This window comes from Setaria italica, chromosome VII (genome assembly GCF_000263155.2).
Source record: "Setaria italica strain Yugu1 chromosome VII, Setaria_italica_v2.0, whole genome shotgun sequence".
Lineage (NCBI taxonomy): Eukaryota > Viridiplantae > Streptophyta > Magnoliopsida > Poales > Poaceae > Setaria > Setaria italica.
This window is the reverse complement of record NC_028456.1, coordinates 2,494,524-2,555,471: the sequence shown is the minus strand read 5'-3', so window position 1 is coordinate 2,555,471 and position 60,948 is coordinate 2,494,524. Positions and strand designations below refer to the sequence as shown.

The following is a 60,948-nucleotide window of genomic DNA, read 5'->3' as shown; positions in this document are numbered from 1 at the left end:
AGGTCGATCGGCCTCTTGAGGGAATATGTTTTGGGGCAGCTCTTGTTCTTGATGATGCCACCAAGGAACTCGCATACACGGGCGGCGACCTCTTGTTTGGTCACCTTTTGATGCACCTCTCGGGTTGGATCCAGTGGTCCTGTGTACTCATATGCCGGATGGACCCTATTCTTGATTGGCTGTGTCAATCTCCGATAGAAATTGATACTTATAGCCCCAGCTGTAAGTCCACACGCCTTCAGGTCAACGATCTTCTCCAACAGCTGCTTCACTTGCACCATCTCCTCCGAGGTCGGCTGGTTCGACCACTCGGGCATTGTAACTAGGGCGTATCCAGTACGCGGTGGGAGTTCGAGCTTCTGATTGGCGACCATAAAACATTCCTTGTGCCAGCCCTTGTTGGATTCCTTCAACTCGAGGTTGAAGTACTCCTGCACCCTCTTTGACCGCAGCGTAAAACCACATCCCCCAATCACTCGTGGCTTCCCCTTGGTCAACATAGATTTCAACTAATACAGGTACTTCAACAGATCGAAATGGGAGGGGAATGCTCAAGTACGCCTCGCACAGATGAATGAAGTCGACGATATCCAAAATCGAGTTGGGATTATTATGTACCAATTCGATCTTGTGTTAGTTGAGAAGACCCCAGAAGAAATCACCTGTCAGGATACCGAATCCGTGATCAAAGAAGGATGCAAAGACCACCATCTCCGTCTTGTCCCCACTAGGGAACTCTTACCCGGTGGTCGCCTTCCATTCCAACAGCACCTTGGGCCCGAGGAGACCCCAATCGATCAGTGCCTGGATGCACTCCTCTATCACCACGGACTTTACCCAGACTGAGGATGGATCTGGTGCCTGTGAGTCAGATCTATAAGCCCGACAGTCTACCAGGGATTTACCGAAGTGGTTGATTTGTAGGTGAGGGCGATTGAGAAATGAAGAACTCGAAGGTGATCACGAGAACACAAGGGGCATGAGGGTTTTAGACAGGTTCGGGTCTCCGGAGAATCCTACCCTATGTCCTGTATGCTGGGTGGATTGTATTGCTTGTGAGTTTTGATGCGGTGCCAATAGGAGGAGCCCTTGGCCGCCTTATATAGGCTGACAACCTAGGGTCACAAGTCAGTTTGAACCCAATCTACTTGGTAGTTACATGGAAAGTAATCTAAGTCAGATTACAATACGCGTTTCGCAATATTGTAATCTAGGGTTACAAGTGCTCTGCTTCGCGTGGCTTCTTGTAGATCCAATCTTCTCTCCATTTTCCTCCTTGTGGTGGCGGGGGATGGTGTTTGCGTGGTGTTTTATCCTCTCTCTCCAACCTCTTCTTCAAGTAATTCATGAGGGGGTATTTATAGTCTCCAATAGGCAGTGCCTCTAGGTCAATGGTCGACGGAAAAACGTTATGGATGCCGTGGACGTCACGCTGAAGAAACGGGAGGTCGACCGGGCCCAAGAATGGGCTAGGCCGATCAGCCCAGAGGGTCCCAGGCCAATCGGCCTGGGCCCTTTCTAGCCCTCCTAGTCCTCTCCTTCCTCATCCTGGCTTCCCTCGATGATCCATGTCCAAATACCATTAAGCTCTTTATGCAAACCCCTTGATTATGTCATATTTCCTGTCATAATGCAATACACTCCAAAATAAAACACATATGCAATAATGGGGTTATTTCAGTTGGCAATGGTGGGTTAGTATCAGATTAAGCATGAAAATACTAGTTAAATTGCACTAAAAGTGTGTCAATACGAGCGTCAACAGTAATTGAGAAAACAACAAGCCTATGACACATAGGTACATGATTTTGAGCAAAATGACAACACAAAGGAGTGGAGGAGATTGTTTTGGCGGTGCCCTTTATGTGAAGACCTGAATTTTCTGTGCAATATTGAGCAAGTGGCCATGTGAAGAAAGATCAAAGCCAGATGAGGCAAAAACACGCCAGGCTGATCAGCCTGGGGTCTTTTTAAGGCCCCTCATGGTGCCCTTTGCCAGGTAAGTCATTCAGCTCCTTGTTCACCATATTTTCCACCAAGAGTACCAAAAACACCTCTGGTTAGCCTCTAAAAAATTCAAAACACCATCCACACACAAAGATTCCAGCAAATAAAAATTTCAGCAAGCACCTCTTGCTACTCCTTGCTCTTGTGCAATTTCTCATTGGCAAGAAACCCCAGTGAATTGTTTTGTTTGAAGTGTGCAGCAATGAAGAGCATCAAAAGGCTTTTTGGGAAGTCAAAACAATCATGATCATCGGCCGAAGCTTCATCTACATTGAGCGCCTCGCGATGGTACTCGGTCTTCAAGTAGTCGAGAGGCGGTGATGTCGACATGGAGGCACCACACAGCGACCACATGCTGCTCGGTGGGATGAAAACTAGAAGCTCTTCCATGCGGTTCGGTGAACCATGTGGAATTCAAGAAGCTGCACCGCAATCTTCAAGGAGAGGAACTCACTCTAAGAGTGGCTACACTGAAAAGAAGTCGATATACGGCTTCACAATGAAGAGCAAGGAGGAAGAGGAGAGGCTCAAGAATATTGAAGGAAGACTTGTTGCCAACCAAAACTTCGATGACAATTTTCTTCAGAAGATTGGGTTCCACAATGATATCTACAAGCCTCTGAGCAACATTGGTTGGATGCAATTTGCTATCAACAGTCCTATCAGCGTACAAAAGGATATGGCTGTCGAGATGTTCATGACTATGAAACAAGCACTATAAGAAATGTGTTGATCTATGATGAAAACTTTATGAATCATTTGTTCTTGTCATAGATCTATGAAGTTTCTGATTGAAAACGTCATAAAGTTTAACATCCGAGTAAATTTAGTGACAAAGTTACAAAACGTCATAAAAGTTGCCACTGTAGCCAAAAAGAAATTATCACTCGATGTTACATGGTGGTTTTGTGATGATATAAACTCCTCGAAAATGTCATAAACCAATAAGGGTCCCACATGTAATTTTAAGCTTATAAATAGGGTGGTAAAATAAAATGGAAAACGTGGTCCTCCCATGGGTCGAACCTTTACCAATTGAATGGGAAGTCTTTACCGTGACCAGGTCCCACGTGTAAGGAAAGTTTCAGGTGAGTGTGGTATTTGGCGGGAAATAAAAAAGCCCGTGCTACACCTAAAAAATAATTTACCCACTGCCCGCTCCCGCAATAGGGAAAAAAGAAGAACAGAGAGAAGGCAGCCACGATGGAGCACTCTGACAGAGATTTGCAACTCCCCGTAGCGGCTCAGTCCTACGGCAGCACAAATCTGGTGCTTCCTACTGTGGCGTGTTAATCTGGTCAGTACGAATTCGCCAAAATTTCCCAGATGGATAGATGTTGGACACATGGTTGTCAACTATTTACCCCTTATCATGAGAAAGGAGTCAATGATTTCATGGAATCCATTAAGAGTAGATACTCTGACGATGAACAAATACTATGCCATGTCTTGGCTGCATGAATCAGTCTAGATGTATTGTAGATGACGTGAACTTGCACTTACTTTATACTGGGATGGCAAGCACCTACACTAGGTGGATCCATCATGGAGAAACATTTGAGGATAGGGTTTTGTGACATCTCAAGTAATTAAGAGCCAAATCAAGAGAAATTAAGAAATAAATCAAAGAAAATTCAAGATGGTTAAGTGTTAAACCCCTTGTAGTGATGCACTTGGGAAGCAAACTAAAAAAACAAATTTTACATAAGAGCTCAAATTTTGGCCAATACAAAAGTGATAGATCTTTTCAAATTGAGCAACTTTCAAAATTTGCACTTTTCTTGAACATGAGTGGAAGGTGTTCAAAAGCTGAGTTCAAGTTTGGTCGAAAATCAAATCATTTTCAAAACCAGATTTGGCCGGCGTTCCACCAAGTTTCTCCCAAGTTTATATCCAAATCCATCGAGTTTTTAATATGTCGGATTTTATAAAAGTTATAGCCTATACTTTGAACTCCAACTTTTATTTTTCGAAAGTCAAACATGTAGTTCAAAATTTGTGAGAAAGTTCGCGTTGAAGATGACACCGTCGCACGCCATGCATCATGAGCATCATTTGTGCATTATTGAGCATCATGAGCATCTTTTGTGCATTATTGAGCATCATGAGCATCATTTGTGCCTAATTGAGCATCTTGGCCATGCATTGTTTAAGTTCACATAATTGTTGTTTATTGTTGAAATTCAAACTTGTGAAGCAACTTCGATTTCTGTTGTGCAACTATGCCTCCTGTTATTTTATTTAAATACTAGATGCAATTTGATAATTTTACTATATTTTTAATTAATTTCAGTGATGTTTCCTTGTGTTAAAAATTCATTTAAATTTCAGTTTTGGCTGTTTTCTTTTGTCAATCGTGTGAAAACCTGAGCAGCTCTTGAGGTGATTCTTCTGGCATTGTGTTCTTTGTGTTTTTATCTTTCAAATGAGTATTTTTGGGAGATTTTTCGATTCCTGTAGCTGGTTCGTTTGAGTGGGGAAAGTTTAACGGTTTAAAAATTTGCTGGGCCTACATGTGAGTGCCTCTTCCTCCTCTCCCGCGGTGCTCGCACGCCCGCCCATTGGCCAGTGCTGGTAGCGCCTGCCACGCTGCCATGGCTGGATTGGCCACTGTGGCTAGCGCCACTCGAAATCCTGACCCCGCCCTCGCTGTCCCTTGCCTTTATAAGTCGCTCCGGTGCTTCCTCCGAACCCTACTGCCTCCCCCACCATTGTCATGCCTGACCAAGTTCCGGTCGCTGATGCCCTACGTCCAACCCTGGCCACCTCTGCTCAATCCACTGCCACCACCTCCTCCACTCGTCTAGCCACCCCATCGCCCCAACACCGCTGCTCGTCATTCATTCTACGGCCAGGCATCAGGGGCTTTCTGTCCGCCACTACCTTTGAGCTCCCCTCCGATGCCGGCCCGATTCGCTACCATTGGTGAGTCTCAGCTCAATTCCTCGCAACCACAACACCCCCTCGAGCTCCCGCATCCTTATTGCCCCCTCACCTTCCTTCCTCCCCCATCGTACAGGGCGCTCGCCGACGAGCTCAGTCCGCCGCCTGCCGCCCCCCTGGCGCCCCTACTACGCCACCCCTTCCTCATAATCGACCCTTGTTGGTGAGCTCCACGGCCTTGGGGCGCGGCCCCGCCGCTCTCCCCACCACCTCCGTGCCATCTCCCCCGTCGTCACTGGCCAAGGCCATGACCATGCCGTGCGCCGTGCTCGTGCCTGTGTCTCTATGTGTGCGTGAGGGTGTGTTGAGGGAAGAAAGAGAAGGAGAGGGGATTACGGGGAAAATTTCAAGGACACAAGTGCAAGATGCTAATAGATCTAAGGGCTTAGGTGCAAAATAACCTTGGTTTTGTTTTATTTCCTAGATTTAAATAGCTGCAAACTTGGAAAATGTATAGAAATGTGTAGAAAAATGCTAAAAATGTGAATCTTATTTTGTTGAGTCCCTGATGATATCTAGTTTATTTCAAAAAAATTTAAGTGCATGTTCCTATTCTGTATCGGGTGATATGATTTATTTTTCTCTAAGAGTTGTTAAATGCTTTATACATCATGTGGAGGTCCAAAAATTGTGAAACCAATTTTGTTAGCTTCCATATATCATGTGTTTTCGAGATCTGCAACTTGTGTTAGTGGAATTTATGGTTTTCATCCTATTTTAAATACAATGCTTGTTTGCTATCTTAATTTTTTATTTGCATGATAATTAGTGGAAAATTTATAAAATATTGAAACCACTTCTATTAGCCTTTGTTTTCCACATAGAATTCAGGAAAAATGATGTTGATGCTTTTCTGGTTAATTTACAAGCCTTTTTGGATTTAATGTGCTTATTGGTAGTTTATTTGTTTATTTTATATCTCCACATTAAAAATTGATTTTGATGTGAATCCAATCCTCATGATTTTGTATTGTTGTCCTCTGTCAGTGCAATTTATTTCATAATTGTTTCTCAATAGATGATTTTAATCTTGCAATTTCGTGCTTGCTTGGCTTATCGTGCAAAATAGGTTCTCTCGTTGTTCTTGTATGATTTTGTGTTGTTTTTTTGCTAGATTGTTCTGTTAACAATTGATTTTCTTACTGTTTCTTTTATTTTCCATGCATTTCATGAGCATTTGCACTCATAGCATCATTTCTAATGTATGCACACATTTAATTCTTTTAGAGAGCGATTTGCCGGAGAACGTGACCCTTGAGCCCGAAGCCGAGGTCAGCGTAGTGGTCAAGTTTGAGCCTGAAGAGAACTAAGGCAAGCAGTTAAGCATGTTTGTCTCCTACTTTTTGTAATGAAATTGTTACTATGTATCGCTATGGGTTGGATGAGGTTTATCTTACTGCATTATTAGAACCTATGTTTTTGTTATTATGGCCTCCCTTGCTTTGTTATCATATACCTTGTCGCGCGAGTAGTATGGGTCATAATAACTTAATCTTGCAATTGCTTAGCTACGCTTAGTCATAGAATGATCACTTGGTAAGGGAAATGGTTATAGGTTAATCAACACCATTTCTAATGAGGTTCTTTAATGTTGTTGAACAAATAAACATCATGGTTAATTTTGAATACGAGATTTGAGCTGTGTGTAGGGTCACGAGAATGGAGTCTCGGTGACATAGGCCGCTTGAGTCGATTAAGGACCCAATTATGATTTAAGTTTTGGTTTCAGGGTTCTTAGTGCAAAACACAGGGATATCGTTGTAAACCTTGAAAAGTCTAAGGGTCGTTCTATAAAAGAGAAGTTCAAGTTTGAACAAAATGCATAGGAATAGCTAAAACTTTGGAAATCCATATAAAATCATACAAAATTGATAAAAATGCTAAATAAATTTTTTTAGATTCCTGATGCTCATCTCTGACTAGTAAAAATACTTATCCTTGCAAATATGTGTTTTTGGTTGCTTAACAAAATGCATGTTATTTAATCTCCTTATTGTGGAATAAATAGATCCCATGCTTATAAAATCCTAATAAAATTCACAGTAGCATACGTTAGTGTTGAAAACCCTTTTGTAAGATTTGTAGCACTAAATTGATGATAGAACTCTAGTTATAAATCATTCTTCATATATGCAATGTAACCATGTTTATTTTTTAGTAAATTTTGTAGTTGTCAAATCCATCATTAAATTTTACAGCAGATTTCTTATGTAGGGGGAAAGCTCCTGTAAATCATTCATGTTCAAATACTAGCAGATGCTTGCTGAACATTCATTCATGCTAAAAAGCTAGTTTATTTAGTAAAAATAATTGTTACTAGGATTTGTAGGCTCACAAATGATTATTTATGCTCTTCGTCAGTAGCATGATGATCCCTTAAAAGTTGGCTAAATAGTATCAAAACACCACCACCTAGACAAGTTTTTTTTGAAGAAAAGAAATGATTATAGACTTGTCTAGGTGAATGTGGCTAAAAGGAAAGAAATGATTATAAACTTGTCTAGGTGAATGAGGCCAACATACACCCCTTACTTTATGGTTAACGAAATAAAACCTACATCCTAAAAGATTATAAACAAAATCTTATGCATATGCATCTCGAGTAGAAGCTAACCTCGCCGACGGAACGTACGAGCTCATCCCGGACGCTGAAGAAGGATATCCTCCTACTGAGCTGAACTTGATCGAGGCAAACCAAGCCCCGAACCAAAGTTCGGAAGAGCCCAATGCTGATTTAGGACAGGAAGGCAAGCCCTATGCTTGTTACTTATGTTTGTGCATTAAGTTCATAGGAGTTGTATTGAAATGCTAGTTGCATGCTTCCTAGTACCCCTGTTTGGAATACTAGCATATTAGGTCGCTTGGTTGCCATGCTAAATAGGGACACAGTAAAAGTCGAGTGATTTCCTATCACTCGCGAGCTATAGGAGTTGCATGTTTACTTATGTTGGAATCATAAGGATGACAGGCGGGACTGGGTGCGATGTTCTTGGATTGGTTGATGCCCCGTCTGTATAGAGAAAAATTGGTAAGGTCGAACCGTGTCAGTGTTCGTGGTCAAGTGTTTAAACGTACTAAACACACATTGAGAGTATGGGGAATCAGTAAGCCTAGTACCTGATTGAACCGGCATGGACCTTTTCCTCGCTCTCTTTGGAACAGGGTTCCCTTGGTGCATCATGTGGGTACAAGTGCAGCCACGGCACGGCATCATTCTAGGGACCGGTGGGGCCTTGTATCCAAGGGAAGTAGGCTCTGAACAAGTGCTAGGGATTGATGGGAACCGTTGATAATATGTGAACCCGTCGTGGTGCGCATATGTCGTGTGTTTATGTCCACCTTGCAAGGTTAAGAAATTCGATTCAAATCATCTACTTCTCACATTTTGGGACTACTTGATCACTATGCTGCATTGAGTAAGAAGATGAACAATGATGATGCTTAATATTGATGCTTGATTAAAATGCTTGTTCTACCATGCTTGCATAGAATAGGTGCTTATCTAGAATGGTTAATCAACTAAAACTTGATGCTAGAACTTGAAAGCAAGGATCCACTTTAGAAGCTTTTGGCAAAAACAAACCCCTCAGCTAAAAAGTCTTGCATGTCTAGGAGTTGGTGGATTAGATACCACCTAACGGGTAAGTCTTGTGGAGTATTAGTGTACTCAACCTTGCTTGGGGCTATGTTTTCATGTAATGATGTTGATGATGTGGTTGCTAGTGTGACTTGGTCGTACCAGCTCCCTCCGGGATGGATGGTTGAGTGGGACCCATCCTCGGTGGGCGAGGACCATGGTGAGTGATGTCATGGACGGCTTCACCATGATATCATGTATTGATGTTAGTTTATCGTTTCTTTCCGCTGCCTTCGAACTCTGAACTACTTATGTTTTGTGGGACCCCTGTAATGTTTATACTTGGCTTGTTGTAATCTCTGGGCTCATCTTCGTACGAGTATTGTATGCTTGTTTTGATCAGAAATACGTGGTTATATCGGGTGAAACCCGACAGATTGCCATCTTGATTCGATTTAAGTGTCTGATCGCATTTGAGGTGAGGTTTAGCACACTTAAGTCGGATTAATTTGGGTGGTTCTGCCACAGGTTCAGGATAATGCAAATCTGCAGGATAATGGGGTTTAGGAAAATGCAATTCTGCAGGATGATGGGGTTGAGGAAATTGCAATTATGCCAGATGAGGGGGTTGTGGATAATGTAGTTCTGCAGGATAATGGTGATCAAGAAATGGTTCAGGAAAAAGAACACATATCGGGTATGGAGGAGGATGAAGGAACTGAAGATGGACTTCCTGAAATGATAGCCGACATGTGCCACGCTAAAGAGTTGGAGTTGGAGGGAAAATGTTAGAATTTATAAAGGAACATATGAACTGTAAGGTGTCACTAGGATCTAAATATACACAATTTACATTTGTTGTGAAGTTACTTCATATCAAGTCTTTCTATCGGATTAGCAATGTCGCATTCAATGCAATTCTGAAGGTGGTATCCCTTGCTTTCCCAGGAGCATGTGTTCCGACATAATACGAGGATGCAATGAAATACATATATGCCATGGGGCTCGGCTATGAATCTATCCATGTTTGCAAGAATAATTGTGTATTGTTTCACAAGGATCTAGCAGAACATGATGTGTGCCCATTGTGCTGTGAAGCGGATTCAAGATGGAAAGATGCAGACAACAAGAAGCATGTTCCTCAGAAGGTATTGATGCATTTTCCACTGGTTTCAAGGCTGAAGAGGATGTTTCTTTCATAAAAAACTGCAAAGGATGCACAATGGCACATGTTTAAGCGACAACCGGTGGACAATGAGCTAAGCCATCCAGCTGATGTTGAGGCATGGAAAGACTTTGATAAAAATTGGCTAGAATTTGCAAAAGATTCTATGAACATTAGACTTGACCTTGCAACTGATGGTTTCAATCCATTTGGCAACATGACCAACTCATATTGTATGTGGCCAGTATTTGTTGTGCCGTATAACATGCCACCATGGGTATGCATGGAAGAATCAAACTTCATGATGGCATTATTGATCCCTGGGCCGAGTTCTCCATAAAAGGATTTTGATGTATACTTGCAACCTCTCATAGATGAGCTATTGGACCTTTGGAATGGTGTTGATGCATACAATGCTTGTATTCAACAATCCTTTAAACTGCATGCTGTGGTTATTTGGTGCATACATGATTATCCAGCACTGAGCACATTGGTGGGGCGAGTCACGAAAGGTTATTATGCCTGTGTGAGTTGTGACAAGGATCCTTGCTCAAGGAGATTGAAGAACAAGATATGTTATATTGGCCATCATCGTTTCCTTCCAATTGACCATCCATGTAGAAGAAAGAAAGCAGAGTTTGATGGTAGTACTAAAAACCGAGAGAGGCCGGAGCAATTTACTACTGAGGAGCTTCAGTAGCAACTGGATAAGGTTAAAGACGTCAGACCAGGAAAGCCTCCTCAAGGTCAGAAAAGGAAGCAGAAACCCGAACAGTGTTGGAGCCAAAGGGTTTGTTTGTTTGACTTATCATACTAGACAACTCTGAAGCTGCCACAAAATCTTGATGTCATGCACATTGAGAAAAACATATGCGAAAACCTTATTGGAACATTGCTTAAAATTGGTGGGAAGACAAAGGACACGATCAATGCTAGGGTTGATTTGGAAGAGATGGGCATTAGACCACATCTACACATGCTGAATACTACAGAAGGAGACTCATGCAAAATGCTAGAAGCTCCATATACAATGGGAAAAAGAAACAGAAGGTGTTCTGTGATTTTATATGTCAAGTGAAGTTCCCACATGGATATGCTTCTAACTTACCAAGATGTATTGCTGCTGATGGATGCAAACTCCAAAGACTAAAAAGTCATGATTGTGATATCCTACTCTGAAGGATTTTGGATGCTTCCCTTCGAGGTTTAATGGATAAGGAGACATACTCAGTTGTTTTGGAATTAGGAAACTTCTTTCGGCAACTATGGAGCAAAACTCTGAAGTTGGATGTTTTGGAGAAACTGAAAACAGATATCCCAATAATTTTGTGCAAGCTTGAGAAATTTTTCCCTCCTGCCTTGTTTGATGTTATGGTGCACTTGGCTATCCATTTGCCTGAGGAAACAATCCTAAGAGGCCCAATACAATATGGATGGATGTATCCCGTCGAAAGAAGGCTATGCACATTGAAGCGTTCTGTGAGAAACATGGCTAGGCCTGAAGGATCCATTACAGAAGCATATGTTGCTAATGAGGCATTGACATTTTGCTCAAGGTACTTTGCAGATGATGATGTTGGCACACGATTAAATCAAGAGGGCAGGAACAAAGAGATTGTTGATTTGTTACGAGAAGGTGATTTATCTTGTTTCTAGCACAATGTTGATGTAATTGGAGTAACGAAGACTTTGTTCCTTGATTCAGATTATGACAAGCTGGTTTGGTATGTGCTAAATAATTGCGAAGAGGTTGAGCCATATATCGGGTACGTAATCTGTCATGCAATGATTGTACTGCAATTATTTCGGTCTCATTTTCAGATGGATGTATTTTTGCAGATATACAGGGATCAATTAGAAGCGGAAGGTGTGTCAGACCAGGTTATTGACCGTAGAATTAAAAAAGAATTTGCCCGATCGTTTAAATTGCATGTAAGTTTTCTGCTTTTTCAGAACAAACTTATATTAGCTGGCGAGGACCTATATATAAAACTATGTGTCGGATTTATAAGCCCGGTAGTCCACAAGGGGGTTACTCAAGTGGTTGATTTGCAAGTGAGGGAAATTGCAAAACCAAGAACTCGAAGGTGATCGTGAGAACACAAAGGACACGAGGGTTTTCGACAGGTTTGGGCCTCCGGAGAGTAATTTCCTACGTCCTGTATGCTTGGTGGTTTGTATTGCCTGAAGGTTCGATATGGAATGCCCTCGGGGGGTGCCCTTGGCTGCTTTATATAGACTGATGATCTAAGGTTACAAATCGGTTTGAATCTAATCTACACGGCAGTTACATGGAAGGTAATCTGAGTCAGACTACAATACGTGTCCCACAATATCCGGGCCGATTTGAATTGTTTGGTTGCCTTAACGTATACTCCGAGTATCTTCATATCCTCAGCCCACACACCCTGGTCGAGCAGGCCCACTTGTCAGGTTCGGCTAGTATCTTGGTCAGTACGGACCCATGGGGTACCCATATCCCTCAAGCCCCCGAGCGATGTGTAGGCGAACGGGAACTTCAGGTCATCACAGCAAAGCTTGGAATGTAGTCGGCTAAAGCTGCGATGGCGTCATGGTGCGACGAGGTTGTAGTGCTCAAAAAAGAAGAAAATTTGAGCGAATGCAGAGCCAACGTGCAGAGCAAAGTCGAGTGCCGAGTTGGTGGATGTTGGGCATCCAGCAAGTCGAAGCAAAGGATATGGAGGGCATTGCAAGATGCACTCCATAGGAGTAGCCCCCAAGCATTAAAGTGATTAGTATAATCGGTCCAATGGTCAAAAAAGAGAAAGTTGATGTCAATGGTAGGTCCAAGTGCCTGAACACAAGGAAAGGTAGAGAAACAGGCGTGTCGACCAGAAGTAAGTGCCCAGCCCCCAAGGACGAGGACTAGCGGAGCCACGGAGGCACGCCGACCTAAAGTAGGTGCACAACCCCCGAGGACAAGGACTAGCGGAGCCACGGAGGCACGCCAACCTGAAACTGGCACCCAGCCCTCGAGCATGAGGACTAGCGGAGCGGCGGAGGCATGCCAACCTAAAACTAGTGCCCAGCCCCTAAGGACGAGGATAGGCAGAGCCACGGAGGCACGTCGACTTGAAGTAGGCACCCAACCCCCAAAGACGAGGACCGGCGGAGCCACGGAGGCAAGCCATTGAAAGTGCAATGGAAGACCCACAGATTTTGTCCCGCGCATGCCGCGTTAACGGAAAACCCGCAGATTCCGCCCAGCCGCTGCGCCGCAATAATAGGAGGCGCCGTCACGCCCCTCAAAAGCGCAAGGGGTCACAGAGCTATTTCCTTTCTATCTATAACACTCGCAGCACCACCATCATAGTCCACTGAGCTCATCGCCGCTGCGCCCGTAAACCCTAGGCCGCACCGTCGCAAGTCCCAATCTGCTTGCACGCATTCTACCGTCGTCGCTCAAGCCGTCGTGCCACCGTATGCACATCAAAACTCTAGTGTCCATCACATCCAAATAGCTAGGCTTGGAGACTGAAGAAATGGTGGAAGCGAACATTTCGGATCCATCCGTGATCTGGATGAAATCCGTGATGACCTAGGAGCGCATCCAGCGCTCGTCGACCGAGGCCTCCTCGGGCCTCAGGCGCTGTTGGATTGGAAGCCCACCGTCGGCCAAGGTTTCCCGTCGGAGGACAAGACGAAGACGGTGGTCTTCACATCATTCTTCGAGAGCGGGTTCAGGATCCCATGCGGAGACTTCTTCTGGGGTCTTCTGCACTACTACAAGATCAAGCTGGTACATCTAAATCTCAACTCCATCTTGGGTATTGCTGTCTTTATCCACCTGTGTGAGGCATATCTGAGTATCCCCCCACATTTGAACCTTTGGAGATATCTGTACCACTTGAAAATCATTGTGACAAAGGGGAAACAACAGCGAGTCATCAAGGGTTGTGGTTTTTCTCTATGGCTGAAGAAAGTTCAGGAGTACTTCAACCTCGAGTTGAAGGATTCCAACAAGGGCTGGCACAAAGAGTGGTTCAGCATCGCCGATCAGCAGCCTTAGCTCCCACCGCGTATAGGATATGAGCTAGTGATCACCCCCAAGTGGTCGAACCAGCCGACCTCAAAGGAACAAGTCCAAGTGAAGGAATTGCTGGCGAAGATTGCTGATCTGAAGTAGCGTAGGCTGATAGCCGGGGCAGTCAGCATAAACTTTTGTCGGAGATTAACTCAGCCAATCAAGCACCTAGTGCGTCCAGCATATGAATACGCAAGGCTGGAGGACCCGACTTGGGAGGACTAGCAAAAGGTGCCCAAGGCTGAAATCGTCAACTGGGTGTCCAAGTTCTTTGGGGGCGTTATCAGGTACAAGAGCTACTCCAAAGCTTATTTGTTGAAGAGGCCACCATCCAATCCTGTAAGATTGTCAACAACATTGATTCTGCATACTATTTATGCTGTGAAATTGTTTCTAACTATGCTTGTTGATTGATCAGGATGATGAATTTGTATTCTTTTGCCTGCGCCACTTCCTAGAGGGGTCAAACTGCAGCGACCCAAGGTCCGCCCGATCGATGAGCCCAATGAGCTACCTGCCGACCTATAGTGGGAGTCTGACTCCTTGATTGGGTCGGACGTGGGCGTGGAAGAAGAGGTCAGCCAGGCCACAGGAACTGCGCCATTTGGGCGTCGAACACGGTAGGCTATGCAGAAGCAGCCTGCCTCCAAAGTGTAGAAGCCGAGCTTCACAAAGGGGAAGATGGCTGGCAAGAAGAAGGAGAAAGCTGCCCCAAGCACAGCCTCCATGGCCAAGTCGGCTAGCGAGGCGAAGGAAGAGTCTGACATGCCGAGTCGCCAAGAAAAAAAAGTCGGAGCTCCTTGAAACCACTTCAGCCAACACGGAACATGTCAAGGAGGCACTGAAGGCGCAGATCCACGAAGGATCCAGCGGGGATGCGTCGGCACCACCACAACCATTGCGCCCAAAATTCAGGGTGACAAAGAAGAGCACCATGTAAGTGCAATTTGCTTACGCTGTCTGTCTTGTAGTTATTGTTGGTGCCACCCGTTTTGTTTGAATTGCTTGTCACACTGGCAATGTAGGATCGCCGTGCAGGACGATGAGGCTGGAGCGCAACTAACTAGTTGCTCGGCCCAGACCGAGGGGATGAGCGGCCGAACTGTTGATCAGCCGACGCCTCTGGAGATCGGAGTAGACAAAGAAGGTCGCACCAGAGACACCGTTCCAACTCCAGTGCCACAACAAGGTGAAGCCAGATCCAGGGCTACGAACGTTGCTATGGTTGACCCTAGGGTTGAGCAGGTTGCTGATGAGGGGGCCAGAACTAAGCCTCAATAGGAGGAGCTACCCAGCGATGATCTACCGCCGGAGAAGTCCACCGGGGATGCTGATGCTAGCGTGCAAGGTGGGAATGACACTGATACCTTGAACTTTTTCGGGTCGAGCGTTGTTGGGGATGCAATGACAGACCAAAAAACTCTTGCCGAGCTACGATAGTCTTCCTCGAAGATTACCGAGTTTTTGAGTGTAAGTCTGCCAATCAACCTGAAGAACTTGTACCTGGAATCTCTGATACCTTGAACTTTTTCGGGTCGAGAGTTGTTGGGGATGCAACGACAGACCAAAAAACTCTTGCCGAGCTACGATAGTCTTCCTCGAAGATTACCGAGTTTTTGAGTGTAAGTCTGCCAATCAACCTGAAGAACTTGTACCTGGAATCTGTTTTCCTTGCTGAGCTCTGAATGTTAGGATGTATGCAAGGTCTAGCTGAGCATACACAGAGGAGGGCGGACGTGGTCCATCAGGCCGAGCACTACCGCCTAAAGGCGGAGCAGCTCGAGGCTAACCTCAAGAAGGCCAAAGAGGATGCCGCCAAGCATGCCGACCAACTCCTATAGAAGGATCTGGACCATGCCATGGAGAAGGAAGTGCTTACCATGCATTTGAAAGGTGCGTTGTGCTGACCTGTTGAATCAATTTTGTTCTTGAAGTCTTGGTGCTAACATAAACTTGGTTGAATGAGCAGATGCCACGGTGAAAGAGCAAAGGCTCAAGTGGCACCTCACGAAGTGCGAGGACTCGAATGTACGCCTTCAGCAAGAGCATGATACGACGGTCCATCGTGAGTATGTAGTATCGCAGAAGCTGACCTATGAAGCCAACCGAGCGCTGCTTAGAGGCTACTGTACATAATCTTCAGCATGACCAACGTGTGATTGTAGGGCTGGAAGTGGAGCTGGAGGATCTGTGCAAGGCGGTCGGCTACATGATGGACATGGTCCAGCCAGAGGCTGACCCAACCGCACCAATGCCACTGCTGGATCGCCTCAAGGCCTCACCGGGTCGGCTAAAGGTGTTGTTGAAGAACACCGCGATGGAGTGCGTGAAGAACGTCTTCGCACTACTGGCAACACACTTCCCGGGGCTTCCCTTGGAGCGTGTGGCGATAGGAATCGCAGCGGACTTCAATGCGGACTTGCTTCCCGAGCTGGCGGACCAATACCAAGATGAGTAGAGAACATTATTAAGATTTGGATATGTAAAAGTAAACTTTGAGGTGTATCAATCTGTGTGATGGAACATTCGATGTAATGAACTTAATCGTAAGCAGAGAAAAAGAGGCTCCATCCCTCCTTTGGTGTATACGATAGGACAACATGTAGGTGAGGCCTGTAGCCGCTAAGCGCCTAGCCTTGCCTGACCAGCGTCCTGCTGAGAGCGGATCTCGAGCTTGTAGGAAGGGTGAACGCAATGTTGTCTAGGTTTCGCGAGCTAGGACGCTGACCACACGAGTTAGTTGTATAGCCTCAAGAGGGGGAGGAGAAGGATGCGTGACCTAGAGTTCAGCACCTTGGGGAAGCCCCGGAGCTTTGACAGCAAGTGGGCTGTTGAACAGGTCGAACAGACTTCGAGCGTCAGGAACAGCTCAGGCAAAAGAATAATAAGGTAGTAGGTACGCAAAGAACCTCGAAGATTTTATTTATTCAATAATAAAGGGAAAACAGAGTACATAGTTTTTTAAATCTAAGGGTAGAAGCATCATAGATGCTCGATATTCCATGGATTGGGGACGCCTGAGCCGTCAACCCATTGGAGTTGATAGGTGCCTGGCTGGATGACTTCTTTGATGATGAAGGGGGCCTCCGAGGGGGTGGCTAGCTTGTGCATGTCCTTGGTGGACTAGATCCGACGAAGCACCAAGTCGCCTACGTTGAAGGAGCATTCCCTTACATTTTGATCATGGTAGCGCTGCATCTGCTGCTCATGGCATGCATGCTGGATGAGGGCCACCACGCAATGCTCTTCAAGGCTGTCGATGTCGACTCACCAACTCTTTTTTGCATCGCTTTGTTCATAGTATTGGATCCGTGGGGCACCAAAGGCCACGTTGGATGGCAGAATGGCCTCTAAGCTGTACACTATAAAGAAAGAGGTGTAGCCGGTAGCCTGGCTCTTCTATGTTCATAGGCCCCAGATGACATGGGGTAGCTCTCGTAGCCACTTGGTGGCGTACTTAGCCGCGTTGTCGAAGATGCATGATTTGAGGGATTGGAGGACCATCCTGTCGCACGATCGACCTGACCGTTGCAATGTGGGTGCGCTACCGAGTAGTAGTACACATCGATGAGGTTGTCTGGGCAGAAGTCCCAGAACTCAGAGGCTGTGAACTGCTTGCCAAGGTCAGTGATGATCCTATTTGGCACTTCGAAGCGATGTGTAATTTTCTCCATGAACTGAGCGGCTTTAGCCGACTCAACGCTGGTGACACCCTTGACCTCAATCCACTTGGTGAATTTGTCAACTGCCACGAACATGTGCGTGTAGCCACCTGGAGCGATCTTTGAAGGGTCCGACCATGTCCAGCCCCCAGCATGCGAAGGGCCAGGATGGTGTGATGGTGCGAAGGGCCTAAGGCGGTAGATGTTGCTGCAGTTCATCAGGGTGCCTGTGGATGCAGCTTTCCTGTAGAGCTCCATGCAGATGATGACGTAGTTTGCACTGCATTGAGCTAATTTTTCATGCTCTATTTTGTCCGCTGGCAAGATCTAGTTAGCGATCAAGACTATAAATGGGGCGCGCCAGTCTTCTTTTGCCTCAATCATTATGACGTCAATGGTGGCTGGGTCGGCCGGAGCCTGAGCTCCATCGTCGCTGACCTAGTCGGGATCCAAAACCTTGATGGATGGTTTCCAGAGATCTTGTACAAAAATGTCAGCCGGAACCTGTGCATGCTTGGAGCTGAGCTTGGATAGGACATCGGCGGTGACGTTGGGGTCCCTGGGACTTGGTGAAACTCAATACGATCAAAGTGGGCCGCAAGTTTGTGGATTTTTGCATAGTAAGCGTCCATGGACTCCTTGGTCCATTCCCAGTTCTTGTTGACTTGCTCGATGACGACCTTGAAGTTGCTGTACGCAAGGATGCGCTTGATTCCAAGGGACATAGTGATGCAGAGGCCGTGGATGAGAGCTTCGTACTCAGCGCCGTTGTTGGTGGCCTTATAGTGGATCTGGAGCATATACTTGAGCTGCTCACCTTTGGGGCATATGAAGAGGACCCCCGCACCGGCTCCTTCAAGGTTGAGGGCGCACTCGAAGTACATAGTCCAGTGTTCTGGCCTCTCCAGGGAGAGCGGCTTCTGGATCTCCATCCACAAGGCCACAAAGTCAACCAAGATCTGTGACTTGATCGTATGACGCGGGCTGAAATCGAGGTCGAACTCGCCGAGCTCCACGGACCACTTGATAACTCGACCATTGACATCCTTGTTGTGGAGGATTTCATCGATGGGGTATGACAATACCACGTGGATTTTGTGGGCCTGGAAGTAGTGGTGCAGCTTTCTTGATGAGATCAGAAATGCGTAGAGCAACTTTTGAACCTAAGTGTAGCGGATCTTGGAGTCGCTGAGGACCTCGCTAACGTAGTACACCGGTCGTTGCACCATGTGTGCATGGCCGGGCTCTTGGCGTTCCACAACTAACAAGGTGCTGACAACGTGCGTCATTGCAGAGATGTAGAGGTACAACATTTCTTGGTTGGTTGGGGCCGTCATGACTGTGGGGGGGGGAGGGGTAAGGAAAGCTTTAAGCTCCTCGAGTGCCTTGCTGGCCTCGTCATCCCACTCGAACTTGTCCTTCTTTTTAAGCAGCTTAAAGAAGGGCAGGCTTTTTTCTCCAAGTTTGTTGATGAAGCGGCTGAGAGCCGCCATCATGCCAGTAAGCTTCATGATGTCCTTCTTGTTAGATGGTTTTGCCATGTTTTTTATTGCATCCACCTTGACGAGGTTGGCCTCGATGCCGCGCTGGCTGACCATGAAGCCCAGGAGCTTTCCAGACGGGACACCGAAGACACACTTGTCCGGGTTGAGTTTCCAGTGGTAAGCCTGGAGGCTGTTGAAGGTCTCTACGAGGTCGGCTATGAAGCTTTCCTCATCCTTGGTTTTGACAACCACATTGTCGACGTAGGCCTCGATGTTCCTATGCAAGTGTATCGCGAGGCAACCCTGGATTACCTTCTAGTAGGTGGCACCGGCATATTTCAACCTGAAGGTCATGGTGTTGTAGCAATAGATGCTGAAGGTCGTTATGAACACCGTCTTGTCTTAGTCGGCTGGATCAACGGCAATCTAGTGATAGCCCAAGTAGCAGTCGAGGAAGCAGAGCAGGATGCTCCCAGCCATAGAGTCTATGACCTGGTCGATGCGTGGAAGAGGGAAGGGGTCCTTAGGGCAGTGCTTGTTGAAGTCAGTGTAACCGATACACATTCTCCATTCACCGATTTTCTTTTTTACAAGGACTGGATTTGCTAACCAGTCGGGATGCTTACATTCATGGATGAATGTGGCAGAACCACCCAAATTAACCTAGCTAAAGTGTGCCAAACATCACCTCAAATGCGAATAAACACTTTAATCGGATCAAAATGGTAGTCTGTCGGGTTTCACCCGATACAACCACGTATTTCTGATCGAAACAAGCATACAAAACTCGCATGAAGACGAGCCCAGAACTTACAACAATCAAAACAAAAAAATATTACAGAGGTCCCAAATTAATTTATTACAAACCAAGTTTCAAGCATAAAGGTGGCGGCGGGATTGCTTGGAGGGGAGGGCTCCACGAGCGGTGCTAATGGCGATGGCGAACCTTCGGTGCGGGGGTGAAGGGGTGGCGTTGGCGAGCATGGACGTTAGGCCTTTTATAGCAGCAAAGGAGAGCGATGGGGGGAGACGTCCAAGCGCTAGGTTCTCGCCCACTGGGCAGGCCGGTGGTGTCCTGGCAGTGGCGGCAGGAGGGGGCGCGTCGGGAGTGGCCACTTGTGGCGTGCGGTGCACCGGCGTGGCGTGGCACGCGGGCGGCGATTGGCCAGGCAAGATAAGGCGTGTCCAGGGGAGATAGCGTGCGCGCGCGGTTGGGCAAGGCTGTGCTCGTGCTGTCATGGCATGGCCGGCGATTGGGCGACGTGGCAGAGCTAAGGCAGTGGCACCGTGTGGCACCGGCGAGTTCGCCGTGCACAGTCACCCCGCTCTAGCGCACATGGCGGTCGCATGTGATGCGCGAAGGCACTGCCTTTGGTGCGATTTTTCTCCAAAATTTTGGACTGAGCACAAAAACTCCAAATTCAAAAGTTTGAGACCAAACTATGCTCCATCTTCTACAAATTCAAAAGTGCTAATCGGTGAAAAATTAGCTGGATTTTGAGATAAAGTTGTTGGAACTTTGGTGGAACGCCAGGCAAGGCTATTTTTTAATTTGATTTGAATTTGACCAAACTTTAACCCAATTTTTTGAACACCTTCCACTCAAAATCAGAAAAAGTTCTAATCATGAAAGTTGTTCAATCTGAAAAGATCTAAAACTTTAATATTGACCAAAATTTGAGTTCTTATATAAAAATCTATTTTTATTTCCTACCCAAGTGAGCACCAGTTTGGGGTGTTTTTAACACTTAGAATTTTTGAGGTGTTTTTGAATCTAAACACTTAGCAATTTGATTGTTTCTAATCTCTTCTTAATTTCTATTGATTTGTTCTTAATTACTAGGGATGTCACAATGAATCTGGTGGCTAAGAGCTTATTTAAGTCTACCCTAATGGCCTCCTTGCGATCTTGGGCGAAGCGGTGAAGTTTTTGCTTGACCGGCCATGCAGTCTTGCTCAAGTCTAAGGAGTGCTCAGCCAGCTCCCTCGGGACACCAAGCATATCGGATGGCTTCCATGAGAATATGTTCTAGTTTTCCCGAAGGAAACTGGCGAGCGCGAGTTCCTATTTCTCAGAGAGGTCGGCCCCTATAAGGGCCGTCTTGGTCGGGTCTTCAAGGCTGAGGCAGATCTTCTTAACCCTGGGGTCGGGCTGCAGCGCTATGGGCATCGACTCCATCTCTGGGATCGTGAGCTAGTCTTTGTCCATCTTCTGGGCCTCGCCCACCATGGTGGTCGCCTTGGCTGAGTACTCTAGGGCTTCCGCAAGCTGGACTACCTTAGTGTCGCACTTGTACGATGTCTCGATGTCGCCATAGACGGAGAGGACTCTGTCTGGAGTTCGTATCTTGAGGACGAGGTAGGTGTGGTGCGGGATTGCCATGAACCTTGCCAGCATGGGCTGACCAAGGATGGTATGGTAGGAAGTCTTGAAATTTGCCACGTCAAATGTTAGGTACTCCATGCGATAGTTGGCCTGCGTGCCAAAAGTGATTGGCAAAACAACTTGGCCAATCGAGTAGGACCCTTTGCCGGGGACGATGCCGTAGAAGGCTTCTTCACAGGGCTGGAGCCGCTCGAAGTTGAAGTCCATGCACTTCAAGGTCTCGATGAAGATGATGTTTAAGCTGCTGCCACCGTCGATTAGTACCTTGGGAAGGAGGGCTCGGTCTATGGTCGGGCAGACTACCAGCGTGTAGGACCCGGGATTTGGGATGTAGACCCAATGATCTTGCCTGGAGAAGGTTATTAATTGCTCTGATTAGTGCACCTCTCATTCACGCAGCTTCTGCCTTTGGTTGCTGCAGAAAGTGTTGGGGCCACCCACGATGATGTTAACCTGCCACTCCGGTTGCTGGAACTCCCCATTCTTGTTGGCATCGGGCCGGTGGGCATCTGTGTTTGGTAGCGGTCATTTTGTCCACTTTGATGTTGATCCTTTTTATAAAATTATTTTAAAATCTATAGATAGCAACTATTCTAAATACCACCATAGGCATCGTTATTCTTTATTTCTACATTGAGTCGTGGTCGAATCATAAGTAATACCATCCCACTAAGGATTGTGTGTCCCTGAAACCAAATTTGTTAAAATTAACATCATGCCAAATCAGTATTGAGCATTTTGTCCATAAACTCTCTCCAAAATGGCCATCCCAGCCACCAGACACTTACCATCATGTGCGCGAGCTCGAGTTCCAGCGCAGCGGCGTCTGCGATCGCGATGGCATCTTGTAGGCGGCCAGGCCCCATCCAGGCGTCTCGGTCTCGAGGTCCTTCTAGGGGATAGGATTGGGGGAAGCCTGGCCCTCCGCCGCCGCCGCCGCCGCCGCTGCCGCTGGCTAGTACGGAGTATTTTTTTTAACCCTTTCCAGATCTGTGGGGACGAAGATTGCAGGAAGACGGCCGAGAATGCCCAGGTCGCGGTGCTTATTGGGGACAAAGAGCTCGATCTATGCTGAAGCTCGCAGGCAAGGAGAGGCCCTAGTTTCGTGGTGCAAGCTTTGTTCCTATGGGGGCGATTATAGGTTCTTGTAGCTGTAGAACTGTGATGTTTCCACCTTCTAGGCATTGGTCTCCCATCGATTGCTCCATCATTTGGATCTCTTTCATTGGCTTAACTCGCCCGCTGTTTTGAGAGCGGACTTGGCACCTTATCTGTTAACTACATCTCCATGTTGCTATTTGATATACCAATTGTTGTTACTTTCATCGTGTGTATTTACTTTTCTTTAAGCAGCATAGAATCCAAGCCGTGTAGTTCACTTATGGTTGTAGGGATGTTCAGAACTTCCATCTTGATCATAATCTTGCTTAGGATGTTCAACCATAATCTCAATTCACTCAAGCCATGTTTCAATATGAGCTATTTGTGTTGTTCTGGGCCAAACTGGCTTGGCCGCTTTCCAAAATTGGCTTAGTTGGTTTTGGACAGAACAGCACAAAAAATTCTATCCCTTGCAAAATCTTGCTCCATATTGAATCTTTCTGTTCCTAGGAATTCTTACATCTGTTATACACTCTTGTTACTCAGGAAGGGGCTCAGATTTGATGGGAGGAAAAGAATTGGCCAAGAAAAGAAAGGCAGACAAAACGGCCATGGCTTCTTCTCAAGGTGGCTCAAGGAGAGCTACAGCAGGCAGCGAGCGCACACTAAGACCCCGCAGAAACAAAAGGGCAGCGAGCAAAGATGCTGATGAGATTGTGAATGAAGAGGAGAGGAATGAGTCAAGTGATGATCAAGAGAGTGATGAAAACTTCTATGTTTCTCATCGCGATGCTTATGCAGCAGAGGCAGACAGTAATGATGATGAGGAAGAAGAGGGAGTTGAGGATGAGGAGGAGAATTTGGATGAGGATGTGAGAGCACCTGCTGGTGTCATCATGACCAAGGCCCATGTTGTGACTATTGCACAGTACATTGATTGGAACACACTGGAGGAGTATAATGATCCTATTCTTAATGAAATTGTCAGTATGTGCAAGCAAAGGAAGATATATGATCTCATGGGGTATAAGCATGATTGGAACACTGAGATCATTGCACAGTTCTTTGCTACTCTCTACTTTGGTGATGCAGGATGTGACACGGTGATGTATTGGAGGACCGAGGGGCGCTTGTATAGTGTCGCATACACAAAATTTGCTGAGACCTTTGGCTATGGAAAGGCAGATGCTAGACGTCCCAAGATTCATAGGAAGAGTTCTATGCCCGCGAGTGAGTTGAAGTTCATGTATCCCAAGGATCACACCGGTGATTATGGCAAGGTTAAGGGTCTGTATTCCTACTATTCCACTCTTAACCGTATGTTTAGGTAGACCCTAACACCTAGAGATGATAACAATACAGACATATCTTTCTATGCTAAGGATTTGCTTGCTAGGATGGGGCCCGGTGGGGAAAGCTTTTGTGTTGCTGATTTTCTTTGGGAGGAGATCAAGGATATTTCTAAGAGTCCCATCAAGGCTTGTGGTTATGGTCCTTACATCATGGGACTCATTGAGAAGGTGGTTGGCAGGAGTTTTCCTACGGACATGATCAGCAGCATGATCAGCAGCCACATGCACCACAGCCCTCTCAGCGGGACGTGCACAGTAGACAGTCGAGTGGACCTTCTTCTCGCTCCCATGGAAAGCCTCCTCCTGTAAGGTGGCTTTTCAACCTTTTCATCGGCATGTGTAAGATTCAGCGTGACGTACATGTTGAGTTGAGGCAGCAGAGGATTGATAGCAAGAAGGGGAGAGATGCAACCAAGAAGATGCACGCTGCCATGAACCTCGTGACACCTCCTCCTATCTCTCCTGAGCATGTTGAGCCCGAGATACCTCCACTTGAGACCATGTTGATAGGGTTTCAGCAGGCCGGATACTATGAGCAGTTTGAGCACATCTTTGCTCCAGGGAGCAGCAGCCAGCAGGGCATGGATGCATGTGGATCTTCTTTGGCACCTATCCACCTCCTCCACCGCTAGAGGGTTCTTCAGGAGATGCCTATGTAGCATACTATGGCTTCGCTCTTTGGTCCTACTAGTGGTATGTCTCATGGCCTTTTCACTTCCTTTGACGCATGCACTTTGCTCTCCACAATATATGACGTCAATGCTTTCTTTGACTTGGATGAGAAGGATTGGGATGGGACGCATGGCAGTGACTGACAGCGATGGACACCATTCTCCTACTAGTGGAAGAAAATTCAAAACAAACATAAAATCGAAGTTGGTTATTAAGTAAGCTGAAAGATAAGGGACCACCACACATTAACTCACAGGAGATTAGTGAGAACTTAGTAGAACCTAGCAGGAAACATTTCTTCATTCTTAACTACCAGTTTGAACAGTTTATTTCACTCTAAGTTTACAGGTAACCTCATGCTGCTGGTATGATTATATAACAGGCATGCTCTGCGGAGTAAAATTATAACTTACATATGCATGGTATTGTTACACTTCCAGCTCCTAAATTACAATGTCCTAATTCTTGGTAGGCCGCATGAGTTGCGTCCTGTTGTAAATATGGACAAACAGTAAAGTTGATGAAGTTTAAGTGAGCACTATGTCAGTCATTGATGCTCATAAAAGGCCATCACACATAGATTTCAGGTACTATAAGGATATGCTAGAATATGCGGGCATCCGTAGAGGCTAGTTTGGTAGCTAATGTGCATAGACAGTATTGCATGTAATTGCAAGTTAATCTTCTACTCATCTACTGTTTTTACCCGCAAATTTTGCAATAATTCTTGGTGCATTGCATGTTGCTATAATGTTACTAGGCTTTATATTCCCTGGTAATATCACCATTATTAATGACTTTTATATTTGATACTAGTTTTTCCCTTTTGTTGGTGGCTCACGTACTGACGTACAGTTTCATCTTAGCCTACCCAGGTTGCCTGTGACTAAAATGCTTTGTTGTCTTCTCGTAAAAATGAACAGATAACATACTGATGGGAACTATGTATATTGCTCTTGTAGTATTGATCATTATCGCAGAACAATTTGTTAACTTACCACTGAACCACCTTTATTAACCACAACTCCACAAGCCCTTATTGCAGCTGAAGGTTTTTTTTTTTTGGGCAACAACAATTAAGAAGCTTTTCAGTGGCTTGTAACATCAGAAAGGAAACCATGGGCTTCTGGTAAAAGATGCACTGTTCGAGGCTTCGAGCGAGATACGTAATATGCAATGTCCTAATTCTTGGCAGGCTGCATGAGTTGCATCCTTCTGTAAATATGGACAAACAATAAAATTGATGGAATTTAGGTGAGCAACATGTGAGTTATATATATGCTCACAAAGGACCATCGCACACAAACTCAAGTACTAGACTAGAAACAAGGATATGGCATAACATGTGGGCTGAAGTGGATGAGTGGCTAGTTTGGTAGGCCATCTGCATAGAAACGCAAGCAGATATTCTACGGCCTTTTCCTATTCACCCTAATTCTTGGTGCCCCTGTGTGAAGTGCATGTTCCTGTAAATATATGGACTAATGAACACAAACAAATCGATTGAAACTCAGTGTAGTGTTCTCTTTGTTCCAATTTCTCGGCTCATAAAGGAACTGTCAAGTAGTTTGCTGGTTGTTTTCAAATTCGTAATTTTAATGCCTTGAGCTGATTCAGAATGATATAAGAGATCTATCATGAACATGTGGCAATCCCTTGCTCGATGTCTTTTTCTAGTCTTAACAAAGAGCTGTTGTGCATTTCTTTAATGGTCACATATACTCTTTGTGCCTTTGATTCTTTTTACTCATGTAGCCCTGGTAAAAGAGGTGCTTAAAGTGTATCCCATGTATAAGCACCGGTTTAACTGAAGCTATTTTGTGCTGAAAAATGTTGTCGCTGCATGCAGGGTTCCCCGTGTTGTTCCACAAGGCTGCAAGTTAATAAAGCTGCCGTGTCGCCCTTTGGCCCTTGCATGCTCCTCCCGTCTAGTTTCACGGTCCCAAGGCTGAAGACCCAACTCCTCCCTAATCTGAAACCACTGGCAGCTGTAGTTTGATATGATGACATGCGCAATTGTTTGTTCGAACACCCCTTGCTCTGGCAGTATTTAGGTGAGGCTATGCTTATCGTTTGCTGCTCACACTCATGACAGCAACTCCAAGCAGCGATGGATGAACGATTGACTATATTTTTAGCATATCTATTTGTTTTTACTGCCTCTTCGTGAGATCGCTTGCAACAAATTTAATTGTTAATGCTGTATTGCTGTGCCAATGAATGGTTTTATCTGTGTCATTTATGTAAAGCTTATCAGTTGCTGCTTGAATGCAAAGCGGTGCTGGATGGACGATTGCATTGTTTGTAACATAGTTCTTGTGAGTGTTTGCAACAGGTGTGTTGGTTCTGTGCCAATGAATGATTTCTATGTGTGTTGTTTGTTTATTATTAAGTCTCTGCTGTTAGAAGAGCCTAATTCAGATAGGTTGTTTTTGATTATTGGTATACGAATGGATGGATACTGAAGAGTGACTCTGAGTTCGTAGTGGTATGAATAGATTAGAAATTTCGAAATTGTTGCTTTCAGGCTTTCTTTCTCGTAACATATATGATTTTTCCCCGAAAATGTGTAACATGAATTGAAGCTCCAACTGCTGATTTGAGAGTTCCTGTGGTTTTGTTTCTAACTCTGTTTCTTTGTATCTTGAAAGATTGTGAAATTTATGTTCATCACGTAGTTAATTCATCAAATTTTATGTCCCAAGTTCCTTGTTGCGGCACAAGAAGCAGAAGGCTTTCATTTTGAATCCTTCTGGCCAAGGCTTGACGGATATCAACCAATCACTGTTTTTAATCCCTTCCTGCGGCTGCACATCAAATTACAACGCACGGCTAAGGCATTGCGTAATCAAGAATTGGCAATAACAAGCTGTTGTTGTGTGGGCTAAGCAGCTCATCTGGATACTGGACGTGGTACAGGAGCACAGGCAGCTCAGCCAATCGGAAATAAATCTGAAACGTGATCTGAAAGCCAGATACTTGGGACTAACTGCAATAGAGAAGCTGAGAGCAAGGCAGCAGTCAAGAATTTGTAATGTCAAAGCAGCAGAAGCAAACGCTAAATTGTTTTATCTGCAAGCAAATGGCAGGAGGAGGAAAAATTTCATTCAGCACCTATTAACTGATGAAGGATTGCTGCATACTCATGCGGAAAAGGAAGCCAACACTTATAACCATTATAGTTCTCGCTTTGGGCAACCACCCAGCAGAGATATCACCATTGACTGGGATGCAATAAGTATTACAAGACAAAATCTCCATCATCTAGAAGAGGATTTCTCTGAAATCAATTATCCAGGAAATTGCTTCGGAGAAGGCGCCTTGCCCTGATGGGTTTATTGCTATTCTACAAGACAAGCTGGGAGGTGACAAAGAATGATCTGATGGCAGCAGTCAATTATTTCTTCAGTCAGCACGACCAGCATTTCAACCTGCTGAACAATGCTCATGTGGTTCTAATTCCGAAAGAAGGAGATGCCAAGTACATAGGTGACTTTAGGCCAATTAGCTTATCTCACAGTATAGCTAAGATTGTGTCAAAACTGTTGGCTAGCAGATTAGCAGGTAACCTGAACCAGATCGTGTGCAGAGCACAAAGTGCCTTTATAAAGAGGAGAAACATTCAAGATAATTTTCTATATACACAAAATATAATCAGAGAGTTACATAGAACTGGCAAGCCCACACTGTTCCTAAAGCTAGACATCGCTAAAGTTTTTAATTCAATAAGATGGGATTTTTTTATGGGAATTCTGGAGAAAATGGGCTTCGGATGTCGCTGGAGAGCTTGGGTAAGCATTCTGCTTGCTACAGCCTCATCGTCAGTTGTGCTGAACGGAGCAAGGGGAAGATGGTTCAAGCATAGAACGGGTCTGCATCAAGACGAACCAAGACGGCTTTAGTGCATGGAATGTCTGGAAGGAAAGGACCGCCGTATTTTTGAAAACAAGTCAATAACAGCGGTGCAGGTGGTGCAAGAAATCAGATCAGAGATCAGGGTGCGACAGAAGGCTTGTGGCACCCCCGAGTTCTCATGATTATTGTTTCTTATGTTGAGTATGAGACCATAACTATTTATGTAATATTGGGAATGTAAAAACTCGCATGCTTTCTCCTTAAATGACGTAGCAGTGCTCCTGCAAGTTTTTCAAAAAAAAATCTCCCTCCCGTCAATGACACGTGGGCCCGCTTACCAGCACAGCAACTCCACAGCGCGCACGCCACGAATTTTTTTTATTTTTATATTTTTTTTACTTTTACAGAAATAAATACTCAAACTAAAAATTTGCAGAAATAGATCTATGCTGCCGTTTGAAACGGCGGTAGGTCCATTTGCACCGTTTGGTTTGGCGGAAGGGAGCCTGCCGCGGTGGAAGGGGGCCTACCGCCATTTGAAATGGCAGAAGGGAGCGCCATTTGAACTGGCGGAAGGGAGCCTACTGCCGTTTGAACTGGCAACAGTTTTGCAGGTTATAGTTTAGCCAGGTTTAGCCGGGTCCAGGATGTTATAGCTGATTGAAATAGCTATAACTTCTTATAGCCGTTTGAACCGACAATAACTCTATTTTAATTATTTTTTAATTTTTTGTATGACATTTTTGAAAGTAAAATATGTAGTTCCATTGTAATTTGTAACTTCGTAATTTGAGAGAGGTAGAACGATTGAACAAAATAATTGAAAATGATTTAACTCCCGTCCATTAGATACATAGCTATTTCTAGTGAGGTTACAACGGATACAAATGAAATTCCTGCGGAACATATGAACAACAACGACTCTAGGGTTGAACAACTAACTATACATTGCAGTGGTATGTGCGACACGGATGCTATCCTAAACCAATGCCGTTGCTAAACCTAACATGCCTTAGGTAATTGAAATAGCCGAGGAACGAGCCATGTCTACTTCCTAGTAGAATTGGCTCTGCGAGGACTGCGATGGCCCAGCTTCATAATGCCAGCACCCCCAAAGGATGGCGGAGACAGGGGGCCATCCCTGTTGTGGTGGTAGGGCACTTACACCATGGATCTTTGCAAATCAAGTTATCTGCGATGTCAACCGCCCAAGGATTCACGTCAACTTCGGACTGAAGATCCTCGACCTTACGCTACAGGTTAAAGATCTTGCACTTCCTTAGGTAATTGAAATAGCTGGGGAACGAGCCATGTCTACTTTCTAGTAGAACTGGCTCTGCGAGGACTGCGACGGCCCAGCTACTATGTAGCGAGCACCCCCAGAGGACGGCGGAGATGGGGGGCCATCCCTGTTGTGGTGGTAGGGGCACTTGCACCATGGATCTTTGCAAATCAAGTTATCTGCAATGTCAACTGCCCAAGGATTCGCATCAACTTCGGACTAAAGATCCTCGACCTTATGCTACAGGTCAAAGATCTTACACTTCAGGTAGTGTATGTACTCCTGGGTTAGCTTAGGAAGTGGTGGATCGACCCACTTGGCATAGCGATAGTTACCTTCATCGGGATAGGTCTGAATGTGATGTTAGCTTGAACGATGAGAAGCTTAGGAAGAGTAACGAAGTAATAACTTTACTCACCAACCCATACAGGCATCGAAAGAAACGACGACTTGCATCACCGTAGCCGTCATAGAGCTGGACGACACAAGCCACGCCATGGTAACACATTGGCCACGCATCCTGACGGTCGTCATAAGGCCTAAGGCAGTTTGAGGGGCGTAGTTAGTCCTGTCCTCTAGAGGGAACTCTTCGAGGGGTGCCTCATACTCCGTTGGGCCAAAAGAACCTGGCCAAGTGATGGTTGGAATAAGAGCACCCCCTCCTCTTCCCTTCCTCCCATGACCTCTCTCTCTTGCGGATGCCATAGTTCTGACCCGTGCTCAGTGGCGTCGAAGGATATGGGAGTCTTACTTGTGCTCAGTGGGCTGGAAGGATTTGGGAGAGGGGGGGTTCTATATAAGGAGTGCTGAGATGAAGATACGCTGCGGCCCCATGTGCTCAGTACGCCATCGTGTTAAATCATCTTGAGAAATGGTACATATAACCTTTGCAAGTGCATGGATGTAGGTGTAAGTGTGGAATCACATCCGGCCGAGAAGGCTTCACGTTCAGGGTCCTTGCAGTCTACATCGTAGCCTTTTCAGTGAGGGTTCACGTCAAAAATCAATAGTGTAGGCTTTTCAGTGAGGGTTCACGTCAACAGTCTGTAGTGTAGGCTTTTCAGGAGGGTTCACGTCAACAGTCTGTAGTGTAGGCTTTTCAGGAGGGTTCACGTCAATAGTGTGTAGTGTAAGTTTTTCAGTGAGGGTTCATATCAATAGTGTAGAGTGTAGACTTTTCAGTGAGGGGTCACGTCAACAGTGGAAGCCACTGTTTCAGTACTGTAGTTACCGCAGAGTAGTGTAATTAGAATAGTGTGGAATCTCAGTACTCGATGAAAGGAGATGAAATGTTGTAACAGTATAAGGAACAGTACAAGCAATAGTACAATGACATCCGAGACGCCCAACATGACAAACCTAAAAGAGCACCTTTGCTAGGATAGAATGCCTTAGGTAATGTAAATCGGTGGAGGACAATTAACGTTCTACTGGGTGAAGCGGGGAAGTTTTCCCTTGCTTGATGTTTTGGAGGAAGATTCTGCCTCCTGCTGCTTCATCTTTTTCTATCGTTCTTCTTTCTCGAGGAGCTGCGCCTGACAAGCTTCGAACTCCTCCTCCCGCCATTTCAGTGTTGCCTCTCACACACCTAACTCCTCGCGCTGTCTCCGGAGTTGATCCGCCTTGCCCTTCAGATGGATTTCTCGTTGGCGGATGCGTTGTTCTTCCTCGAGCCGAACAGCACATGCCGCGCCTTGAGCTGCTTCCATCCTTCCATAGTATTGGGCTTTGGTCTCCAGCTGCCTTGGCCAAAGGGGCTCCCCCACTATAGGCCTAGCGTCAATCCATACCATGAATGTGCACACCTATATGTTCATTCGTTAGTAGTTAAAGGAACCGGTACATGTACAAAATGTATGTGAAATGTTTATGATGCATGGACTCACTATGAAATTATCTTCAATGTCGGGGCACTTGAAGAACCTACACCCCCTCTTCCGCCTGGGTCTGTTATCCTCGCATACCTGCAACCACGCATGGAAGCCGCAGTGGCATTTGGGGTGCTTATTCCATGGTGGAACCCCATCTCATTCTTGCCTCCACGATGATATTTCTTGGAGGGAGATGCAACCTCACTACAAATGGTGGATTCAGATTGGGTGGTGTTAGTAGTCGTTTTGAACATTGGCTGAACGTCTCATATATAGAACGCTACTGAGATGGTCCATGGACCATGTCCATAATGGCAAATGGAAAAGGACATGCATGGACATCATAGCTTGTACCGGCCTAGCTATCAAAACATACACAGCACACACTGCATAAAATCGTAGCCTGCACCGGCCTACATAAAGTATGCGGATGAACACACATCGTACCCTACAGAATCGTACACATGATAGCTTGCACCGGCCTACAAAAGATAAAGGAGGTCCTACACACTAAATGCGTCCTCGCTTGAAATGAGGCTCATCGCGACCACGACCACACCTCGCTACCTGCTGCGTAGCTCTGGTCTGGTACCGGTCATACGTCAAGGGCTCCTGTGGGGCAACGTTGTGAGGCGGATGTCCTACTGCGGCTGCAGGTGGTGTCACAAAGTCTTGGGTCCCGCCATGTGTAGGAGCCTCCGGGGCGTCACTCAATTGCGAAGGACCGATCACGTCAGGGTCGGATCTGAGAAGATCCTCCACCCATGCATGGACGCTGGACCTCTGTCCCTCCTCCTCGATGGAGTCCTCCAAAGCCCCTCCACGGTCTACAAACCCTGTAATCCAACCAAGGAAATGATATTGTTAGTTTTGTTGCGTATTGAAAATGGATTAAAAAACATGTATTCATCACGCACCGAAGTGGCGTAGCTCTGTGCCCGGTGCAGCAGAAAATGGCCCCGCTCCACTGTAAACTTTGTACATCTGTGGGGCTGTGTTAAGAAATTATAAGTTCGTAAGGTGAATTGGACAACATTTCATCAATGGTGTACGACAAAATAATGGTCATGTACCTGTCGGGGTCACGTACTGCGGAACAGTGAACGGGCTAGCGGGGGGATACCAACATGGTGGTGGTGCTGGTGGGCCCCAAGATGGCCTGGCCGCTAGTACCTGGGAGGGTGCATGTGGCTGTGGTGCAGTATAGGGGCCGGGGTATGGCAGGCGAATGGGTGGCTGAGAGGACCTGCTAGCTTGGTGAGTAGGAGCTGGAGAGGATGAACAGGGGTAGGTAGCCCGTGGTAGAAGCACGACGTCCGCGCGATCGCCACGGCAACTTACAACCCTCAGGAACCTTTTGCAGGCACCCAAGGCCATCCTGTCGATTAGCATCCAACGTGCGTCGATCGACATCGTCGAAAGCGGGGTACGTGCCCAAAACGTGCCCAGCCTCAATCCCCGTACGGCTGACATGAACGACTTGTGAAGGCCGTCCAAGGTAGGGTCGAGCAACTCAGGGGTCTGGTACCCCTCTGGAACCTGTTGCGCCATACCTACAACACGAAAAATATAACTACGCACCCGAAATAATAACTACGGCAAAATGTAAATGAAATAAAATAAACTATGTATGAGATATTGCAAAGGATCATTAATGAAATAGTACACGATATGCAAATTTTACTATGTTTTACTACTACAACTTAGGTTACATATTACATTACATATCTGAAGGTTCGGCTAAATTATGAGTACACAAACATACAACACAACTAGTTGACAAACTTAAAATACAACGAGTTCACAAACATACAACACAATGACTTGACAAACTTAAAACAAAACGACTTCACAAACATACACCACATGTATCACAGAAGCCCGTCATCGTTGCTATTTGCATGATGACCCCGACCACGCGCTGCAGCATTTCTATCACCCCTTGATGGTCCAGCTTGGCTACTCCCACTTCCATATGTTGTTGCAGGGCAGTTCTTGTAGGTGTGACCAGCTTCATGGCACTTGGAGCAGAGGCGGACATTAGGACCTACTTCAGATTGATCCATATCGTTCCGGATACATCTATTCTTACATCACCCGACCCCTTGGAACATTTCTGGATCAGGGTCAGGAATGTAGCGCGCGGCATTACCAGGATTGTTCATGAAGTTTCCTAGTAAATGATATCCATAAACCTCATTCCTCCTAGTGTGCCATATTGTTTTCTGCAGGAAATAGTGCGGCATGAACCAACGAGGCTGAAGTCCTCCTGCCTTGATGCATGCAGCAATGACATGGCTGCAAGGCCTATGTAGCAACCTTGGCTTGTGGCAAGAGCAAACACACCCTTCATTGCTGATGATGCACTCCTGTGTGTGTTTCTCGCACCTCCCGCCCATTCGACCTTTGTCCCTACAAACAACCTCGAACATAGATAGGCTGAGCACATAGATAGGCTTTCAGATCGTAGAAGCTTCCTAGGTTCCTCTAGCATATGGTGTGCAACAAGAGGGGGAGGTTGTCATAGGATGCTTCGTACGTACCCCACTTCATCTCTAGCACCTTTTGTTTGACTCGGTAAGTTTTGTTGTAGCTAATCTTGTACTTGAACTTCTCCTCTATGGCACAAACAATCGACTTGGGCTCGAAGCTGGGATTCTCCACTATCTGAGGATACATGTATTGATCAACAAAATCAAAAATGAGGTTGCGGTGTGTTCCTTCCAATTCATCCAGCAAGCATTGGTGCTCAACCACTCTAGTTACCTCCCAGTAATCCTTCCACTTCCTCTTGTATGCGTGCACCATAAACAGGCAATTGCTTCGCACACAGCAGACATCATACACCATCGGGTTACTCTTCACCACCCTGAACTGACGCTGCAAAGATAAAGTCGACCATCGCTTCACAACTGCCTTCACCTCATCCCCACTAGGGTACAAAGCACTCAAGCAAACCTCATTCTCCCTGTACTACCTAAGGACATTTTCCCCTACATTGACCTGTAGGACGGAATGGTCATAAATTGACCAATTCCACAGGACAGGGTAAGCATCTTCCTCATCCGAAGAGTCATCATCCATGGCACCATTAGCCTCCTCTCCTTCCCTCTCTAGCTGCTCAACCAACTCAGCAATTTCTTCCCCCTCATCAACCTCCCCGTTTGGCTCACGGGCTACAACATTATCCTCTGCATCTCCCTCTTCTGCCCCATCATCAACAACTTCTTCATTTGACCCATCAGTATTCTCCACATCTTCCTAGCTTTAACTTCAGCACCTCCCACTTTTTCTTCCATCGACTGCTAGACTCAGCCTTCGTGAACACTTGAACATACCATATAAGCGGTAAACCGCGCCTTCGTGCAAACATTTACATAAGGCTAGTAGCTCTGGGTTCCTTCAAGCGAGAGCAGCTCCCAAAAATTTATGTCAGGCCGTCTTCTCACTAAGGCCCTCATAGACAGATCCACTTGATGTCTATTAAGACCGAAATCCTTATAAAGCCACCTACATATACCCTCAAGTCCTCTCTCTTGCTGTTGGTAAATACTTGCAGAAATACTAAAATCCACTCAAATCTACCCCTTCTGGACCACATCTAACCTTCCTCGGACTGTAGAACACTTGAAAATATAAACTATCTAACATGCCTGCCAATATACACGAAACAAGTAGTTCAAATTACTCTCAATAACTTAAATAAGTTAACTAGAACGACACCTTCATTTCAATAAACCGTGGAATCATTTAATTCTATCATCGACACTAACAACTATTTAATAGTAAACCAACCTTAGGAACTAATTGTATTATAGGTATTTACCCAAACAATATACGCGACAAGCACAAAAATAATCAATAATTACAACTAAATCTAATAATTACAACTACCCTAAAATAACTACATTGTCAATACCTAAACAAAATATAACCCTAACCTTGCAAATAATATTCATCTAAATTTAATCTATAAATCAACAAACTAAATTTACTATCAACTAAATACCTAAGCTAAATCCACTAAATTGTCTAAGCTATATTTTCCTATGTTTAAAATCCCACTACACTAACTAAACTAGGAGATTAAAAAAAATACCTCCAATGAAGTGATGAACGAAGCTTCAATCTTCCCTCCCCTCCTTCCTCCCTCCCTTTCTCCCTCCCTTTCTTTCTTTCTTTCTTTCCCTTCCTCCCTTCGGTCTCCTTGGCTCGCTTGGTCTGCTCTGGCTCGCACGCAAGGAATGGGCGAGAGCCCTGGGCGGCCAAGCGCCTCCTTTTATAAGGGGACTCCCCGCCAGCTCATTCGGTGGAACTCACGTCCTTCCGCCATTTCAAACGGCGGGCCGCTAGTTCCGCTGCTTCAACCAGCAGTAAAGTCTCGAAACTGACGCCACTCAATCCTATGGGCGGGCCGCTGGACGGGGAGGAGGGTGGTAAGCAGTATGGGAGACCTACCACCGTTAGCCGGCGAAACGGCGGCACACGTATGTTTCTGCAAATTTTTGATTCGAGTATTTATTTCTAAAAATATAAAAATTAAAAAATTCGCACGCCACCACCCCGGCATCTAGTCGACGGCCCATATAAGGCCCAACCCACCAGCGCCACCTCTTCTTCTCCCCCCACGCAGCCGAAGGCGCCGCAAGCAAAGACAAGCCCTCGCCTCCTTCCCCTTCCCCCAAACTCCTCGCCGACTCAGATCCCGCCGCCGCGCGCCGCAGCAGCCGCCATGCCGTTCACCCCGGGCCCCTACTCCGGCGTCAGCACCCTCGCCCTCGTAAGTCCCCTCCTGCGGCCTCGGTTTCTTCCAGAAGATTCTTGCCCTGGTGATGCGTCCCGATCGGATCTGACCCCTCCCTCATCTCGCTTCCTCGTTTTGTCTCTGCAGGTGGCGAGGGCGTCGGCCTTCGGCGTTGGCGTCGTCTACGGGAGCATCAAGCTCTCCATCCTCAAGGTAAACTCTCGGCTCTGGATTCGCGCAATCTGGTAGCGGCGGTGCTATAGATTGTTTGATTTCCCGCAACGCTCTAGTACTATGGTTTGCGAAAAGACTGAGGTTCTAGGATGTGGGGATTAGATGGCGGTGCTGAGCTGGTACTCCTTGTTCTGGATGAGATTAACCTCTACCTGTATCGATGTCTATTGGAACGGTCTCTAGTTGTGTAGGCTCATGATACTGGATAGTCATAGAACATAAGGGTATGCTATGGTTGTATTAGTCGTTGAGTTGAAATTATAAACGAGCTGAGGCTTGGCATTATGGGCATAGTTGTCTGAGGCTGTTGTATGTTTAATTTGTGGTTTATGACGGTGAAAATCTGTTTAGCCCTTGTTTGTTTCCTCTGCATGTTTGTGAGCCTGTACAGATGTCAATCTTCTTCCCTGAAGATGAACTGTGTTTCTGTGTACTTTGGTCATGTGTTGTCACATTCTAGCAGTACCCCCAAATCTTGTAGATTTGAATACAGGGTTGTCAGTTGCTCACTTGGCTCTTATTATTCCTTATTTATTCAGCGTTGCTTCAAGTTGATTTATTTCTTGAAACCAACTTGAGGTTTGTATGTAACTAATGTGGGCATAATTGTAGTTTCCTGTAGAATTGCTAAACTGGTTCTGCTGGTTCTGCAACTGTTGGACACTGATTGGTATTGGTGTGTTGTTTGTCTCTCTTGCATATTATGGGCCTTATGTCATGGTTAGGCTTTGAGCAATATTGAACATGCCCACTTCAGTCCTATGTTGACCGTCACTAATTAAGTAATTAAGGATTTGAACTTCTTTAGGTGTTGGTTTAATCGTACTGTAGAGTAATATTCTTGGGACCTGGTTATAGATAAGTTTGCATGCCCATTGTGGTTGTGAAGGACCTTGTTTGTTAACTTCTTCATTAACATATCCCATTGTTTACCCAATTGCTCTTGAATTGAATTTTCACTTGTCAATCTGCTAATGTTGTGCAATCTCTCCAGGCGACGAAACCCAAAAAGGAGGAAGCACATGCTCATCACTAAGGATGACGGGGATGCGTGTTAAGCTCCAATGCAAGAATGTCATAAATTGGCAGTGTACCTGTTCTCCATATGTGCATTTGGGTTATGATTTGTGGACCTCTTCTCTGTAACACACCTGCTGAGTTTACCTTAGTTTTGCATCGTAATAAGTTCTTGATCCCATGACTTGAAATCAGGAAGTAAAGGGCAAAAGCTGAAAAGAACCCTGTTTTTTTGTGAAACCTTTTTTTAAGTTGAGAAATGAGGATAGGTGGTAGTTTAACATGCCCCCCTGCTGACCTGTTTTGGCGACGCCGCAATGGGTGGTTTTCTGCTGGGGATGGCAGTCTGTTCTTTTATGTTTTAATGCTCAGTTGGTTTCCTCATGTGTGATGCTACTTCGCTGGTGGCTGGTGCAGTGTTACTGTGTGATTTGAGAATGTGGCCAGCCGCCATGCCACGGCTCAAAGTGGAGCCTGCTTCCTCGCTACCCTGCCCACCATTGCCCTGCATTTTGTAAGTTGTCCCAAGCATTTCTTCTTGGTATACTGGCCAGCAAGAGTAATTCTAGCTTAGCAAAAACAAAAGGAAGAGCTTGCAGCGTGGTGGTGCTTTTGCATGCCGAACGTGCTTGATCCAGGTAGAGCTCCAGAAAGAGGCCTTTACACCGTTGTTACCCTGAACAATTGTTGCTTCATTGAACAGGGTGATGAGACTTTGCTGTTCCATTCTCTCTTCATGTTGTACACTTTCTAATCCTGAGGCTTTGACTAGTGCAGCCTTTAGGTCAGATCATATCAACCCTGCTCTCATTTTCTGCTCCACTCACTTTACAATCACAATAACCTGAGGACTTTTATAACTTGGCATCAGAACACTGCATTATATCCCCAGAGCTGGAGAGTGAGATGTGATATGTCAAATATTAGAGGTTTAGTTTCAGTTTGGCTTGAACTAAGGTTGCTCGAGCAATACTTTCTTGCTTGACACATCCATGGAAATGAAGAATATTTGGGGATATGTTACAGTTGGCATTTTTTATCAACTAAATCCAATGGATCTTTGCTACTGCATCAACTTGGGCCCTGTTTCTATCTGCTTATAAGTGGCTTATGGGGTGGAAATAAGCGAAACTTCCATCCAAATGCCTCGCTTATTTCCCGCTTAGCACACAAGCGGCTTAGCTCAAAATCCACGAAACAATGGGAGCTCCGATTTTCTGGTAAGCGGTCTGGGAGATGCTCATCGCGTAAGCGAACTCGCTTTCCCCCGATACCCTCTGCGCGGCGCCGCCTCCTGCCCTCCACGGACACCGCCTCCCGTGCCTCCCTCGACGCCCTCCACGGCCGCCGCCTCCTGCCCTCCGCTGGCACCTCCCTCCACGGCTGCCGCCTCCCGCACCTCTCTCGACTCCCTCCGCCTCCTTCTACGGCTGCCGCATCCTGCCCTCCGCCGGCGCCGCCTCCTGCCCTCCACTAGCACCTCCCTCCACGGCCGTCGCCTCCCTCAACGCCCTCCACCTCCCTCCACAGCCGCCGCTTCCTGCCCTCCGTCGGCACCGCCTCGACGCCCTCCACCGGCGCCTCCCTCCACGGCCACCGCCTCCCTCGACGCCCTCTGCCTCCCTCCACGGCCGTCCTGCCCTCCGTCGGGCTGCCAAGATCTGCACCCTGCTGTCTGCGGTGTCGGTCCGGCCTCCTGCTCGCCTGAAGGTCCGGTGCTTTAGGAGATGGCATGGATATGGTTGCTGTCATTTTGGTTCCATTAGGGGGCATTCAGGTCATTTTACTGGTCAGGACAGACAATCGACACAAAATAATCAGAATTGCCAAACATGCAGCTTATTCGGACAGCAGATTACCACACAATAGGCTTACCAGATAAGCTGCTTGCCAGATAAGCTGCTTGCCAGATAAGCGAGTTCCAGAAAAACGAATACAAACAGGGCCTTATTTTGATGTGCCATTTGTGCTGAGGCAATCAATTTCTGGCTTTGATCAGTTTGCATTTCTAATGTAGCCAAATTGAGAGATCACTTGCAGTTGCAGAAGCACAATCACATGGGTTTGATTCCAGCTCTGATCGAAAGTTCAAATTTACATGAATCCTTCTCGAAAAATCTGAAGGTGCTTGTATACACTAGCCAGAAGCCATTTTGTACGTTACAGTTATCAAGCATTTCTGCCTGCGGTGGCGGAGCCAGAATTTAGAAGTTGGGTATTCCCCCGTTTAAAAAAATATGCCCAATATTGGAGGACGGCAGTATTGAAATTCCACCTTCATCAGTAGGTAGGAGCATATGCACAATAATTGCAGCCCAAGCCCCTGTGGATGTCGTCTTTGACATAGGCGGACGAGTAATTCAAGCGAGATGTGCTGATGTGGCAGTACTATCTCGTGTGATGGAGGCATTCCGCTATGGCAGTTGAGTGGAGTCAATGTCAGAAATTGTTTCAATTAAAGAAGCTGACTCTGGTGGCTTCTCACTGCTGATCAAATACGCATGCAAAGGATGTAACACCCCATCTTCCAAAGCCTCACTGTCCAGTCCTTCCGAGGGGTGGGCACGCATACACATAGCATATGCTTACACTTTCGTCCTCGCTTCATATAAAAGACTTAACCCGAAGGTACTATGGTTGGAATACAAAGGCTTATAAGTTGACTCCACCCTTGCTCAACTAGCAAGGTGGTACTAAACATGCGCACTTGCGCTCATGGGCCACTGCTGGACCAACCAAATTGGGCTGGGTGTCACAAAGGATCACTCCCAGAGGAGGCTGATTTATGGGACACCCCTGTCAACGCCTGGTCCGTGTTACTCTCACTCGTCGACATGTATTGCGTTAAATAGTTGAAGCTGCACTGTGCGTCAAAGCTGTGGGACATGGCGTGCGTGGAAACTATGACCACATTTCTACGATAGGCATTTGAGACTAACTGCACCCAATTGCAGGAGAAGTGCATGTCTCTCATAACGCTAATCTCGTCGGACGGAATTCTCACAGAGAATTTTGTGTTCGTGCATTACCACCATCCCGAAGTTACCAAGAAGATCCGCATGCTTGCTTTAAAGAATGTCGAGTAGAGCTTAGAAGGCCACCACCAGGGTCCAGTGTAGTTTTAGTGTTTTATTTAAGAGTATTTAATCATGTAAACAGTCGAAATGGTACATTAATTTGCTGTACTGAAGCACATTTGTAATGGAATAGTTGGATCATCCTGCAGACATGAATCTACAAAGGAGGATAATCCATGGAGTGCTCATCAATGCCATGATGCCATGGACTTTCCCAGACTCCCTTCTGGAACCGCTCGTCTACGTAAGGTCACTGAAGCTTGGGCCGAGTCCCAAGCGATCCAAGGTGCCAATGACCCATGTCTCGTGGCAGTTTCAAAAAAGTTCCGTCTCCCGCTACCGAGCACAAAGGTGGGATCTGAAATTTTGAATTCCCTGCTCCTCCTCCGGGTCGTCCCCTATTATATATAGTAATATAATAAAAGAGGGGATTCAAGCCTCCCACATCCCGCCTGGTAATTCCAAAATCAGCCCCATCTCTTCCTACTAAATAGCCCTAGTAGATCTGCAGCAGTGGCAGCAAGCGCAGTCTTGGCAGCACCGTCAAGCTAGACAGGCAACAAGCTACCTAAGCAACTTTTGACGGGCTACCTCGGTGAAGAGTGTCGGGCTTCCTCGGCGATGGGCTTGAAGCTGCGAGATGGTTCGAGGATGTCACTCCGTCGGCTTCCCCGAGGCTGCCACCGGTAGCTACCGTGCTCGAGTACGTGCGAAGAAGATCAAGGAAGCGCCGCATGCCCCAATTGCTCCATTAAGGCGGCATTCGGTACCTCCTTCTCTCCATGTTCGTCAGGTTAGCGGTTTTCTTACCATATTGCTAAATTCAATTATTAGATTGCTTCCCCGTACTCTTTGGCTTTCAATATTGTAGTTGGTTTGGGGAATGTGGACCTGATGTACATATTGCAAGATTTGGTGAAAAGTTACTGCTCCACCAGATCTCATTTACCTTTCACCTTTTCTAATAATTATTTTTGTGCTAAAGTTAAATTATTTATATGGTTTGTAGAACTTAATAGATAAAATTATTAGATTGCTTCCCCATGCTCTTTGGCTTTCACTATTGTCGTTAGGTTAGGGAATGTGGATCTGCTGTACCCTATTGGTAGAGTTGATGAAAAATTACTGCTGGATTGTGGATCTGCTGTACCCTGTTGGTAGAGTTGATGAAAAATTACTGCTCCAGCAGATCCCCTTTGTTTTTCATCTTTTTCAATAATTATTTTTGTGCCTAGTCAAATTGTTTATGTGGTTTGTAGAACTTAATAGATGAAATTGTTTTAGTTTGTGGATGATCTCAACCTTTGCCACAAGTTCTTGTGCTTGTTTATTTGTCTGCTCTTAATTTATACTTAAACAAATGTATCAACTAAAGTTTGACTGTATACTGTTTCAGCCAGCCAGAGGGTCAACATCTATAGTCGCTTCTGTTCAGTCCAGCTCCAGGATAACAAACTAAACACGTGATGATTATTGATGTTCCTTCTTTCCTTAGTTTAAATCAATTACAAGATCATAATCTAACTTTGGATCCACTGTTGCTAGCTGGAAGTTCTCAAATCAATTGTGCTTCTTGCAAAACAATGACGTGATGCGGTAGTGGAGTACTCAAGAACCTCTTCCAAATCCTTATGTGGCAGTGTTGATGAGGAGCAAGTTGACGCCGACAAATAGGATGGGGTACAACTTCGACAACGTTTTGTTGGTCACTAGCAAGAGTTAGCTACCTTGAAGAAGACAAAAGAATCAGAATCAACTCTCAAAGTGCAGTAAGCTGAGATTGAGAACTTGAAGAAGGTAGCACAAGGTACCGAAGCACTCCTTCGTCAATTGCTAACCTCTGCTAGAGGTTAAGATCAATGCTCTACTTTGTCTCTTGAACTTAGGACCTGGATGTAGCTTTGTTAATCTATGTTCTTTGTGAGACAATTATCTTGTAATAATTTATGATCTGTGATGAATAATATGGTAGTGGTTGTCTCTATAGGGAACAATGATTTATTTTCTTGTATACATAAATATATGTTGTATTTATTATTTTTCCAACCGGATCAAAATTCTATTGAAATCAATTATTTGTCAGGCCGAATTAGTTAAATTTATTTCTGCCTTAAGTGAGCTTAGCCCACATATAATTGGACCAAAAGTGTATTTCATTCATAATTCAAGACTAAAAGGGCCACAAATAATATGCACAACTTTTGGGCTCGACCCAATAATAAATGGGTTACCGGAATCAATTTTGGGCTATCAGAACTATATTGGCATGTGGGAACAAATTTGAGCTCGACCCAACAATAAATAGGCCAAATTCATTTTATGATGAATAATTTGTCACAATTTTCATACCACATTGGATGCTACATCAGATTCTGCCCATCGTGGCAGAATAGTAGGAGCCAATTTATGATGTTATCTATTAACATTTCGTAGGCGTCATAGATACAGTGACACATTGAAATAAGGAATGTCACTAGTCGCGATTTATGATGCTTGATTACTGACAGAGGGTTTTCCTCACTCGAGCATCATAAATCATGGTTTATGACGCAAAAAATATGTTTATGACACTTTTAGGTTCGTCATAGACTGGAAGATTTCTTGTAGTGTCTGTAAGGGCCTTTGATCCTCCATCCAGTAGAACTAACACACAATTACAATTGCAGATGAGTCTAAATTTAGAAAGCTGTTTGCTCCATCTTTTCAAACTAGCTCAGACATGTTTTAATTTCCCATTCAAATTTTTGGTAGCATTAGCATAGTAAGGGAGAGGTGTTCCATTGCAGTTCAACCAGATATAGAAAACCATCAAATCAATCCAAAAGTTTTCAAATCTGAATAGTTTTGGTTTCGGAATGAATGTGCCAACTTTAACCACATAGGGGGATGATCAGAGATAGGTCTTCCCAAGGTATGTACCGATGTATTTGCATACAAAACAGTCCATGAGGGGGAAGTGAACACCAAGGGATCTTTGTTGCATGTTACTCCAAGTGAAGCATCTGTCTTAGAAATGGATATTGACAAGTCCAAGTGCTAGATGAGATCATTGAAGACCATCATATGATTAGTGTTAGAGACCCAGGTTGATTTATACTTTCAAGTGACCTAATGAGATTGAAATCCTCAGCTAAGATCCAATCATCAAACTCAGAAATGTCTAGGTGATACAAAAAAAATAAAAATAAAGGCCGCTTTGTCCACGGGATTAGAAGGTCCACAAAGTTGGACAGGTGGAAGGAATAATGATTGACCCTAAAGGCAGAAGACAAATTTGATGGTGACTGAAAAAGAATTTACCACCACTGGTGTACCTGTGTATAAGCTTGAGTTGCAGATGACTATATATAAGATCCAATAAGGCACCTGCAGAGGGTGAAAACTCAAAGACATTAATGTGATTTGGGCAAGAATTGCGAAGGTAAGCTGCATCAAAGCTTTCTCTCCTTGTTTCTTGTAGGCATACAAGCTGTACTCCCAGCTATTCTGTCTCGCAAAGCATCCCATTTTGACTAAATATTTATCGCATGATTGTTGCTATTCATTGAAACTTGCATTTGCAATTATGTGCAATATGAGAATGGTTGCCTTAGCCTAAGCGTGCTATGCTTACGCCTCGTGTCTAGAGAACTTTTCAAGAAGGCCCCTTATGAGCCTTGTCGTTTGCTTCACCTGGCAGAGCCTGGACCCATGAGCCAAGCTTGTAGGGCAGGAAACCCGTTGCTTGGTAAGCCACAATCATTCAACGAATGATGCAAATGGACACACATACTGTCTCTTTAAACATCGAACTATACCCAAGGTTTACACTTCCAGGAAATTTTTTTTCGGGACCCTGCGAAAAACCCGAAATTCGGGGTCAAATTCAAACAATTTCATTTTTTTTAAAAAAATTGACAGAATTTGGTTGCAAACTACCTTTAATCCACCATACATTATAACTGCATGTCAAAATGAACTAATAAGACCAAATTTCACATGTTTAGAGGCTTATAGAACACAATGACACAATATGGTTTCAAGTATCATAATGTCATCAGCTAACATGCAGTCAATGGCATCCATCCATCTATCCTAAACCAGTCGCAAATATTACAATCCATGGGATTGCAATAATCAACAGTCCAAAATATACATCTTCACACAGTCCAAAATATACATCTCCATGCACAGTCCAAAGTATACATCTCCACGCAGTCCAAAATATACATCTTCCACCAAAAGAGTGCCACAGCACCAACAGAAAGTAATGCAACACTTGGACCAGCACATGACAGATTGCCACATCACCTTCTCCATCAAGATTGAAGGCATACATCAACTGCAAAATATATTTAAAACTCCTGTCCAACCTCTTCAACAACAACCTCTTTGATACAATCATAGATAAAATCAGCATTTTGAACACGACCGGTTGCATTCACAGTCTTATGGAAGAACATGCAGCCATTGCAGAATATCATGAAGTTGATAATGCACATCTTGGTAGGTCCTCTCCACGAATCACACATGACAGTAACCCCAAATGGACCCCAATTTTCCTTATAATCTTCCATGTGAGCCTTGAGGTCATCATAGCTCATATCTAGCAATGGGCCATCTATATCTCTACCTGTTGGAATAGCCACCCCTTCACCAAGCTGTTGAGCTAATTTAATGGCTGCTACAAAATATGGGTTGTCTGCTTTCCTTCCTAGAATATCATCAGATTGGAACCACTTAGCCAATGCTTTTCCAAGTCTCACTTTGGCATCCCCCTGCAGCATAGTGTCCACCCTAAGCTATGACGGTACCTTACTACATGCCAAATCTATATCAAAGGGAACTTGTGAAACACTTGGACTTCGGTAAAACCTATTCATTGTAGTCTGACTGCCAGAGCAACTAGCCCTACCTAAAGGTGGTGTGCTGCCACTTGTCCTTCCTAAAGGTGAGGTGCTGCTACTTGCCCTACCTATAGGCATGCTGCTGCCACATGCCATACCTAAAGGCAAGCTTCTGCCACTTGCCCAACAATCCCTCATTGATTCTCTTAGTGCTCATTCAATTTGCCCCGCTTCATCACGAGGAATGGTTGCCTTTCTAGCATCTGCATATGTTTCCTCCATTACTGCCTTATCCACATAGAGACGGTATTCTTTAGTATTAAGCCTATCTTTTTTTCCTTTTGCATGTACATCCAACATTATCTGTCTCATATAATTTGGTACTTTTGGCATGGCAACACATCCCCTTGCAACCCGGCTGGATGTTGAGTGAATCTGATTTTACCTCCACTTCCCTTACTAGTTCCACAATAAGCACAACTCCAGCCATTGACTTGATACTTCTCACCATGACTCCTTGTATTCTCAATAGATCCTCGCAGCTTTATCTGAGCTCTTGCAATTCAAAATATTTAATGTTAACATTCACCAGTACAATATGCTGGTTCATCAATACTATGCATAGCTAATAGAATATTTGAGCCTCGATATCATTTACAAAAAGCATAAGCCTGAATAATTCAGTTGGAAAATTATATGCATTGCTGGCAGTAATATGCATTCATCAGTAATGACAGAGAATTTAAGGAGTGCTGGTTCACCACCAGTCCAATAGAGGGCAAAGGTTCACCAGATTTACTAATCACTATGTTGCTGGATCCACTAGATGAGCCGCCACCATCGCCGCTATCGACAGATACCTTCTCCTCCTAACCCTTGCCCCTCTCCATGGCAGCGCAGGACAACAGGTTCACAAGGTAAAGCTGGCCACATAAAAGAATATAACCTGTTGTCTGAAAAAAGTATAAGCTAGCGAACACTTTAGAGTAGCTACAATGCATCTATCTAAAAGAAAAATTGAATAGACACCCCTTAATTTCCACCAGCAACTAAACTTAACAGCAGATGCTTTTGTTTAGTCCACATAACAATACCCATAGAAAAAATTACTATACTAAATGTTCTCTAGATGAACAAATTTCACCGCAAGAAAAAAAATCATGATGTAAACCTGTTAGTCTGACAGCAAACACTACACTACATATCCAGATCACAGATATAGGGCCAGCCCGGGGGGGGGGGGGGGGGGGGGGGGGGGGGGCCGGCCCCCCAAGGCCCCCAAATCTTAGGGGCATAGTAACGGCACCCCATTTTTTAAAAAAGGGGAATGCTTATGTTCCAAATACCATTAAGGTGGGGGCTCAGAAAAAAGGTAGCTTTTGTTACTACCCCGCCTACAATGGTTCGCTGTAAAACGTGACATTAAGGTGGGCCCACTTCATCTACCACACCCCCTTATCATCGCCTCATCCTACTGCTGGTCCTCTCTCCCGCTCGCATCGCGCGCCTGCCGCACCTCGGCGGAACGGCGGACGGGTGGAGGTCAGATAGGAGATCGTCAATTCGCTAACGTGATCAGGTGATTCAATTGCCAATTCCCTAATTCTCCATACCATTAATTATTAATTCACTATCACAAGTTATTTAATCTTAATTGATTTATAACTATTGTGTATTTATAATAAGTTCAGCACCGTGGGATATCATATCGTCTAGAAAATATGAATCATGTAACGAGGAAAGGAAAAGAAAAAGACGTGTGGATGAGTTGATAAAATCACAGAGAGGAGCTATGGATAAATTTTGCAAGAGTAATCAAGACCCTGAGAGGAATGTTAGAAGAAACTTTTAAGATAATATGTATAAATAATTTGATATGAAAATTACTTTTAAATACATTTAAATATTTATTGATAATATTTCATATATATATATTTGTTATAATATTTATATTAAAGAGCCTCGAGTTTTTTACTTTCACCCCGGGCCTCCCAAATCTCAAAACCGGCCCTGCAATGACACCACCAATACGAACGAGATTGCTAGTAGTGCTGATGTATAGTGCTTGGTGCTGATGTATAGTGCTTGGGAGTAAAGCGTCCAAGAAGCTTGCTTGAAATCCTGGATGTAACGGCCGAGCATGAGCTGCGGCATCAGCATGCCATTGAAGCAGCACGTCCACGCGCAGACAAGCACAGGCGTGCCGGAAACCGAAGCGCTTGCCTCCACCTAGCCTCCACCCATGGCCTCATCTACCTCCGCGGTGACGCCGGCGAGGCTTCAACGGTGCGAGCCTCCTGTGCCCATCTGCGGCGAGATGGAATGGCAGGAGAAGAGGGAGTGATGGAGGCCTGCTGGAGGCAGGAGGGCGTGGGCGAGATGGAATGGCAGGAGAAGAGGGAGTGATGGAGGCCTGCTGGAGGCAGGAGGGCGTGCGGCCAGGTGGTCGACGGCGTTGTGGCGAGCAGCACGCGGGTAGGCGAGCGGGAGGCGAGCCGCCATCGGTGCTGCATGGAGATGTAGTGGGGAATTTTTGAGCTGATTTAGGGCTCGTTCGGTTGTCTGGGAATAGATCAGCACCAAGATTTATTCCGGGCTAGGATCAAGTGAAACTCCTGTTTCATTCAATCCCCCTGTTTCATTCAATCCCCTGTTTTCATCCCTCTCTTCATTTTCTTAATTCCCGTGACCTTTTGCTGTTCGGTTGGGCAGGATTGAAGTTGGATCGGAAATCTCCAATGTCTATATTAGAACCAAAAGTTACTATCGCTAGTACAACACAAGCTCATTTCTACACAAGCAAAAAAAATAGCTGGTTGCAGCAAACACTACCGGAATTGTGGTTTGTTGAAACTAGAACATGTACTCGGTGATTTGTGTGCATGTGACCTAAAATATATGCCTGTGATGCTTATTATATGCCTGTGATGTAATATACGTGCCTGTGATTTTTGTTTGAGAGGGGTCTTTTATACGTAAGAAATCAATTAAACACTCGGCAAAACGGCAATAAAACCTGGCCTGGACGCCAGTTTGCCGAGTGCTTGTCCCCTGGCACTCGGCAAACACCTGGACTTTGCCGAGTGCTTCTCCCTTGGCACTCGGCAGAGCGGCAATTCAACCTGGCCTGGACGCGCCGGTTTGCCGAGTGCCTATCCCCGAGCACTCGGCAAACACCTTGACTTTGCCGAGTGCCTTTTTGTGAGCACTCGGCAAACACCTTGACTTTGCCGAGTGCCTTTCTGTGAAGCACTCGGCAAACCTCCCGTTACCGTGCCGCGCTGTTTCTCCGTCTTCGCCGAAGGTTTTTTTTTACCGAGTGTTTACTGACGCTCGGCAAAGATCTTTACCGAGTGCCCGATATTTCACACTTGGCAAAGTTCTGTTCGCCGTTAAAATTTTTACCGAGTGTCAGATGCCGAGTGTTACACTCGGCAAAGCCTTTGCCGAGTGTTTTTAGGCCTTCGCCGTGCACCGGTTCTGCAAAGGAATTTCTATATCAAATACTTTTGGGAGCCTTCTTGGCCACTGTGACAGCTTAGTTTAATTTACAAACCAAGTGAAAACACACATCATTTCAACATCCAGATGATCAGAATGATACAAGACACGACGGCTTGAGTATTTTTCAACATGATACAAAGCAAGTAAACTAAGACCCCAAACACTCTTTTAGCTTTTCCAGAGTTTCCACAAAGTGACACACCTCTCTCAATTGGCTTTTACGAGACCAGGATAAAACAAAATTTAAATAATTATTGAACATGGGAAGCGATATTTGAAAACGTACACATGCAGTCATGATGTATGCACACCATGAACTAATGGTACATGAATAAATCCACAAGGATATACATCAATTTTAGGTGCTAGCAGGCAGAAACATACTGCACTTAATAATTAAAATAGACAACAACTGTACTAGAACACAATGGAGTGGGATTGCTTTTGTTGTAATCAGGAGTACCACCCAACATTCAGATTTTTCTTCAAAGCAAAGAGTCCCAATAAACTAAAACAGATATGTTCAAAGCAAAATATTTAGCAACCAGGCAAGCAGCTAACAATGATTAGAAATGCTTGTGACAGTAAGGTAACTTGCTATGCAGTAACAAGGATAAGGCACTAATTGGTGTACTGGATAGCTGTCAAGCAAAGGGAGCCAATACCTGCTAGGCCATCTCATTTCTGAGCCAAATCAAAGTAGATTCTTGATCTTCTTCACTGGCACAAATGAAAGTCTCTCTGTTTACTTTGCTCTTGGTGAAGACTGCATAAGCTTTGGCCTTTTCTTATTTGATCACTTCCATTATGTTGATGACTGATATGCACCTTTTGTTGGAGAATTCATCACCTTTAGCAGGATCCTTATCTCTTACCTCCTTTTCTCTTGACTCCTTTTCTCTTGCCTCATTTTCTCTTGCTAGCTGTGCAGCTTCATCTTCTGCTTGCTTAGTCCTCATTTCAAGGAATTTCTCCATCATGGCTTCAATTTTTGTACTCTTTCTAGGCCTTTGTCCTTCCTTTTCTAGTTTCTTTCTTGTGCAGTCATTCTTCGCTTTTCACTTCTTGCCTCCTCTTTATATCTTGCATCCTTTTCTTCATCATCTTCATCACGTACCTCATGAATTTTCTGTAGGGCTTCTTCTTCAGCTTGTGCGCCATCTTCTACATCATCAATTTGGTGAAGGATCTCTTCCTCACGTTGTGACAGAATAGAAGTGAAATTGTAAGTCCCTTCAGATAGATGACCTACACAATAGATGCCTGGAGGTACCTGGAATCCCTTGCTCATAGTCGATCTTAGCACTCTAGAATCTGTAGCTGATCCCTCCCATCCACTAGAAATAAAAGTGATGTTGAGATCGAAATCATATACCACCATAACGTTTATGCTTAGTGTGTCGTTCCTATTCCTAAAAGGAGAATACTTGTCAGGGGATATGGAAATAGGAATATGAGTTCCATCAATGGCACCGAGATAGTTCTTGAAGAATGGATAGTATCTAGGATTATCTTGGATTTTTGGATGCACTTGATTAGGATCGGGGGACTGGAAGAAACGGCGAGAAAGTGTGGGAATGACCTTCTTGAAGAAGTGGTTGATGTGATGATGGAAGGTGTCATTGCTGTGCCCAAAGGTCACTGCGAGGATCCTCATATGAGGCGTTGTGACTTAACATGTATAGGAAGAAATCCAACTTCTCCTCCATTGTAATCCTTGTATCAACAATGAGCCTTTTCTTTTGAAGATAAGTCGCCACCTCTTTGAAGATGTGGGGTTCCATTCTAAATGTAACTTGATAGTTCTTGACATGTCCCTCATGGAGTCGACGAACCTTAACCTCTCATGTTTCTTCCAATGTATGACGTTCCTTCTTTACTCCCCCTTCTCTAGTAGAACCCATCAGATATAAGGCAGGGAATAGAAACATCATCATGTCATCATCTTCTTCCTCCCTCCTCTTTCTAATACGATCTCTCAATGAGATACTCATTGCAGAACTAAAGCATATAAATTTATAGTCAGATAGAAGCTAAATAGATAAAATGGAAGGCTAAACAGGTTGTCATCTCAATTTTACTCGTTGCAATAGAAAAAATAAAAAAGCTGAATAGGTTAAATAGAAAAAATGAAAGACTTAAACATAGACAGAATTCTATACCTACTGAATTTGGTACTGGATCCCATGAATGGGGAAGTTCACCTTCCCCAACTCTTAATGGTGCTGGTGGGATCTACAAGTCAGCACATCACACAGAAGTCAGCACATCACATAGAAGTCCTACTATTTTAATGCAGAAAAGAACTACTGCAATGAAACTGAAAAGAACTACTGGTTTAATGCAAAACATCACACTACTGATTTAACGCAGGGCAACACTATCCAGAGAGCATTGACTCAAATGGAACCACATGCTAGTGACTAATTTACCAAGTCAATTATGTCCATTTTTTTTCATAGGACAAACCTTTCCAAAATGAAAGCACAATTATCTAATCAAGATGTGCTAGAGCTGATGGCATAAACGAATGGTCCAACGTAAAGCAGTAGCTGCAAAGGACTTCTAAAAATCAGTGACCACCCCACCCACACGTGAGACACAAGATAAACAGCCAAGAGAATTGACTGATAGTATGATATCAACACTAATCTGGACTTCAAGAACGGTTGTCAAGTATGGGCATGAATCATACCAGCAGCAAATTATAAAATCATGAGCCATAAAAAAGACATGAAAAAACAATCCAGCAAGCCACTGCATAATATATTATGAAAGTATGATTTAGGCATCACCGACATGTCTCGCCGGAATGATGAATCACTACATCACTAAAAGGCCCAGCCATCTCAACAATGCACTTCCAATGACACAAGCTGGTGCAGTCTCAAGATAATTCTAACAAGCTACCCGCTTGCTCTTTCAGAACCAGTGCAATCTATTGACAAGCACAAGAAAAAGGCTGCTCATAAAGCACCTAAATACCACACAAAGGTATGAACACAAACTAATCAGTTGCAATCTACCATAAGTTAACAGAAGTTAGATCTAAGCAGGCAACACACCTCCCTCCACACAAGAACATGGAACAGAGAGCTCCAGGCTCCAATCTAGGGATAAACAACAATCGGAAGGATGCCAAATGGCAACAACGAATGTTGCTTGGCTACCATCCTGGGCATCAACAAACACTGGGCCAGAAGTTAACTGAAGTTAGACTTGTTCAGCATTCACAAGTTCAGACTTCCATATGGATTAGAACTGAAGAACTTTCAGGTTGCAGCTAGCGGTCTGGTTTGCAGCAGCACTGATTGCTGACTACTTGAGTTCTGTGCAGATTTAGTACGAAGAACCGGCCATCCTGGCGGAGCCTCACGGGCTGGCCACAGCAAACAAGAACCTCACCGGCCGGATGGGAGAGGGGAAGGAAGAGAGGGAGGCGTGTACCGGTGAGAAGGCGGCGAAGAGGGTGGAGGTTGGACGGGAGCCGGTCGCCATTGGGGATGTGCCGTGCCGCCATGCCGCCACCTCGCGCCGCCGCCTCATCGCCTCGCGCGCCGCTAGTGGAGCCTCGCGTTCCCGCTGGATTCATTCTGGGGGTGAGGAGGTAGGGTTCCGATCCGGGTCATGGAGCGTGGGAGGAGTCCAATCCAGGCTGGTTTCATTTTCAAGCCGGACCAAAACGAACAACTCTTTATATGCAAGCCTGGTTTCGAACCGAACCACTTCAAACCACCCGGAACGGGCCTCATTCCGGGCCATTCTGGTGAAAACTAACGGGGCCTTAGGTCCTGGGGATATAGGAGGCCGTGGTGGGCGTCAATTTGGGCCTGTGAATGACGTGCGCAGGATGTCCAAATTCGGCAGAAAAAATTTGACCGGCACATTTTTTTTCTCGGGACCCGCTGGTAAGTTCGATATTTCGGGTTTCTCGCTGATTTTTCACCGGAATTGTGAAGCTTGACTATACCAAGGAAACCCTTGCCACGCCATTCAACTTGCGAGCCTTTGTGGTACATATAGAAAATTGCAGTTTTGAATGGTGATTGAGCCTCCTCGTAGACAGTTTATACAATGCATAATGGCTTGGATCTCTATCAATCCTATAGAAGATCAAGACGAAAACTAATCCTACCATGCATGTCATAACAACCGGTACCCTATTGCTGGATTTGGATCCTTGCCATATATGTACTCCAATAGTTTTGGCCAGCGACATGGTTTAAATGCCGAATAATGCCCAAATGTATTATATATTACACTGTACGCTTGCCACAAATGGACATACAACAAACTCAAACATAATTTTTTTTTGAATTTCGAAAATATTACATCATGATATGTGTTGATACGTAAATGAGAGGTGGAAATGAAAATCACAAAGCGACCTAGAGCACTACCGGAAACAGTTTGATTGATTTCATTAATTTAAAAAAAACTCTCAACTAACTAAAGGGATACGTGATGCACGAAATTATAGGCGCCATGCAGGCGCCTGCATGGCGCTGTATACACGCATAGTATCTGTCCAGCGCCTGGCGTGGCAACCCTGTTAGTCCCGGTTGGTTTTACAAACCGGGACTAAAAGATGGTCTTATATCCCGGTTCAGGGACCCGTGATAAAGACTGCCCCTTTTATCTCGACGGGTTAATTCGGAATGCATTTTTGGGAGATATGTACCCTACGAACCGGTAGTAATACCCAGTTCTCTAGTAGTGGGCTCCTACTAACTGTGCTTTATAAGGATGCCAATAATGTTCATCCATGGATCACGCATAGTATCTTCTATATGTATATAATTATCTGATCTGATTTGAGATCAATAATGTTCATCCAGTTATGGCTAGAGATACAGTAATATGTAAGCATAACCTATACACCCGTCAGCTCTTCGAGATCGGCCCTATCCCATAATAGCTAGTAATGCCACGCCACTAATGCTTTTGTTGCTCTTGTATTCAAGCCGTATTATGTTGTTAATTCATGTTCCATTCCGGTTCATAGACATCACATGGATAAGCTAAGAAAATGGAAAGGTGTAATGCGACCACAATTGGTACACATATATAATATCCCGGTTCGTATATTATATATGTGGTTAGCCAGCTCAACAGATCGACCGGAGGATGAGATTGAAGCAAGGTGGCTGTATGGAGGAATAATTCCATATTTTGTTATTGTCTTGAATTTAAATACTGACAATAAATATATATGCAAACTGGATTTAGAATTCGGAAGTTTTTTCTTGACATCTCTTTTTCTTTGTTGTATAACGTGTTCTAGTTTAGTTCCCCATTACTATAAAGTATTATTGATCAATTGGACTGTCAGAAATTTATTTTTTCCTATGTGGTAGAAGTTAATTCCCAAGATTTTTTTTTACAGATTTCCATCTTACCATGAGCTGGGCTAGGAATAATTGACTGAGATTGGAAAAGTGAAACCAAATAATTTTCGGTCACAAATTCGGTCACCACTTTTTACTAATTGTTTATTTCAGTTCATAAATTTCTTTTCGTGCTCTCTGATAAGCATACGTGGCATATACTGTGCGCTACTCTTCTCCTTGCCCATGTTGGCCCTGTCACTCGCCTTTCAGTAGAGCCGTAGGGTATTGAACTGCAAGGGAAATGGATGCGGGCAACTAGCTGGTTGGTTGGAGCGGCCTTGGGGGTAGAGGCTGGATGAGACTAGCCTCGAGCGAATGGGTATGGGTCAGAGGGCAGGGAGTGATGAGATATGCATCACATAAGAAATTTCACGATTAGTGCTGACAACGCACGCCAACGTGTCGAGCCATGTCGGAAGGAGGATATGAAGTTGAGTTAGTTGAGAAAGTTGACAGACTGGAACGGACGCTTTATTTAGTCTCCGATCCGGACTAAATTGAGCCTCGAGTTACAGTTTAAGGATGAAATCAGCTATTCCACCTTTTGCTAAGTATTGAATGAGTCAGCTATGTTTAGGGGCTTGAATCTTTAATTTTTACCTAAATAGTGCTCCTTGTTTTGAAATGATATTTGGAATATAAAGTAATCTTTTCCAAAAAATGGTGGTGATCTCTTCCAAAAATTTTAAGATTTAGAGGGTCAAACATCAGGTCAAAACCATCAAGCGATGTTGTCTAGTCTATTTTGCCTTAATTTGGCCCCTTTACTGTTTTCTTCACCTGGCTTGAAGATGAGTGAAGCTTGCAGGGCAGGAAACCGGCTGCTTGGTAAGTAAACTGTTCACCTTCAGTCATTATGGAATGGATTAAGCTGCACGGAGGACAGAAACGGACACACTTTCTTTTATTGAATTATGGAAATATTACACAATGACACGTGTTGATACTGATACATAAATGAGAGAATGAAAGCACAAACTGACCACCAAGAGGAATGTGCAAAAACAGACTTACAGACCCACACAAACAGGATAAATAAAACTGCCACCGAAGAGAATGAGCTGCGCGCATGCGATCGATGAAGCAGCCACGGAGTACATGTAAAGCTTAAAAGGCTGGGTTCTACTCGCAGGCGGTGCCCTCGACGCAGAAGGGCTTCTGGATGTCGAACAGGTTGGCATCTATGAGCGCGGTGCGGAGGGCGCAGCCGCAGCCAAACTGCTTCGTGAGCTGCTTGCAGCAATCCGGCGAGAACAGCTTCCCCTGGTTGTTCTTGATATCCTTGATCTGCTCGACACAGGCCGTCACACTGTTTGGCACCTGGCAAGTCGGCTTCACGTCTGCAGCCACAGCTGCCACGATGAGCGCCATGCAGAGGACCAGTTGGAGCTTCTTGTTCGCTGCACAAGTAGCCATTGCTTTGCTTACGGGGTGTTTGCAAATGGGTCGTCTATGGGCGCTTTTATAGGCATGCCAAAGCCCAAAGGCAAGCAGGCGCTAGAGCACCCGTTTCTTCGCATCTTGCTGCACGTAATATGATCTTCTGATATGGGATTTTACATCCAGTTGGACATAGGAAACAATTTATGATCCGCAGTATCCTGTGGCCCATAATAGAATCATCTGCTGGGACATCGTGCTTACCAGTCACAACTAACTGTTGCACCATATTACATCTGAGATCATATATGTCTTGGTGAGATATTCTTGAGGAATTAGATTGCTAACTGGTGTACGCTACATTTCTTTGATGCCCATAGCTAGCCGTAAGATGAGGGTAGACAATAATGGATCCAAATGGTGCAGCACAACCACTCCTGGTATATGATATTCCAATTCATATATTATTATATAAATGGTCATTAGCCATAGCAGCAAGTTAGCAAGCCACTTTACTTTATCCATAACGTGATACTGTCAGGACATTCTAAATTTTTTGATCAATTAATTCACTGTGATACTCTTCTTTATGATGCGGGAGTAACCTTCATCATTAGTCAAGGGTTACAAACCGTGACTAGTAAGCTTATTATTTCGGTGCGTCACTAAGATATGACGAATCAAAATTTGTCCCACATGTCGTCATAAACTGGCTCCTACGTAGCATGCCACGTCGGACCATAATCTGATGTGGCATGACGGTTGTGACGAACTGTTTCATCATAGATTGAATTAGACCTAGTTCTTGTTGGACCGAGCTCAAGAATTGCTGTCGTCATAGATTGATTTAGACCCAACTTGTTGTGCCGAGCCCAACAATTGTTGTTGTCATATATTGATTTAGCCCCAATTCTTCTTGGACCAAGTCCAATAATTGTTGATGTCATAACTTGGTTTAGACCCAATTCTTGTTGGATCAATCACGTCATAACTTTGTTTACGTACAATTCTTAATGGATTTAGCCGAACAATTGCCGACGTCGTAACTTTGTTTAGGCCCACTAAATAATGGGCCGAGGGGGCGAGCCCACGAAATTTTAGGTCCAATTATTTTCTGATGTAGTCCAGGTAGGGCTTAATTAAAATATAATCTAATTGAATATTACATACAAATCAATTCGGTCACTGATAGCACAATTAATCTTTACATACCACACATACAATTAAATATTTCTCATCACACTTCACACATTATTATTCATGATCAAAGAACAAGCACAAACATACTATCCATAAGAGATCACAAACCACTACACATGATATCTCTCTGACCAAGAACAAAGCTGGCCTAGAAACACATTGAGCACCAACCATAATATTGAAAAACTAGCACAAGCAGTTGAGAGGACATGAGCAGATGCCTAAGAAACATATTGACCTTACCCTGTGAAGTTTAGCAGTTGATGAAGGAGGTCCTCAGTTTCTCTTAATGCTTTCTTCAAACTCTCAATCTCCTCAGACTGCATTTTCATTGCTGCATCTGAAGCTTGTGACTTCATCTTCAAGTCACTCAACATTTGCTCCTATTCAACAACCTGTTGTCTTAGTTCTGTAGCTTCTTGTAGCCCTCCTAAAGAAACTTCACATCTTGAGCTTGTAGCTGAGGCTGGCTGCACGGCCACATAATCAAGGAAGGGATTTGATTGCAAATCATGAGGATCAGAATTTGGTAATGTAACCCTAAGGATTGTTTTCAATATTTTAGCCTACAAATGAAAGGAGCATAACTCAAACTTCAATCTTAAACAAAGCAACTGAATAAAATAAAGAATACAATAAGAGGATAATCACTTGTTTAGTTACATACTGCGACATGTGATTGAATTTCTGCAATGTAGGAACGTGATACTAGGCCCTACACAATCAGTATTTTTGGTCAGTTATCTTAGATATAAAGAACAAAATGTACCATGATCATAAAATGTGGATGGCGGTCTTGCAGATAGATCTAGAGTGGCCAAGGTAAGAGAAGGATCTCAAATCTAACATAATAAACCGAGAATTTACTTGTCACTAAAGAAATACTCTAGCAGCATGGGGCTCGTGGCCAAATCTAGGTGTAACTAGGCTCCGCTCTAGACAGAAGTAAACTTGAGTAGAGTGCTTTCCGGTGAAGCAGAAGTAGATCCAGAAAATTGGAGAGGACTATATATAGAGGAAAGAAATAAGATTCTCAAATGTGGAGCTTGAAGATGCAGTAGCACATGGTTGGACGGGGCAGCCGGTGCTTGTGCAACATCCTCACTCAACTACTTAGGTGCGCAAGCATGGGCGCAGCCGCTGCAAGGACATTGAGATGTTCCTTCAAGAGTGCCCTTGACCATGCCGCACCTTGATGCCTGCCGCCCGTAGAGCTTAGCGCCGCCGCTAAGGTAACCCGCGACCGCCGAGGTCAGCCGCATCCGATGATCTAGTTGGACTTTACAGTCAACAGAGAGGAGAGTGCTGATTTTGGAAATACAAGGTGGGAGTTTGGAGTGGCATTGCGCTAGCCATGTTTTTATTATTTGGGGGAAGGCAAGGGAATATAGAATATGAAGATCCCACTTTCAAGTTTTTGGGTGCGGATTGAAAATTTGGTAAGCTGCACAAGCTGCGAGGTCACTAACTAGATTGTGCTCTCTTTTGGGGCCCATTCGTCAGTGAAGCTGGGTGCATTTCATCTTGCATACAACATAGGCAGGAGATGGATATCTGGAAGAGGCCCACGCTTCAGTGAACCTAGGTGCATTTCCAGTCGCTGACCTTAAAGCGGAACGAAAGCACACTCATGTACTTGCTGATTATTTTGCATGCCTACCCGTGAACGAAAGCATGCATATTCCACCCTATACTTGCGGCAGGATTTCTAATCAGTGTAGGCCTGCGTATTCCGAGCATCCCACGTATTTTCATGGCTACTATAAGCCTGTGAGGCGTGAGCTGGGAGAAGGTGCACTATGTTGTTGATTGGTCATGGTGCTTCATAGCTTCCGCATCTTGTTTGTAGGTTACCATCATTGCTTGTGGGCATTGCTTATAATTTTTAGCTCTGTTGGTAAGTGTCTGTAGGATGATGGATGGTCAAGCGAACGGAGTAGGCAACTTTGATGTTGTGCCACCTCCGTAGCAGCCAGGCTTCATTGATCCATATGATCTGTACGACATGGAAGAAGTGGACAAGGATGAAACAGAGGAGCAGAATAAATCTGTGTTCTCTTGGCTGCAGGACCACGGTTACACTCGTGTGCTTCGCTTTGGTCTCTTTGTGTGCCCTTACTGCTTTCTTGCCCACTGAACATGGTGTATTCGTGACATCTTGCAGCATGCTTCTAGCATTGGTCACTCGCCTTTTTAGTAGAGCCGTATGGTATTGAAGTGCAAGGAAAATGTATGCAGGCAACTAGCTGGTTGGGGCCTTGGGGTAGAGGCTGGATGAGACTAGCCTCGAGCGAATGGGCATGGGTTAGAGGGTAGGGAGTGATGAGATATACAGCACATAAGAAATTTCACAATTGGTGCTAACAACGGACGCCAATGTGTCGAGCCATGTTGGAAGGAGGACATGAAGTTGGGTTGGTTGAGAAAATTGACAGACTGGAACGGACGCTTTTTTGTAGTCTCCGATCCGGACTATGTTGAGCCTCAAGTGACAGTTTAAGGATGAAATCAGCTATTCCGCCTTTTGCTAAGTATTGAATGAGTCAGCTATGTTCACTATACCAAAACCCCAATATACCGTCAGATGTTAGTCGGTATAAGTTTCAAAATACCGAACGACCATTCATCGGTATAGCTAAGCAACAGACCGTTCATCGGTATATCATGTTAGTACGGCTCATCATTCGACAGTATAATATATTAGATGTTCCATCGAATCATTGGTCTGTATAACCCAACATATAATCCACCTATCCGTCGGCATACATTCCTTAGGCCCATTTCCCTCCGCGCGCGCTTCTGGCCCATTCTCGCGCGCACTCAGAGGCCCAGTGGCCCGAGAACTTTTTCAAACCAACCCACCAGTCAGCGTTATCACCGAAACCCAAACCCTAGCTCACTTCTCCCCAATCTTCCACCTGCGCGCCGCCCTCACTCTCTACCTCAGCAAAAATTAGGCGGCCGCCGCGCGCTCGTTCCTCCCCAAATTCGCTCAACGCGCTCCTCCGCCCTCGCCATTTCGCCGCCATGCCGACTTGTCCCAGCCAAATCACTCGCGCTCGCTGGCCCCTGCCAAATCCATATCCCTACCGCGCCTGCTCCATCTCCCCAAATCACCACCGTGCCCTCCCTCTCCCAACCTCACGCAGTCTACTTCCTCCCCCAAATCTTGCGCCACCGCCTTCGTTTGCTGCTAGCTCGGCCCTTGCCGCCCCAATCTTCTCCACGTTGCTTTTCCCTTGACCCCTCAACCCCAATCTCCTGCATTGCCGGTCACTTTGCTGCAAGAACAAGGCGTCCTTCCCCCTATGTATTCGCTCAAGCTCATCAACTGCATGGAACTGTGGTCCATCTAGGTTTGGATTCCATCTTCGGCTGGGAGTAACCCTAGCTTGCTCTAGCTGGTAGCACTAAGGATTCATCCTGTTACCCAAATCTATCTATCCTCCATATTCAGTTACCCGCGGATCTGTGTGCAGGTGCTCCACCGTATGGGTCCATTGAGAAGACTAACAAGGCATTCTTGAACGGTAAGGATTCCTGATTGTGTTTAAATAAATGTGATACTGCACTAGCTTCCTGACTTGGGTTGTTCTATTTACTTACCACAGTAAAATTATGCATAATATAGTATTCCTACTATTTTGTCCCATACAGATTTCAGATAGATACTGCCACTGGTAGAAAACTCGCCTTTAGTCCCGGTTGCTAGGGAGCAAATCTCCCAAAAATCCATACGGGATAAACCAATCGAGATAAAAGAGGGGGTCTTTTATCCCGGGTCACTCAACCAGGACTAAAGACCCCCTTTTATCACGGTTGGGAATACGAACCGGGATAAAAAGGGTCGCCATGCTAGGAGTAGTCCAAAGAAAAAAAAGAAATCCCGGGGATCCCAGGAAGACCCTTTTTATCCGGGTTGGAAACACCAACCGGGACTAAAGACCCCCTTTTATCCCGGTTGGTATTACAAACCGGGATAAAAGGGTTCGAGGGATTTCGTCCTTTTTTTAGCCATCCGTAGGGGACCCTTTTATCCCGGTTGGAAACATCCTTTTATCCCGGTTGTTATTACAAACTGGGATAAAAGGCCCTCGACCCTTTTATCCTGGTTGGTGTTATCAACCGGGATAAAAGGGGGGGGGTCTTTTATCCTGGTTGGTGTTTCAAACCG

At 45.0% G+C, this 60,948-nt stretch overlaps 2 protein-coding genes and 1 long non-coding RNA gene across 6 annotated transcripts in view; 2 read left to right on the top strand and 1 right to left on the bottom strand.

Annotated features, from left to right (window-relative positions):
* Positions 1 to 21,077: 21,077 nt before the first annotated feature.
* Positions 21,078 to 22,135, bottom strand: LOC101778603. Its single transcript, XM_004977661.1, has 3 exons — positions 22,058 to 22,135; positions 21,932 to 21,955; positions 21,078 to 21,359 (listed from the first exon to the last, which is right to left on the bottom strand). Exons 1-3 carry the CDS (start codon positions 22,133 to 22,135, stop codon positions 21,078 to 21,080), a joined length of 384 nt encoding a protein of 127 aa, XP_004977718.1.
* Positions 22,031 to 26,780, top strand: LOC101756142. Of its 4 annotated transcripts, none has more exons than XM_012847914.2 (3): positions 22,031 to 22,353; positions 22,917 to 24,415; positions 26,244 to 26,780. In XM_012847914.2, the coding sequence occupies exons 1-2, from the start codon at positions 22,338 to 22,340 to the stop codon at positions 23,699 to 23,701; spliced, it is 801 nt and encodes a 266-aa protein (XP_012703368.1). In that variant the 5' UTR covers positions 22,031 to 22,337; the 3' UTR covers positions 23,702 to 24,415; positions 26,244 to 26,780. The 4 variants fall into 4 exon arrangements, with proteins under 4 accessions (XP_012703368.1, XP_022684172.1, XP_022684173.1 ...); XM_022828437.1 differs by lacking the exon at positions 26,244 to 26,780 and adding an exon at positions 25,440 to 25,552; XM_022828438.1 differs by lacking the exon at positions 26,244 to 26,780 and adding an exon at positions 25,428 to 25,552.
* Positions 26,781 to 59,658: 32,878 nt separating this feature from the next.
* Positions 59,659 to 60,948, top strand: part of LOC101755474 — a 3,344-nt gene continuing 2,054 nt past the window's right edge. Inside the window, exons 1-2 of the long non-coding RNA XR_215468.2 lie at positions 59,659 to 60,130; positions 60,254 to 60,304. This is a non-coding gene — a long non-coding RNA (uncharacterized LOC101755474). The remainder of the gene's footprint in view (positions 60,131 to 60,253; positions 60,305 to 60,948) is intronic.

Coding starts and splice junctions, on each gene's coding strand:
- LOC101778603 (XM_004977661.1), bottom strand. CDS start 22,135: ATGGGGCCTGGCCGCCTACAAGATGCCATCGCGATCGCAGACGCCGCT. Junction 21,956..22,057: donor TCGAGCTCGCGCACATGATG/GTAAGTGTCTGG, acceptor ATTTGGTTTCAG/GGACACACAATCCTTAGTGG. Junction 21,360..21,931: donor ACACAATCCTTAGTGGGATG/GTATTACTTATG, acceptor TTTGGCACGCAG/GCCAACTATCGCATGGAGTA.